This window comes from Talpa europaea (assembly GCF_964194135.1).
Source record: "Talpa europaea genome assembly, chromosome: 9".
NCBI classification, from domain to species: domain Eukaryota; kingdom Metazoa; phylum Chordata; class Mammalia; order Eulipotyphla; family Talpidae; genus Talpa; species Talpa europaea.
In genome coordinates this window covers 112,072,694-112,144,782 of record NC_140076.1, presented here as the reverse complement: position 1 = coordinate 112,144,782, position 72,089 = coordinate 112,072,694, and the positions used below count along the sequence as shown (strand labels likewise).

Here is a 72,089-nt window from a genome sequence, read left to right as displayed (position 1 = left end):
TCTATTTGGACTGACCCGCAGAACCGTACATGACACAGTATTAGAAGATGGTTCTATTTTTTTAATTTAAATAGGACAACTGCTATTTATGTATATATTTTCATATGCTTAAAAGAAATGGACTGGCAGAATGTACATGAAATAATTATAATGGTTACCTCAGCGGAGCAGAATTGGGAGCGATGGGATAGATTTTATATTTTACTCTATTATTTGAATGTTTTTCTAAAAATAAGAAGAATTTGCTGTGAGGTAGACCTGATCCTTATCTTACACTTTGCTCTTTCATAGAATAGAGGATTCATCAACAAGTAGTTATAACAGTAATAATTCTTTAGCACCTTCCATGTGCTAGGAACTGCCCTTTGGGTGTTTTACATATGGTAGCCTATCTAATTTTCATCAGCCGCCTCTGAGGTAAGTTCTGCTATCATCCCCATTTTACATGAAGGACACAGAAGCAGAGGGAATAAGCAAGCTACAAGGTAACCAAGTGATGGAGCTTGATACTGAATCCAGGCAACCCCACTCAGAGGCTGCTCTTAACCACGACACTATGTTATGTTGATTAATTGATGGAATGAGTGAATGAATGAATGCTAAAATTAAAAGAGAGTTTTCTAGCTAAGCCTCTGATAAGTAGAAGAATCAATGAACCAGGAAAGCTCATTCCCAGGGCATTCTGCTTAATCAAGGTTCTACAATTTATCTTTCACTGCAAGGTAATAGGCTGTTTATACTCAGAGCCTTCCAAATGCTGAAAAGACACTGATGTTAACAGTTGTTGATGAGTGACTGGGAAAGGCTGAACATTTTAATTTAAAGTAAGTGAAAGAATTAATTGCCAGCAAATTAAAAGGCTTCAGCTGCCATTTCTCTGCTCCCTGGTCTTCTGCCTTCCACCCAGAACAATAACAAGTGCCTTGTGAGCAGAAGCATGACTGGACAATTTTGCAGCTTCTGCTTACATCTGGGGACCTGGAAATGTAGGGAAGTAGCCTGTACTGCAGAAGTATCTCTATTCCTTAAGGGATGACAGGACTCTGTGCTCAAGGAAAGGGCTGAAGCATGGACAGTGAGTCCTGGAGCAATTACATATCATTGATATCCTCAGCCTCTGGCAGTGCCTTGCACATAGTAGGAGCTTTCCATAGGACCTGCTATTGGCACCATCGGTTCAGAAGAAATCTTGATGGTATCGGGGAAGTTCTAAGAAAAACAATAAATGATCCTTGGTTGAAACAGAGTTTTCTATATAAAAAAAAAAAATTCATTCAGCATATAAATACTAATCACGTGCTATGTGCAAAGCACTGTGGGAGATACAGGTGAATATAAAACAGCCCCACTCTTTAAGAAGCTAATAGTGGCATCCTGGAGATACACACACTGTGCTGCCTTCATGACTTTAGCATAGGCAGAACAATTTTATAAAGCTGAAGTCAAGAAAAAGTAGCACTTATTTTTAATTTTAAAGATGACTCAGGAATTTTTTTAAAAATGACTCAGTAATTTTGTGGGCATATCACATCTGCGTACCTGACTACCCTGAATTTTTGCAGTATATGGGGAACAAATAGAACCACTTCCCTAGGGCCATTGAATGTGATTCTTGCAGAGTGGGTGGGAGGGTGCTTTGTGCACAGCTGAGTTGAGGGGAAGTTAGCAGATGAGCATTTTTCCATGGAAGTAAGGAAAACAATCTCACAGAAAGATGTGTCCACATGTTTGATGAGGGGGGAAAGGAGAGAAGAACTGAAATCAACAGCTGTGATGGAGACTTGATCCTGAATGGTCTTAAAGGGCAGAGAGGAGGGGCCTCCCTGGTGGCGCAGGGGTTAAGTCTCAGCCCTATCAAGCTATTGTCAGCCACTGCTGCCTGAGTTTAATCCCCAGCCAGAGAGCTGACCCACATGGTGCAGCAGACCTCTCCTGTTTCCCCGCTGCTCCCCTCAGCAGTGTATTTCACTAGATCCACCTGTTCTGCTCCCCACTCTGTCTCTGGTGAAGCCTCTCACCCCACATCTCTGGCCAACCCCCCCAGTTCTTGTATGCATAAATAAACAAAAATAAATAAAAAAAAAAAGGGCAGAGAGGACTAAGTCACTGAGACACAAAACTGGCAGAGTTAGAAAGAGCAAAACTTAAACCACTCACACTTTTATCTTTTGCAAGGTGGATTAGCACCAGCAGTGAAGTTCTGAGCTGCCACATACCAGGAATATCACAATTCTTAGGTTGTCTCTAATCAGAAATGTTAACATCTCTTTGACTATTTGGCCTAAGTCTTTGGGAAGACCATGTCGTGTTGCAGGGGTCTTGGTGTTAGACAGCTAGTGCTCAAAACTCATCAGCCTCGTGACCCTACACAAGAAAAACTTATGTGAACAGTAAAATATTCATAGGGTATTACTGAGATGAAATGAAGCAACATGTAAAATACATGGCACATCCTGGTACTCACAGCTGCTAGCTGTTATATTAGCTAGCAAACTAGTATAACTAGTTTGTATAACTGCTAGCTGTTATACTAGCTTCCCCCCTAAACAAGAAGTAAGTTGTGGAGAACCTTACATACATATTCTGGGGTGAAGCACTTTCTCTAAGAGTCAATCTGTTAGCAGGCAGACTAAGGGGCACTCTGAGACCCCCAATCTTGCACATTCTAAATGAATTCTGGCATCCACCACATAAATACAAAGCATATTCTGTGTGTAAGACTTCAATAGAAAAGAACTTTAATAGAATTAGTGAGGATGGAGAGAATGGATATAGTTAGTTTCCCAATGAAATATCCAAAGTTACGCATCCCCTTGGGGTAAATACCCAGCCAAGTAGGACTGGCCCAAAAAAGGGCCACTGAGGCCCAAAAGCTTGCCACAAGTCTAAGTCAATTTCTGGCAGAAACTCCTAGGAGAGGGGCCAGAAGGGGACAGGGAAGTCTGGAAGGAAAGATGCAAAATCATAGTACAAGTCAAGATAAAGGCTGCCATTGTCAGCCTCCCCACGGATCTCACACCATGTCTCCTCCAAGTGTGTCCTTCCATGGCCCCAAGGCCATGGTGCAAGTTCAAGGCCAACAAGCAAGTGTGGCTTCTTCACGTGTCTCTGCTCCACATACCTCCTGCAAGTCTCGTCTAAGTCTTCTCTCCCCAGTTCCCCTTAGCTTCTTCTCTCTGCTCAGCTCTACCCTTCATTGGGTGGCCAGGGGACAGGGACCCTCCCCTTATAGACGGCACTGTTCCAAAACCTCTGGGCTCACACAGGTCTGAGTCTAAACACTGGTTCCCTTTTCACTAACTTTGCAAACATTGGTAAGTTGATTAACCTCTAAGCTTCAATTACTTTATCTGTAAACCGTGGTGGTGATGGCACACGGGTGTATACAGTACTTGTGAAGATTAAACACTGTATGTAAGCTGTTGGAACATACTAAGTGCTCAAGAGGGTTAGCAAGTATTTATCATCCTAGTTCTCCATTGAACAGCTCTGTTCAAAAGGACCAGCGACTCACATCCAGCTCTGTGTGTTGGGGTTTTTCCTGCTAGTTGGAAGCATTCCAGAGCCAGGCTGAGATCAAACTCAGTGCAAACAGATCTCCTGGCTGAGAACATTTTCCAGCGGTGATGTGATGTGATGTCAGGGAGGTGTTTCAGAAAATGAGTTGGAGGCTTCAATGGAGACACACCCTATACCTGAGCCAGGAACAAGGATTCTAACCCCAGAGGCTTTCAAGTCAGCTGGGAGGGCTGGACAAAGGGTCCATTTGAAGCTGGCACAGTAAGACCAGGATCCTGTCAGCTCCCTAATGGGGGTGAAGGTGGGGATCTCTTTGCTTATCAAGAATAAAGGCTGGGGCGGTCACAATACATTCTGGAGGTACCCAGGGGCCCTTGGTTGCCCTCAGAAATCTTTAGGGTGTGCCTTCAATTAAGTACAAAAAGAGAACTCATAGGGATGGGGCCATCTGGAGCCCCTTGGATCAGCCCCTGAGATGCTGCAGGATGACAGACTGGGCTTTGAGATCTGCTGAGCCAGAGACAGTGTCTCCTTGCAGCCACCAGCAAGTGCATTCAGACATGTGAAGGGATTGAGTCTCTTTTGGCTGATACCCTCCTCCATTCCCCACCCCCCTTATTCTTTTTCCTCCTCCAAATTGTACTTCCTTAGACCACACCTTCTTCTATAGAGATGCTCACTTACTGCACTTTATTCTCGAGTTTTGTGTGCCTAGCCCTCTGCACTTGGCGAGTGTTTGCACGTGTCTGTGGAGTGTTGATCCCAGGGCATGTGTGAATATGTGTGTTGATGTGACCCATACCTGTAGCCACGAGGGACTTAAAATCTTAAAGCCAAAACCAAAGGAAATTTGCTCATTTGCCAAAGCAAAGTCTGAAAGTGATGCTTTCCTTGCACCAAAGCTTAGAAGAAAATATCTTGCTTCAATTTAAGATGTGAGGTAGAAATTGTAATAAGTCAGTCAATCTTTTAAGAAGGCACTACATCTATGTGATTCAAAATTAAATACACACACACACACACACACACACACACATATGACTTTTTCCCACCCTAACCTCTTGAGTGTTCCCTTCACCTTCCCTAACTGGTAACCAAGTTAATAGTTCCTGTGGCTTCTTCCAGAGACTCCCTGTGGATTCTTCCAGAGACTCTAAATGAGTGATAGGTGTTAAAAAAGAAAATCCACAAATTTACTTTACAAAACTCTCATGAGTCAGGCAGCATCCCATCTAGATACTGCAAGGGGTTACACAAAATGGAGGGGGACCAGAGAGACAGAGGATGGGACAAGATTATTAGCAACTCCAGATTGATTGGTTTGGAATTATACTTTGGGGAGTAGTTGAAACTGCAACTATTAAGTCAGGGTGAAGGCCAACACGAAGAACTCCTTCTTGGGCCTGTTTTTTAACCCAGAGCATCCATTTCCCCATGTCTATTTAGTAACCCCAAACCCAAGGAAATCTGCATCCCAGTTTTGTACAAACACAAGGACATGACAAAAGCAAACAGAACAAAATCTTGTGTGACAGACCCTCAGGTTACAAGACCCCTGTAATTTGGACCTTGTTTGTTTCCTTGTCCTTGTTTGTTATTTATGGAGTTAGCCTGGTCCTTGTTTGTTTATTGAATTAACCTGGTAAAACCCCGGCCAGCCAATATCCTGCTTCCCTAATGCCCTGCCCTGGTGATCAGCCCCATAAAACCAGGACCCCTCCCTGGTCTCGACTCTAGGGGCTAGGTCACAGCAATCAGCGCCCCTCTCCTGTGGTGTGATCCACAATAGTTGCTGCTCCTGGCTTGAAACCAGTTGTGGCTCTTTCAAAATTTGTGTAGAATTGAGGAAGCCAGACAAGGACTGTTCGGGATTGGTGACAAATAGGTTTCCCAAGTCTCTGTAAGTGTATCCACCTCCTAATCCTTAAGAATATTGCAGAATCTGCTGAAAAAGCTGCCCAACAAAATCCTTAGACTCTGGTCAAACTTGTTAGAAACCCTGATTGCCATTTAGCTAAGCAAGGAAGTGTCTGTGATATGTTACACCATATGCTGTACCTGGATGAACACTTATGGAAGAGAGGAAACTCAGTTACATAAGATCACAGCTTTTGAAGCCAAATGGTTTCAAAGGACACTCCTTTAGAGGGGTCTTCTGTGGCCTGGGCCCTTGGGACCCTGGCTCTGAAGCAAATTCCAAGCATTGGGAGTCATCCTGGTTTTAATCTCAACAGTCCCCTTGACACACTGGATTCTCTCATGTTTGCAGTCCCCAACCACCAAGCAGATCTCCTGTTCCTAAAACAATAACATCTATCTGCAGTGAAGGTCTCTATGCCCTTTTAGCTGGTCACTCCCTGCGCTTTCCAGCCCCAGTGCCTTCTTCTCTGGAGCATCCCCAGCAGCACATGGCCCTGGCAGGCACTCTCTACCCCTCCCAGGTACATCCACCCTTGAGTGCTCCCGTCCCATTGTCCACCTGACATACTTGTAACATATGTAAAGTCCATCTCAAATACTACCGTTCATAGCTTTATTTGGCTCTCAGGCTGAATTTATTGCTCCTTCATCTGTGTTCCTATCGCTCTCACCACCTCAGCTGTGGGGATTGATGAGTCTTTCTTTCCCACAAAATGATAAATTTCTGAAGGACAGGAAGTTTGTCTTATTCATCTTTGTAAATCCAGAAACCAGCACAATTCACAAAACGTAGCAGGTACTTAATTAATGACTCTTAATTGATTTAAATTGAGGGGACTGAAATAGATCAATGGCTTTCCAGTCATTTTTGAACACACTTTAACGCATTCTTTCTTTAAAACAAAATGTTACAAGGAATCTCAATAGATAGTTTAAAGATAGAACTGATGTGGCTGAAGAGTAAATTAATGAGTTTGATCCAGAGGCTATTTTATCATACTCGTTTTCCATCGTTTGCTTTCCTCTGCATCCATGTATAAGAGAATTGCTACCTCCATCTATTTCCTCATCTCCACCATCTGTTGAAGACTCCACTCACCGCTCTAGCTAAAAATAAAAAGTTCAGCGGGTCCTTGAAAAATTTTGTTTTGGTAAATGTTCTTTCATTATAACATTAGTGAGAAAAAAAATCTCAGGTGACATTGAACAAAATAAAGTAAAAGATTCAGACATTAAATTTCCTGCAAATAAAATCTCTGGCACAAAAAAAAAAATTCCTTGGGCAAAGTCAAAAGACAAAATGTTATTTGAGGACCTGCCTTTTTTAAGTTCCCTTTAGCTAAAAGTCACAGATTTCAAGAACCTATCAATGATTTTAAGTAAGGACTGATTGTATTCATACCCCTACTCTATCCCAAGAGTCCCCAAAGACAAGTCCTCTGTATTACCATGTGTCCCTACTCATAGCTTTCCTGTGTCGTCAGAAATTTCCGGTCTTGAGAGCCTAGGGGAGTGCGGAAGAGGTTTTTGGAGAAAAAAAGGCCTCTAGCTATTGGCTCAGGTTACCAATTTACAGATATTTAAATGAAAGAATGAGTGTATCTCCATAATACCAAGGACTCTGGGAGTTAAACCATTCATGTTGGGTAATTCTATTCATTCTTCCTGCTTACAGAATTGCAATTTAAATTTCGAGTCTGTAGTCTATTATTTACAGAATTTCCCTTTATAGAATTGATTCTGATATTGTTTTCTATCTTGTGTTATCCAAAGACTCACTGTGTATTAATTTTCCCTGCAGTTTTATAAACAAAGCTGGTTCAATATAGAACACAAGAGGATATACTTGGAACCCATAGGAAGCATTCAGAATATTTGAGCTGTGTAGAATTTATGATAAAGATAAAACTGAAGCAATTTCACTGTGTTTGTAGGCAAAATGAGAGCGTTGGACTAGATGATCTCTAAGGGCTTCTCCAACCTTTTGAGTTTATGGTTTCTGGACAGATGAGAAAAACAGCATAGGTTTTAGATGAATTGTGTGAGAAATAAATTGTTCTTTGCAGAAATGAATAGAATAGAATAACAATAAATCTCAGAATATTTAAAAAATTATCTTCTATGTCTCATTATCTATACAGTTGCTTTTTTGTCTGCTATTTTTCCTACTTTCTTAGAAATGTCACTTGCTATGGAGTTTCAAGTATGAGTCAGCAAGTGGAATGTGTACTTGTGATATACTGCATACCCCAATGGACAAAGTCCCAGGACCTACAGCCATTTCGCAAGGTCAATAGGTCTAAGTGAGGGAAGGAGAGGACATTTTCCAACTGTGAAAAATGCACAAAAAGAGGGTGTTTCAAAAGTTGGTTCACTGGTGGGAATTCAAAATGCATTTTCTCAAACCATTCAGGTGATGTGGTTAGTTATTAGGCTAGAACCCACAAGCCACTTAACCCAAAATGGAACATGACGGTCATTAAAAACTTTATTTTTAGGGCCTCCCCTGGTGGCACAGCGGTTGAGCACTGGGCTGCGAAGCTGCCCGCAGCCTCTGCAGCGCCAATTCGATCCCCGGCTGCTGGCGAGGGTCCCACATAGCATGACAGACCTCTCCTGCTGGGCCCGCTGCTCCCCTCAGCAGTGTATTTCGTCACTCTGCCTGTTCTGTTCCCGGCTCTGGCTCTGGTGAATTCTATCACCCTCCCGCACTTCTGACTGTACCCAGTGCTTGTGCGCTTCTGACTGTACCCAGTGCTTGTATAAATAAATAAATAAATCTTAAAAAAAAAAAAAAACAACTTTATTTTTATATCATTAGCCTCATTTATAGCATTATTTTCTTAGGAAAAAAAAATTCATCCCTTGTTCCTAGCTGTGATGCCATGGACATAGCTCCCTCAGCGAAGAAGTAAAGGCAGATCTGCAGTGGTGGGGGTGCTTGTGGAATGTGACCCCAGCCACCTACACCTGCCTAAACTTGTTCTACTGGAGAACAAGGACAGGTTACCTTGAAAGGTAGAGTTCTGAAAGTTAAGTCTCCTCACTCTTATGTTTAAATTATTCTATAAATCAAATACAACAAATTGCTTGTCTTTGCATTAATTTAGATTCCTGTTTTGTGACTATGATAAAGGACTCAAGGGTTTTTTTCTCTTTGTTATAATTAGTAAATGGTTTTATGTTCTGTGATTATGATAAATTTGTTTTTGAAATTCATTACAATCTCTAAATTGATCATTATCACAAATGGGTTCCAATACTTGACTGTCAGTGGTTTTCTTTTAGCAGAAATAAATGACTGAAAAAATTTTAATTAATATCTTGTGGGTTTCCTTTTTAACTACTGAAAGAGAAAAAAATAAACAGAATGATAAAGTGTACTTTGACCCAAATATGAGCTCAATCATTCATTCAACAAACATTTATCAAGTCCCAACTATTGGGCTAAGTCTGCTGGCATATTCAAAGATGAATAAATCACATTACCTGCACTCATGGAATTTATGAATTACAGGAAATAAAATACATAAATAACTCTATGAAGGGTAAAATGAATAAATACCACAAGAGAGGACAGATTTTTGGGCAACCAAGGAGGGGGAGAGGATGTTCAGAAAAGATAGGAAAAGCTTCCTGGAGAAATTGATGCATAAACTTGGTCCTTATTGGAGAAGCAGCATCTAAATGTCCTGGGAAAGGACCTTAGTGGGGAGAGAATGGAAAAGCATTGATGATTTCAGAAAGTGGTAGTGACATGGGTTAGCCGAAAGGAATAGAAAGCACATGGATACTAACTCAATGGCTGTGGTGATTCAAATTAATTTGAGATGCTTGAACCATAGGAGTCGGTGTGAATGGGGCACGGATTCAAGAGATGCCAAGGAAGCAATACCAACAAGACTTGAGGATCTTTCCGAAATAATGAGAGGAAGCAGATTTGAAAATCAGTAAAGGTAATAATTGAGTTTATAGAATAAAGGCTCTCAAACTTCACCAGCCCAAGTAGTCCCTGGGGAGCTTATTTAAATGAAGGTTTCCGGCTTCACACTGTGCAAATGAAAATTCAATAGGATTTAGGGTTGGACCGAAGAGTCTGTATTTTTAAGCAGTATCCTAGATGGTTTGAATGCAGTGGTGCTCTGATCTCACTTGGAGAAACACCACATGGAAACAGATTAACAAAGTCCGCAGGAAGGACAGAGGTGGCTGGCGATGGCTTCTTGGAGAACAAGCAAGAGGATCTGCTCACTGAAGCTCCTACCCTATGCATGTTGCTTCTCCATCTCGTCAAAGCCTATGCCTTCTTGGAGCTTATATTCCAGTGTGAAAAAATATACACAGTAACTGATAATATGGTTTTAAACAGCTCCATGGAAACATTAAAGCAGAATCAGAGTTTGAGAAGAATGAGGGGTATAGAGGAGTGTAGGGAAGTTGGGTGGGGGGCTTGGGGGAAGAACTTTTAGTTTGAATCATAAGGAAACCCTCTCAAAAAATGCCATTTCAGGGGCCTCCCTGGTGGCACAGCTGGTTGAGGACAGAGCTGTGAAGCTGTCTGCAGCCTCTGCAGCGCGGTTAGATTCCCCACCAGTCAGGGAGAGTCCCATATGGCACGGCTGACCTCTCCTGCCACGCCTACTTCTCCCCTCAGCAGTGTATTTCAGTCTGTCTGCCTGTTCTGTTCCCCGCTCTGTCACTGGTGAATCCTCTTACCCTCCTGCACCTCTGGCCTGAACCCCAGCTATTGTACAAATTTAAAAAAATGCCATTTCAGTGGAAGTATGAGAAGGAGAGTTGGTCATAAGAAGATTTGAGGACACACAGACTCCTGGGGCTTCTCTCTGCTTCTAGTCCACCGGGTGAGTGACTCATCTCATGAAGAAAACTGACTTCTGGGTAGAAGTTAGGCTGACACTCCAGTGGTTGCAGGCTGCTAACTTGGCTTCCCAAAAGGCAACTGCCCCTCTACTATCCTCAGCCAAACAGGCAGCACCTTCCAGGAATAACACTGATAGCTGGGTGGTCAGAGCTGACATATGTGGGGTTGCATGTGAATAACTTGGCAGTCTCACAAAGGGCCAGCCCCTCCCCTCTCTGGGCGTGGCAGGCTTCTGGAAGGGCAGCTTCACTATCACCGCACAATCTGCAGTTCCTCAGGTGCCTGCCTGCATCTCAGGCCCACAGCCCCTGTATAATGTGCTTGGGCTTGAGACTCAGAGGAAAGGCACTGCCAGTTAAACCTGCTGAGATCAGGTTGCAAACAAAGGGTCACATTCAGTTTGAGGCTTTTGAGAAAGCACCACCAGTGGAGTCTGCCTTGGGTTGCCCTGAGCAGTGATTACAGATCCAACCTATGGCTCAAGTAGCTGCAGCACTGATGGAGGCTTATGTCTCTGGAAATCTGCTGTAGCAACCTCCATGCTCCAACCCTACATCTTCAGCCCTCCCCATGTAGACTGGATTCTTGGACTACCTACCACCCCAGGTTGACTCTTGAGTTCTAGTCATCCTGATTGGTGATAAGGCTTCAAACAATCTAACAATAGAAAGCCTGGCACCCAAGACCAACAACTTGGGCCAATACTCTGGGCCTTACAATTCTAATTCAAGATCATCACAGCAGGATTAAGAAGTCCATATAAACATTCACGGACCATCTTATAGAATGAGGAGGTTAAGTAATTCACTCCAAATTGATGGATCAAGACAAAATCCTGTAGAAAATTCCACAGAAAATCCCTAATACAACAGAATTAACTATAAAGACTTCAGAATAATAGTATTAATGATGCTTACTGAAATTAGGAGAACAATGGTCAAACAAAATGAGAAATAAAACAAGGATAAACTATGAACATCTCCAAACAAGAAAATCACAGTAATAAAGATTGAAATTTAAAAAACTGAAAAAAAGTTGAGCTTATCAGTAGACTCAAGCAGGTTAAGGATCCAAGTAGTGAAATATATACTAAGGTAGTGAAAAGCATTTGACAATACCGAAAGGAAGAAAACAGAATTCTTTTAAATGAACCATAAGTAAATCTGTTACGCACCAAAGAAGTATCAAAATATGTGGAAATAAATATTAACAAATCTAAAAACAGTCGTTGACAGCCACACAATCATAGTGGGGTATTCTTGAGAAGAACGTTGGGTCACAAAACTGTTGTCAATAAATTCATGAAGATTGAAATCACATCAAACATCTGTTAATTAAACTCTCTCAGCAAATCTGCTGGGAAAATGACTGTTCTGGTACAGGGGAAAAAAACTTTTAACTGGGAACTTTTCATTGGGGGAACCAAAAACTTTAGACATTATGAAGTGGTAATTGCTGTTTTTAACCATAATTGCTGGGGCCACACTGGCCCCCTGAGGCTGCTGTTATATTTATTTAGGCACACATGTATGTATTATGTGTGGGAAAAGGAGGCTGTATTTTGGATGCTGCAACTTCTTGAAAGTAAACTACATGCATAAAATCTACCCACCAGCTTAATGGCTTCAACCCATGTAGGAGAAACTTCTCAGAATTTCATCTTCCAACAAGCCTGAATTGCTGGGCTTCTCCAACTGCTATGTTGACATCAGAAAATGCAGCATTTTACAAGCTATAGATCTGCCTAGAGAGCCTAGAATTTTTGGCAATCTTGCAAATCACAAGGGTTTTAATTAAATTGCTTTCAAAGTAGCTTTACTTAATGGGTCATAGGACAAAATATAGAATTAACACAAAGAATTTCCTAATGGAGTGAGAACAAATGGGAGGTGGCTTCTGGAGAGTTTCCTGTAATTGGAACCACCAATCAGCAGTGTGGCACGGAGGGCTCCCTGATGGAATGCTTTTTGCCTCTGAGTCAGCAGACACTATTAAATGCTGAAAAAGAGTTGACTTTCCAAGTGCAAAAGTGCTGAGGGGAGACAGAAGTATTAGGCAAGGCTTCTCTTTGCTAGGAGTCTGTAATCTAGCCGGGAGGTAAGAAATTGGTACATAAAAGGTCATCACCAATGTAGGTAACTTGTAAGAGCCAAAGAAGTAATACAAACAATTGGAAGTATTAGGTGGGGCCAGGGTGGGAGCTGTGGAAGTGGGAAATTTGCTGCTGGAGAAGTCCATGACGTGTGGGTAAGGACTCTTGAATAAGTTAATCTAAATGGAGCAGGATATTCAGAGATGGGGATGTGGCAAGGAAGTGTTATAGGGCAACCGCGATATAAAATGGATTGCCTCACTGTGGGTCCTCACCGCGCGCTTAAAAGGGACTTATTAATACTCCACTACAGGCACACACAAAAGGTTAATAAAAGGTTTATTTACAAGGGAAAAGGAAATAAGGAAAATGTACAACTCAGGGAGAAAATAGGGAAATAAAGTCTTTAATGCGTCCTACCCGATCCGACGACCTGGAAACCCAAAGGCACTCTCAGAGCTGGCCGGACTCTGTGAACTGGCGGGGAGCCAAAATGGGGAACCCCTCCAAAGCCCACGTGTCTGCCTTTATACCAACCTGGCTGCTGAACCCCACCCTCAGGTCCCAGCCACCTTCCCTTGGGTGGTGATGGGATTTGGAGTTCCCAGTGTCTTTGGCTTTGGCCTGGGGTGGGGGTGGAGTCCACAAAGCCTGTATGGAATCAGCTTTAGGACATCCTGTTCCCTCAACAGAAGCACAGCATGGGTAAATTGGGAATCAGATAGAAAAGACTACTGCAAATAAAAACAAGTTGAAACTTCCTCCTGTAGGACTTGAGAAGCTGTTTGGGCTTCTGAGCAGGAGAGTGACATATTGACAGTTATATTTATGGAAAAGTCATCCAGTGAGATTTTACAGATTGGCTTCAAGGGAGAAAATAATGAAAAAGAAAGAGACTAGTGAAATAGTCAAACCAAAACTGAGAGCTTGATCTGGAGCAGGGGTTATGGGGAGACAAAGAAGGCAGGAGTAGGAGGTGGAGTCACAGATAAAGTTTTAGGTTGAACTTTAAAGAGGACTGGTTTTTATGTTTGACTTACCTATTTCTAATTTGTATTTTCCAAACACTGCTCTGTTAAAAATCAGGACCTCCTAGTCGCTGAAGGGAATCAGAAGAAGCCACCCCAAAATATCCCACATTGACATAAAGGTTATTTTGAGTTGAAGGCATTAAGAAATATTAGACACAGAGGAATTCTCTTACTGCCTAAAATTCTCTTACTGCCTAAAAGCAGGACATCAATTTCTCTTTGTATAAATAAGATAAATTTCTATTTGTAAAGGTAACTCCCTTTCCAGCACCAGAACGAGAACACTTTTGATCGCTGAAGATGACTGTTACTCTAGAGATAGCACTGAGTGGAGAATGCATAACAAGCCCCACTGAGTAACCCATAACCCACGCACTTCCTAGTCACCTCCCCACATCTTCCTGCCCCTAATGGAGGTTTCTATGAACGTCTAAAGCCCAAATGGGGGTTTCTATGAACTTCTAAAAAGTGCTTTCAAGATAAACCTTTCTCCTGTTCATCTGTCTTTTGTCCATTTGATTCAGATTCCAGGTACTCCGCCTAAGAGGGTAGGGGAAAAGCTCTTCACCCTCTCCACTGACCATTCAACAATTCCCTCAAGCATCCAGCAATCCTCAATCACGTGACCATTTCCATTTCTAATATTGATCCCAAATCTCAAATGGCAATCTGAATTTCTCTAGTACATTCAATGAAGTGTAGCTCCACATCCGTGGAGATCTCTGTTCTGTTCACTGCTCTATTGCAAAAAGCCTCAAATAGGGCCTCCCGGTGGCGCAGCGGTTGAGCGCTGGGTTGCGAAGCTGCCAGCAGCCTCTACAGCGCCGGTTCGATCCCCGGCTGCTCCCCGGCCACCAGAGGAGGGTCCCGCAGGAGGGTCCCGCATGGCGCTCAGACCTCCCCTGCCGCCTGCTGCTCCCCTCAGCAGTGTACTTTGGTCCTTCTGCCTGCTCTGCTCCCCGCTCTGGCTCTGGTGAATTCTCTCACCCTCCCGCGCTTCTGACTGTGCCCAGTGCTTGTATAAATAAATAAAAATAAATCTTTGGGCCTCCCCAGTGGCGCAGCGGTTGAGCGCTGGGTTGCGAAGCTCCCACAGCCTCTGCAGAGCCGGTTCGATCCCCGGCTGCTCCCCGGCCACCGGAGGAGGGTCCCACATGGCGCGCAGACCTCTCCTGCCGCCCGCTGCTCCCCTCAGCAGTGTACTTCGGTCCTTCTGCCTGCTCTGCTCCCCGCTCTGGCTCTGGTGAATTCTCTCACCCTCCCGCGCTTCTGACTGTACCCAGTGCATGTATAAACAAAAACAAACAAATATAATAAATAAATAAATAAAAACATGCCTCTATAAAAAAAAAAATAAAAAAATAAATCTTTAAAAAAAAAAAAAAGCCTCAAATAACACCTGGTCCATAGTGTGGGCGCTAAATGTTACAGACGAGTTTCTTACTTTGTTCTCTTTCTTCAGATCTTAGACTCCTGCATACAATTCACACTCGGTTCTTATGTCACTGAGAAAAAACAACTAATCTGAGGAGAATATCCACGTATGTCCACAACAAAGTCAACATTCCTCCCACCGCCCCCTTGCAACCTTACCCATATTTGTTCCTTCTCTCTTACCACAAAGGGCAACTTGTCCCAGTCCCTATTTAAGGCTGAGTGCCCCAATTGTGACATCGCACCCCCTCTGCCTACTCAAGACTTCTCCAGCAATTAATTCTTCTCTCTCTTGCATCATCAGATTTTCCTCTCAGATGGGTCATCAGATGACCCCTCTCCCTGCCTCCCTCCCTCCCTCCCCTGCTGTTTGTCTCAGCTCTGTGGTCAGTTTGCAAGTTTTGTCTTTTTCCTGACCTTTTGTTCAGTTTCCGTATATTCCAGAAAGTGGAAAATGTCAGGCTGAGCTGTTGATGAGCTGAAGTTGGGACATCTCAGTTGGATAATCACCACTGGCATACAGATCAGTTTAGGGGAGTGCCCCAAGGCAGAAAAGCAAAATGGCCATTTGACCTGTGCTTGGTTCTGGCAACCATGGAACTGGCAAACAGTTCTCCTGGCGGCCCAGATCACGTGCCGAAGGACTCGACTACACTTTTCCCAGTGTGTCATTTATACCTGACGGTTAGTAGGTGCTCGATAAACATTCACTGAAGAATAAATATCTCCCATCTTACATTGTCCCTCCAACTATTATTCCACCCCCCTGCAAAACCCACAAGAACATTGTTTATTTACTTCTTGTTTTCACTGCCTGTCCGCTCAGTCTCTTATCCCCCCCCCCATTTATTTATTTATTTTCTTATATCTTTGTTCATTTTTGGATAATATTTGATGTCTCCCCTCAGGTGTGATCCCTGCAGTTCTCCCACTACCACAGCCCCCGTGACATCGCCACAGTCCCTGTGCTCTCCCCTCCCCAGTGATGACCCCTCTCCCTGCCTCTCTCCCTCCCTCCCCTGCTGTTTGTCCCAGCTCTATGGTCAGTTTGCAAGTTTTGTCTTTTTCCTGACCTTTTGTTCAGTTTCCGTATATTCCAGAAAGTGGAAAATGTCAGGCTGAGCTGTTGATGAGCTGAAGTTGGGACATCGCCTGTAGACTGAAAGCTTCAGGGAACAACTGATAAGCACCCTCAAGGCCACACGCACCCTGATTCACACATTTCCTGTTGACTGTACCCCTTGCTTTGGTCAATAAATACCTAGTTGCTCGGGGCTCCGACTCTGGAGAGAGAGCTGCTCTGGGCCTGCTCCTGTAAAGCCCACCAGTGTAAACAACGCATGTCCCCCCACCTCTCTGGGGGCTCCCTGGTTCCCTAATGAAATTCTGCCATAACAGTGCAACTATCCAATATTTTTCTTTTTCCCTTCTGACTTATTTTACTTTTTTTAATTTGTTTTTTAATTAATTTGTTAGGAGGTCACACTGCATTATGACATTCTATGCGCTGCTGTGTGCATTATCATCAGCATAAACATTTGTCCTCACACCCAGCTCAACAACCCAAGTCCAGTCCTACCCCCTTCACCCACCCCTTCCCCAATGCGCCCACCCTCCTCCTCCCTTCTGCTAACTAACTCTTATGCTCTTTTTTTAAAGGATAATTGGGCTTTATTTATTTATTTATTTTTGTAGAGGCATGTTTTATTTATTTGTTTGTTTGTTTGTTTTTAGTTTATACAAGCACTGGGTACAGTCAGAAGCGCAGGGGTGGTGAGAGAATTCACCGGAGCGAGAGCGGGGAGCAGAGCAGGCAGAAGGACCGAAGTACACTGCTGAGGGGAGCAGCGGGCGGCAGGGGAGGTCTGCTCTCCATGTGAGACCCTCCTCCGGTGGCCAGGGAGCAGCCGGGGATCGAACCGGTGCCGCAGAGGCCGCAGGCAGCTTCACAACTCAGCGCTCAACTGCTGCACCACCGGGGAGGCCCTCTTATGCTCTTTTGATCTCTCAATTGCACTTTCCTCTCTGCCATCCAATTGCAACGCTGACGTCATCAGTGACCTCCATTTTTCAAAATCCAAATCTTAGATCTCATCTTATTTTGACATTTCAAGCAATCATTGGCCCAGAAAAATCATCATTCTTCCCTTTTCCTCGCTGGTCTTCCTAGTCACACTTGCTGGTTCCTACATGGCTCTCCAGCTTCTTAATAGCTGAATGTTCTAGTTCCTGCCTTCAACCATCTCTTTTCCATACCCTCACTCTCAGACTTCACACTTAGCTCCGTGAGATGACTCAAATTTATGTCTAGGCCCTGAATTCAAGACTCACGTATCCAGCATCTCCTCTCAAATTATGACCCAATATCTCCTTTGCTACCTTAAAATTTCAGGTGACTAGAAATGAATTAACCACTTTTTGGTTGATGACACATTCACTTTTGGTCAATGTTTGCCCTTCTTTTTAAAATATTATTTACTGGGCCTCCCTGGTGGTGCAAGGGGTTAAGACACAACCTATGAAGCTGTCCGCAGCCACTGCAGCATGAGTTCGATCCCCAGCCAGGGAGGTGACCCACATGGTGCAGCAGACCGCTCCTGACTCACCCGCTGCTCCCCTCAGCTGTGTGTTTCAGTCGATCTACCTGTTCTGTTCCCCACTCTGTCTCTGGTGAATCTTCTCACCCTTCCCACACCTCTGGCCTGTACCCAGTTCTTCTATGCATAAATAAATCTTTAAAAAAAAATAAAATATTATGTACTTATTGTTCAAATAATGTGATGTTACCTTTGAACCTACCACCCGATAAAGAAAATAGAATACTGGCAGTAATGTCGGGTGCATTCTTATGATCTTCCTCCACCCCATCTCCAGGTAACAGCAGTTTATCATCATACAGGTGACACCCTCTTACCGTCTCCATTAACGTCAATGTCTTACCCACCACCAGTATCTCCTGGACTGTCACAATAGTCTTCAAACTGGTTTCCTTTTTCTATTTTTGCGCCTCCCACCTCCTGCCTGCTTATTCTTTTCACTGCACCCAGGATAATTCTTTAAGGTCAGCTCATATAAATTCTCTATTCATAACTTCCCATCTGATGCAGGATGAAATCCAAAATCCTTACAATGGATTGCAAGGCTTACTGTGACCTGCCTTTCTGTGTCCTCATCTGCTGCCATACGCCTCACTGTTCCTTCAGCCAAAAGTCTTTGAAGTTGCTATTCCAATTGCTTAGAATACTCTTTCCCAAAATATCTCCATGTCAATCTCCCTTAGTTCATTCAGGTCAAAACTTAGAGCTTCCCTAGGCAGAGGGCACGGCCTAGAGGAAGGGCTCTCCTTCACTGAGCAGTTGGAGAGCAGCAGCTGGACAGCAGCGAGCTTACTGCCAGGAACACCAGGTGCTGGGAAATAATTCCTTTACTTCTGAAGGGAGGACTGGGCAGCATATGACACGCACACAGCAGCCCGTGATAAGGAAGGTGAACAAGTAAACTGATTGTGACGCAATCACAGGGCGGATGGGAGTCGGGTCTTGTCATGTGAAAGAGGGAAGAAAGGACCAGGTCAGGGAGTCCTCGTGTGCAATCGCCCCCACTGCCTGCTGTGGGCAGGGCTCTGCGCAGCTGTCCTGGGTGTGGCCCTTTCCAGACTATGCGACCCCTGGCCAGGAGACAGAGAATGAAACAGTCACAAGCATCTGCGGTCCCAAGGGATGTGGTATCACAGGCTCATGTGGGGAGAACAGAGGGGTGCCTCTTCAAGCTGGTGGGGGGGGGACTGAGGAAGGCAACATCGTGGAGGCTTTCGGAGCTTTAAAAGAAGGGTAAGGTTTTGCTGGACAAAGCAGGAAAGACTAGAGGTCAAGGGATCAGGTGAAGGTAGTAGGTCAAGGGTCAGGTGTAGGTAGTACACCTGAGGTACACCTGAGTACACCCGAGATATAGAAACGGAGCCCTGGATCCAACACCCCAATCTCCTCTCATGCTTAAAGTCTGGAGTCCTGGTTACCCATGAATCCCTCAAAGGCCACACAATATGTTCATTCCAGTTACATCCTGAAAGAGGAAAGTGCTACCTCTCTGCCCACCAATTCCATCAGCTTCAGAGGGGTCACTTGCGGGAGTTCTTTTTTTTTTAAAGATTTATTTATTTATACCAGCACTGGGCACAGTCAGAAGCGTGGGAGGGTGAGAGAATTCACCAGAGCCAGAGTGGGGAGCAGAGCAGGCAGACTGACAAAGTACACTGCTGAGGGGAACAGCAGGCACGGCAGGAGAGGTCTGCAAGCTATGTGGGACCCTCGCCAGCAGCCGGGGATCGAACCGGCGCTGCAGAGGCTACGGGCAGCTTCGCAAACCAGTGCTCAACCGCTGCGCCACCGGGGAGGCCCACTTGTGGGAGTTCTATGTGACTTGTTCTATTTTAAAAACTGTAATGAGCCAGTAAATCCAATCACCCAAATTATAAAACTGCCGCTGGAATTAGGAGATAGATAGAGTGTGTTGTACATGGAGGACACCACACCTTCTGGAGCAGCATCAATAGGGCCGGCTGCTTTTAAAGTTGCAGACGAGAATCATGGATGAAACTCCACAGTAAATGTGCAGCCCTGTGCCCCTAACTGACCTCCCAAATCTTTGGCCAGAGCTCCTTACATGACAGCTGGTTCCCTGCTTCTTTAATTAATAGCAGCAGGAGCCACTGGCCAACCCAGTTGCTGTGTCAAGTGGCAGCTGTCGCCTAATTCCTACTACTGCAGAGAGGAACAACAGCAGTTGAGTCGGCCTGGAGTCTATTTTCCTGCTGCTCATGAATGGTAAGCTGAGAACTAAACCGTGGGCCTTATTGTTGGGGTTACAGAATGATTCACAGGCCCTGGCAGAGGTTGTTAGCCTTGGCTCTGCTAGAAAAAGGAAACACGTCGAAGGTTGTGATTTCAGAGTGACAAATAGTCACTTGAAACCATGGTTTCAGCTTGAGATTCCAACTTGGCTTTTTGTTTTCCTGCCAGTTAACCAATTTTGTTTGCCTGCCCTAATCAACCTGGCGAGAAACTTCCCGAATGCTTCTGAAATTGTTTTCCCCCCTCCTCCTTGCTCTATAGATGAATCCAGTAGATCTCTTTGTTCAATGCCAACCTCAGACTTTAGCTTAGGATGTGGGGGACATCTGATGACCAGAACAGAGACCCAGATGAGGATTGGCTGCCCACAGCAGTCACCACACCATGTGGCCTCCTGGAGTCAGACACTTGATGGGAAATGACTCAGAAATTAGGCCTGAAAGACATAACAAGCCCATATGGAAAATCATACAAAGTCGGATCTCAGGTTTCAAGAAACATAGAAGCAGGTGGAGGAAATAAGAGAACGAAACCCCAAAACTCTAACAATAAATGTTTATTGTTTATGCCAAATGCAATAGCATTTAGCTGTGGAGAGGGGCTTAGTTTTTCTCAATAGGGGGCCACTTGACCACAAATCCCTGGGTGTGGGCGGTGGGACTCTTTTATTCATAATTATGGGAATTCAACTGGTTCCTGCCTGACCTACAGGCTGTAGCAGAGACCTAGGCTTATGAACACTCCGTTGATATCTTTGCCTATATCAGCGTCTACCATAATGCTCTGTCTCAAGATGAAAGTTTGGTTGGATGGAACTTTACAGCATGACATTCAGTTTGAGAGAGTTTTGCAAACCACTAGGGAAGCAACATCCACTACAACTTGCCAGTCTTGCACAGAAGAGAGACCACAGCCAAGTCCCCAGCCTCCAACAGCCTCCTCTCAGAGGGAGCACATGTCCCTGCACTCACATTTCATTGACTCAAGTGAGTCACACACCAACCCTGTGTCATCAGCAGAAGGGAGTATAATCACTACTCGAGGAGGACAATATTTGGGAACAACATTTCACCATTCTCTGGGTTAATGCACCGATTTGGTAAAGGATACACATGGAGACTGAGGCAGGTGGGGACCCCTCACCCCAGCAAGGTCAGAAGCATCATCACCAGCCTGTGGCCATATGTGTTAGAGCCTGACAGCCCCACACCCAACCTTTTTCCCTTAGCCCGTGTATCCTGCTTGGAGTAGCAGGCACGTGTACTGTCCGGAGCAGGAGGGAGAAGCAACAATGAGCCTCATCTAGGAAAGTTTGAACTGTGTCTCCCCAATAAGATATACTGGAGTCCTAACACCCCCCCCCCAATATCTTAGAATGTTACTTTATTTGGAGAAAGGGTCTTTAAAGACATAATCAAACTAAAATGCAGTCATTTAGGTGGGTCCTAATCCAACATGACTTGTCCTTACAGAAAGGAGAAATTTGGACACAGATATAATGCAGAGGGAAGATAATAAGTTAGAGAGAAAAGATCTCCCAGCCAAGGAGGAAGTAAGGGAGCAGATCCCTCAGAGCTCTCAAGAGGAACCAGCCCCAGGACACCTTGATTTGCGGCTTGGTAATGGCAATTGTCTGCTATTTACACCTCCCAATTTGTAGTGCTTTGTTATGGAAACCCCAGTAAATGAATACAGGGAACATACCATTTCTTGGTAGAGACTACTGGATGCTATTTTGAAAGGGTTTCTGGAGTCACACCAGACTAGCAGCAAAGTGACCCGAGATTACCTGGCAATGTCTTCCATGAATATGGGGAGGGGAACAGTATTGAACTTGAAGTCAGCTAATCAGGAAATGCACCCAGGCTCCAGCACCTCCTGACTTGGTGATGACAGCAGGAGTCAAACAAACTTTTGACCTGGTGAGCTGATGGGCAGAGTTGCCAGGACCCCATTCCCGGGGGCTTGGCCAAGCATGAGGGCGGGGAATGGCAGACTACCATGGAATCTGCCTGGGTTTGGTCCCCAGCCTGATTGGTGAAGCAATCAGTCCTGCCCTCATAGAAGAGCACTAGCAAAAGTCAGTCAGTCTCAAACAAAATGATGGCTCCCTAATATTTTACAAGATATCAGCTTCCTTTTCAATAGCCTTTTTGCTGTTTGCTATATTAAGATGATATGGTCTACTCTTTCCAGCTACAGAGCATTATGAGATTCCTTTGCTGCTATCAGAACCTCTTAAGATTCAAAAGCCTTGCTAACCACAAAGTGTTTCTCAGAGCAAGTCTTAGATTATACCAGTGTATAAGAGAAAGCCTGAAATATTGATCGAAAAATCCAGAAGTGTGGGTGTAATAGTTGCTTTTGGCAGGCAAAGATCCCATTTATTTTTCCTTCCTGAGGCAGATTCAACAATAACATTTTGATGTCGGACTCTGTGGGTGTGTGTGATGTCTTAGCATGCTGGGGGCTCCATGCAGCACCATTCTAATCTGGAAGCTAGCTGACACTTTTGCTATCCATATTAGGTTGGACTCTTAGGAGACCATGAAGTGACTTCAGAGGCCAGAGAGAAACATGGAACACAATAATATGAAAAGATAATGAATCTATTGCTTTGTAAGAAACTACCCCCAAAGTAGTGGCATCAAACCATAACCATGTTATTTGCCCATGATTATGTGAGTCAGTAATTTGGGCTGGGCTCAGCAGGGTGATTCTTCTGTTCATGGGGTGGTGGGGCGGGGGGGGGGGGGGGCGGAATTTCTGTTGCTGCAGGCAGTTGGCAGGGTTGCCTGGAGACTGGTTGATGTGGGGGATCTCATGTGGGATGGCTCATCTGTTTCACAAGGTGGTTTTGTTCTCAAGGTGGTGGCAGAGTCCTCAGCAGCCACAGAGGCAAGCTTAAAAGGTAAGTGCTTTTCAGGCCTGCTTGCACCACATTTTCTAATGTCCCAGTGGCCAAAGCCAGGGTCAGTGTGTGGCATGTCCTGGGACTCTCAAAGGTAAAATTTGCTGACGGCTGGTAGAAGTTAAGTTCCAGAGTCAGTGAGATCTTTGCTATTTTCATTATCCTCTCATTTATACCTATAGGCAAGGAGGCCTGGGGAAACTCACATTATTGACCTTAAACAAATCCCTTAATCCCTGAGACTCCGTTTCCCATTTGGAAAACTCACCCCAGTAGGGTTATAGCAAAGATCACATGAGTCCATAGCCTTTTGCCTGCACATAAGTGGGCGCCCTTCTATCCACCAGGACAAGATGTGAGGAGAACTTTAAACTGGTAACTGGGCTGCTAAAGAATTTTTTCAAATTCATGAGACCTTTCGGATCCAGATGCATCCAGTTAGTTTCTGTCTCTGTCTCTATCTCTCTCCCCAAGATTGACAGGGATCAAACAGATTTTGTACTTGTTTCCCACGTCTACTTTATCTGTTGTCTTAATCTATCTCAAAGGCAACTTGTTCTTTCCTGCTGCTAAAGGGTCAATCTAGCCCACAAGACATCTCCTCCATAAAGTGTTTGATGGATCATTCCCAAGTTGATCGCTGCTCATCCATCCATCAACTATTCCCCAGTCCTTTTTATGTGTCTGGCATGGCATAGGACCTGGCGACACCAAGATGAATGAAGCTACATAGTTTTTTATCTTCTAGGAGCTCACAGATGAATGAACAGGAAGACGCCCTTGCATTGTGTGCTGAGATAGAAAAATGTGCATTCAGTCAACAAACATGTAATGGTTCCTTCACTTTCTGTTATTTTATGTGTCTTCTGCTGGTGTGAAATACAAAAATGAATAAGATGCCTTTTCTATTTTTAATAGGTGTCCAGTGAGGGCATCAGACAAGTCAACAGTCACAACTGAGGATCACTGTAGTGGGCTTGAGCTCACATGATGCCAGGGCATGCACCTGCCAGCCTGCAGCATCTGGGGAAATTTCCCGTGGAATTCATAGCAATGAAGGAAAATATAGGAGATGGATTACAGGCAGAGAGAGTAACGTGGACACAGGCAAAGTGGCTTGGGGGAGCATGGCACCTTGGAGCAGTAGCTCAGCTTGTCCAGTCCACAGAGAGAGGCGTGTGCATGGGGCTGGGAACAAAATCTGGAGAGGAAGGCAGCGGCCAGAGCACAGGGTGGGGGCACTGTTCATGTGTTTAGCAGGGAAGAGGTCTGATCAGATGTGCCTCTTAGAAAAATCACTCCAGCCTGAGTGGGTAGATTGGCACATACAAGGGACAGACGGTGTGTGTGCCACGGGAGGGCCACGGCAGAGAGATGGGAGATTGACTAATAATTCATTTCAAACAGGAAGTGTTTGAACAGGGATTCAGTGAAGTGGGGTTGAATTAAGTGAGTCTATTGGGGATAGAGAGAAGGGAGAACATTGGGGAGCTACAAAGGAGTGGCAGGGAATGAACTGTGTCGTTCCATAAAAAATATTCACTTCTTGAAGTCTTAGTCCCAGTACCACAGAATAAGGCCATATTTAGAAAGAGTGGCTTTAAAGATATGAGTTAAAGATCATTAGGGTCATTAGATCCTGAAGCTAACAGGTCATCCTAATCCAGTATGATTGTGTCTTTAGGAGAAATGGCGATCTGGACACAGAGAGGCAGAGGGAAGACCACGTGGGGACCAGGGAGATGACAGCCAGGGACAAGCCAAGGAGAGATGCTCAGAAGAAACCAGCCCTGTCGGACCCCTCATCTTAACTTCCAGACTCTAGAATGATGAGGAAATACATTTCTGTTGTTGAAGCCGCTCAGTCAGGCTATTTGGTGAGGACAACTTGAAGCAGCTAATAAAAAGACAAGGCATCGGGAGGGGGCAGGAGTGTGGAGTGAAAGGAGCAGAGAGCACAGAGGGTTGCAGCCTTGGCTCCTGCAGCCTCTCCCAGGAGGCTGCCCTTGCTCACTGGCCCCCACTGGGGGTGCCTGCATGGGTTGTCCCGGTGTTTCCTGCAGGGCCCTCCTGAGCTGTGGCGATGGCTGTGACACAAGGAGGGAAACTCTGCTCTGGGGGGTGGTGGTGTGGAACGGCAGCTCTGAGGAGTGTGAGATGGGTCGTGCAGCCCCCCTCACGCTCTCCCTGAAATGAAACTGCAGGAGATAGGCGCACAGCTGCAAGGTCTCAGGGGCCCAAGTGAGTGCCCTCTTGAGTGCACACTCAGCGCCTCTGTCACCTCAGCTGTGGCCTCTCTGAGGCCCCTCGGCGTGAATCTCCGTCAGGAGAGACCCCTCCGGTGGTGACCAGGGCTCAGCGTGAGCACCAGCTGCCCAGAGGTGGGGGCTCAGCACCCGGACCCCAGGCCTCCCTGGTCAGCCCTGCCCTGTGAGCTGTTGCAGTCCTCTCTCCTGTGGAGATTACATCTCCCTCCCTGGCCCTCCCTTCCATGGGGGAAACTGCGTGCCGTGTGGAGCAGCAAGCCCAGGTCCAGGCTTCAGAAAGGCGCTGGCTGCTGGGAGCAGGCACCTCTGCACGCCTGCAGGGCGTCTGCAGGGAGCACGTTTCCTCATTCCTGAGCAGCCGCACACACAGTCTGCAGGCAGCACTCCCGCGGCCCCGGCTATTTAAGGCTGGTGCACGGAGCCGGCTGGGAGTCACAGCACCCGGAGCGCAGGTCCACGCACCCAGCACCCTGCACCGCAGAAGGGACCCTCCACTCGCCATGGCTTCCCTGGGACAGATCATCTTCTGGAGGTAGTGCATTCCTCTCTATCCTCACAGGCCATGGGACAGCATGGGGCTTCAGTGGGTGCTGAGGACTGTGGGGCAGCCCAGTAGGTCCCCACCTGCTCTGACCTGGCACTGGGTTGTCTGGAGCCAGGCCAGACAAAGGCCTAGCTGGATTTGACTTAACACCACAGCCCGGGCCCTATGGACGCCTGTTCAGGAGCAGGTTGTTTTCTGGTTGGTGGTCTGCCCTGGAGGCTTGGCACCTGCCTGGGCAGCTCTGGACCCAGGAGTGTGTGTACTAGGGAGAGGTTCTCCCCATGGAAGCTCCATGACACAGGAGCAGGATGGCCTGGGGCTGCTTGGAGGGACAGAAGGGAGCCAGTGGCACAGATCCCGCCCGGGAGGAAGGGACAGGCCTGGCCGCGCCCTTGGTAGTGCTCAGTGGTCCACTCCACCCTCCATCCACCCTTCAACTGGAGGATGGGAGCCCTGGCTTTTCTGGGGACTCCTTGGAGAGGAGACCCCCTCCCCCCCCTCCAAGGCTGCTGCTGAGTAAACAGACCTTGGCTGAAGGCTAGAGCCGGCCCCACCCTGGGAGCTGCAATGGGGGTGGGGAAAGACACAGAACCCCAGGCGAAGGGGCGCGTGGACAGCATAGAAGCTGACGTGCAGATGGCTGGGGAGCCGCGAGGGTGGGTGCTCGGAAAGGAGGAGCAGGAGGTCTTGGGGAGAGGCTACCTCCAGAGATGAACAGAGAAGGCCCCAGCCCTGCCCTTGCGGCTCTCATTTACCCACTTCTGCTGGGCTCTTTCCCGCTCGAACATCACTTACCTTTCTAGAATCAAAGAGGCAGAAAGTGAAAGAAGGGTTTGCCTGAGAGTCGGTGATTCAACATGGACACGCTTCATGTGGGTGCTTTGGGATGTGTGGGTTGGTCTGGGGCTGTGTGAAGGACTGACCCTTCCGGGCCGGCTGTCCTTCTCAGCGAAGGAAGAGGAATGGAAACCTCAAAGTGATGGTGTAAAGAGGATGTTGTGTCCCAAGGCAGCCTAGAAAATCCTTGTCTGAAATCACCAGTCCTGCAGCAGGGTGGGCGGGGCTCTGTGTGATGGGCAGGAGCTGCTGGGCAGCACCCCAGCAAGGAGACTCTACTCCCCTGGGAAGCAGAGTGGCGGAGCCTTCTGTTTGGACTTCTTTGGCCCTGTCCCCATGTCCCAAGAAGCACCTATATCAGAGGAACTGGCGTTTTTCCAGCACCTTCTATCCTCATGCCCTAGGCTAGGTGTCTTACAGTAGCCTGCTGTGATCCTCACCATCTCCTGTGAGGGTTCATTATCATCTCTGGGAAGTTAAGTCATGTGTTCCAGGACACACAGCCTTTAAGAAACAGAGCAGCATTTAAACCTGCTCACCCTGGCGCTGAAATCCCAAGCTCTTTCTCCTGTGCCTTCCCAGCTCCTCCGCCCCCCACTTCTCATGCCTCCTTCCATAGGTTGAAACCCTCCTCCTGCAACAAGTGACTCTGTTGTTGCAAGGACTGCAGTGTGGGCTTTCTAATAATACATCACAACCAGCCTGACTGGTTTTGCAGGAGGATTAGCAGGAGGTGGGTGTTCAAAATGCGGATCCCCCACCCTTTAGAGACCCACTAGAATTCACAGAAGCTCCTCCTGCTGGCCCAGCAGATCTCTAGCTGTTCATGCTTTGCAGTGACAAAGGTAGTGAGGAGCTACAAACTTGACCTCTGCACACATCTTTGTGCAAAGAGGCCACCAAAAGGAGGGTCAGTGTGTACACCTGGGAGAGCCTTTCTGGGGAGGCACCCGGAGCCTGTGTCTACTCTTGGCCCTAACCCATCCCTCCTCTTTGCCATAATTACCCTAATTCACAACAATACCTTTCCTGAGGTGATTCTACTTTGGTGATGGGGGAGGAGCTCAACCTCTGCTAACCCAGCAGGTTATTCTCTTAAATAATGACCAGAGAACTTATTGCCATCAAACCTCACACTCAAATGCATGCATCTCAGGGGTGGAATTCTGGTGTGCGGTTTCTACATGCCTGGCTTCCTAGGCAGACTTAGTGTGTGCTCAGAACTCCCTTACCTCTTCCCATCAGCCTGTGTCCTTGGTCCTTGGCTGCAACTTTCACCCATAGAACATTCATTAAGGATCTGCTAGGAAGCCAAGGATGGAAGAATCAGGATGCCTGATCTGAAGGGTTATGTTCTGGACACAGTGTTCACTGAGCACCTACTCCGTGCTGGGTACAGTATGAGGCCCTGGGGCAAAGGCGGCTAAGAACCGACTAACAGCCCAATTATATGCTGACAGAGGAGAAAAATTCCCCCAAGGATAATTTTAATGCACCATTCATAAGTCCCGAGATAATAAGGACAGAAGCAACAGGAGCACTTTCCTAACTTGAGGCTTTAGGGAGGGTTTCCTTAGTCAGGCGGTGGACGAGCTGTCCAGAAGGGTAAGTTAGCATGATCCAGGTGAAAGAGGGTGGGAACAGACACTCCAGGCAGAAAGAATGGAATGACATGGCATAGAATAGAACAGAGTAGAAACGTTGGAACAGAACAGAAAGGAATAGAAGCTGTGAGCTCTCAAGGGGGGCTGGGAAGTTCCAGGCTGTGCACCAGCAGAGCATGGAGGGTGAGGCAGGAGAGCTGAGATGAGGCTGGAGAGGCTGAGCCAGTTCGTACTGGGCCTGTGTACAAGACTCAGAGCTGGGAGTTTGTGGTCGGGGATGAGGAACCATGGAAGGCTCTCAGCAGAGGTGTCTTGGTGTGGGTCGCTCCAGAAGCAGTGAGGAGGACAGATTTGAGGAGCGTGAGCGTGGAGGCCAGGAGAAGGGTAGGGGAACCGCTGTTGTCAGACGTGTAAGGAATGATAAGGACCTGGAGTAGAAATGATAACAGGGATCCAGAGGTGGAAATCCATCTAAGAAACATGGGTGATATTTACTAAATGAATGAAGGGACAGGCAGATGCAAAGGAATAGGAGCAGATGAGGTTACGGGAAGAGTCTGGAATGAGTTGGGGAAGAGGAAAGAGGACAGTTTCTTTTGGCACATATTGAGGTTCAGGTTTCCCTGGATCTCCAGGTGGCCATGCTCAGCGGGCAACAGCAGACCGGAGAGGCTGAGACATCAGTCTGAGAATCAAAACTAGCGGGCAGGGAATGGTCACCTGGGGTGTCTTCGCACAAGAGCTCAGAGAGAGAGGAGCAAGAGGCCAGGGAGGAGAAGCTGAAGGAACCAGCATTTACGGGACAGCAGAGAGAGATGAATCAAAGAGCTGGGGTACGTGGTGGGAGAGGGCAGCACCGGGCAGAGCTCAGGAGGAGGAGTCTCAGGGACACGTAAGCGGGATCCATGGAACATGCAGAGTGGACAGGGGCCGTCCAGGCTGTCCAGGCCTGGTGCTGACAGGGAGGTCCAGACAAGAATACAGCCTACTCAGCATTTAAGCAGAGCCTTGTGGTTTTGCTCAGAAAGTGGGGAGGACTGGCTCCCCAAGCAGTCCCTGCACCCCAATGAAGTCAAGAAGGGGGCAACATCTCTAAGTCTAGGCTGAAGAAGGGCTGAGGGGTGCCCTGAGCATGCCATGAGCGAGAACATCAAATAGCTTGACATGTGGTAGCTCTCCTTCCACAGAGCAGAGCCGCGAGCTGCACAGAAGGCCCAGGTGGCATGGATTTCGAATGAGTATCCTGCCTTTTCCCTCCCCCCGGTTTCTTTATCCCATTCTGTCTTCCATCTGAAGCGAGCTCTTTGGAGCATTTAAGATTGGGGAAGCCACCAACAACTGTAAGATTGATGAGGTCATGTAGAGGAAGGAAGCTACCAGGTGGAGAAGGAGCAGAAATCTTCTTACCAGGGCAAAGTGGATGAACCAGAGAACTAGAAGCCAGCACATCTGAGGCCACAGGACTCTTGGCCCAGGCCCAAGCGCAGGAATCTTGGTTTCCCACTGCACCTGAGTTTTGAAGCTGGAGCCTGACTCAGACATACCAGACCTCCATGGCCAGACAAAACAGCAGTTGACACAATGCAAGTTTTCCTGGTGAGAAAATCTTAATGCCAAAGGCCTGGCCTGGGAAGATCACAGTGCAGGCCATGTTGACACTTAAACCCCAATGGGATATGAAAAGATGAGGCTATAAAAATCTGAGGCTCCAGGACTTCAGAGCCCATCCCCATGAACAGGAGGGGGAGCAGGAAAGTGAGGTTACAGAGGAGAGGCTTGTGTTCCTCTCCCCAGCAGGGCTGGGTTATCTTCTGCGCAGAGGTGCAAATTCTCTCTCCACCATTGACCATCCTCTGCAAGCCTCAGAGTCCCTTTCCACAGAATGGGCTGATAGTAGACCTTAACTCCCAGGGCTGTGTGGATGGCAACGTCAGCTACTGCCACAGCTGTTCCTTTCATTTCCCTCTACAATGCCAGAAGCCTGGCTGAGCCCATGAGAATTTGTTAACCTCCACCTGACGACCCACAGGTTCTCCTGTCCCAGAAACAGAAGTTCCAGTGAGGGTATACTTGAAGTGCAACTGGGGCCTCAAACAGTTAACTCTAACAACTCTGGAAAATATTCACCGAGTTTTGAATAGATCATTTGATCATTATTTGAAACAAAAAATCAAGTCCACCCTACCTTTTGTTGTCATGAGTCTGAGACACAACCCTAACATTTAGATGAAATGTCTGACCCTCCAGTGTCAAACATTAAGGTGAGTGAGGCAAGTTTGGGGGGCCTTTCTGTGTACAAGCTCACAGTCTAGAGCTTTCTAATGAGGGGCTGCTGACATGGGGAGCCACAGCCTTCAGAGGGCAAGAGGCATATGGGCCATAACCCAGCAAGGGTGTGGGCTATTGGCTAAGCTGCCCCATGCTGCTCACAATATCCAGGTCACAGACGCAAATATCAAGGCAGGAGGACATGGTCAGTGTCTCCCAGCGATGGCAGGAACCAACGAGTTCTTACTTAGACTTTGTTAGCAAATTATCTCTCATCAACTCTGCTTCATCTCCTCCCACTCATAGCAGCTGGATGAGAATCCAACTCATGACCAGCAAAACTCACCGCATTGGGGGCCAGTGATGGCCAGGGCAGAAGAGTTTCTAGCCAGCAAGGAGGGAGCTCTCCCCAGGACAGGCTGGCCAGTGGACCAGCAGCTTCTCACCAGTGTTGGCTCAGCCACTCTACATCAGCAGAAACTAGAGAGGATGACTCCCTTGCGGAGCTTGAAAGGACGCTCTAAAGTCAGCCCACTCCCTCATGTTATCACAGGGTAATAAAAATAAATAGATTTGCATACAGATCATCTAGTGAAAAAAATGGGTAGAACAGGGCTCTTACAATGAACTATATTGCCCGGTGACCCTCGCTTAAAATCAGTGCTGGACCCCAACAGACCAGGCTTTGCCCAAGTATCAAGGATCCCTAAATCGGAGAGACCAAAGCTTCATCCATATTTACCTTTGACATATGAAGGGAAGATATGGACTCTAGAGCTGGTCTGCTTTTTGGCAGGGAGATCTCAAGTAAGCCACTTAATGCCGCTGAGTCTTCAATTCCTTCTCCTCATGCTGGGGGGTTAGAAACAGGACCGACCGCAGAAGGTTGTGGTGAAGCTGCGTTGACAGACATAGAGACCATCGTGCTGCGCCTGGCATGGGGTCAGCCTGCTGTGTGTTAGCCCGTTGTTTTTACAAAATAACATAGTGACTTGGAGGGAGAGGGAGGACGGTAAGACCAATCAGGCTTAAGAAAACTCTGCCCACATTCTTTGGGGCTTTCAGGGGACTCATGCTAGTCCCAGTGGTGCGAGATTCAGGAAAATCCTTGGCTCCCTGACCAGCAGCAGCAGCACCTGGGCCTGTTAGAAAGGCAAATTCTGGGGCCACCAGAGGGTTGAGCGCAGCGCTGTGAAGCTGTCCGCTGCCTCTGCAGTGCTGGTTCGATTCCCGGCCGGCCAGGGAGATACCCACATGGCACAGCAGACCTCCCTTGTCTTGCCCGCTGCTCCCCTCAGCAGTGCGTTTCATCAGTCTGCCTGTTCTGTTCCCCACTCTGTCTCTGGTGAATCCACTCGCCCTCCCACGCCTCTGGCCTACTCCCAAGCTATTGTATAAATAAAAAATAAATCTTAAAAAAAAAAAAAAGTCAAATTCTCAGACCTACTGAATACAGACGGGCTGAACACGGCAGTGTTTAAGCAAGACCTCCAGGTGATTCAGATGTTGCCGAGTTCTAGAAGCATTGCCCAGTAAACCCTTATTTAGTACTGTCCGCAGATTCTTAGAAACTGTGACTTTAAGCGAAGTGAATGTCTAGCAAACCAGGTCCTCAAATAACCCTGTTTCAGCTGATGGTGGCTGGGATTTGGTCTCATTAACGTCCCAACGAAATAACTGAGACGAGGCTGCCCGAGGACCCGCCCTCGGAGCTTGGGGAAGCACAAGGATTTAATCTAGAGAGAGAGAAATTTCATCTCCGGTCATTTCTCATTTCTCATTCCACATCAAACGTTGACAGAGAGACAGACGGGCTTTGATGAAAACAAAGGGAAAAACGTGAAGTGTCTGCAGGTAGGAGACCCAGGATCTATTTCTCTTTCTATTCACTTTCCACAGCCCCCAGCCATGGGCCTGACACTTCAGATACGCGGTGTCATCACCTCATGACACCTTGCAGCGTCTTTGGTCACAGGGGAAGGCGCAGATAGTTTGTACTTTCTTATTCTGCAGATTTAGAATCAAACATCCCATAGACTAAAAGCCATAAACGAAGTGAGAAAACCACCGTGGCAGGCATGTGTGCTGGCTTCTCTCTTGCAGCTGCTCCTCTTGGTTCTTCATTGTGAACCTTCCCTGGCCTTGGACCAACTCCAGAGTCCATATTTTCCCTTCATATGTCAATGGTAAATATGGATAAAGCTTTGGCCTATCCGATTTAGGGATCCTTGATATTTGGGTAAAGCCTGGTCTTCCCTTTTTCTTGCACTAATGCCCCCGCCCCAGCTTCCCACTCCGCGCTCAAAAGATGAACTTACTTTATCCTTGACTGAGAAAACAGGATCCCGCGGACAGGGACGCCTTCATCTTTCCACTGCCACAGCTACCCGCTGTGCTCCTCTGTGCCCTCTTGCTCTGCCTCCCCTTCTGGAACAACCCCCTGCGCCCTGGATCCGACCCACCGCGCCTGCTCCGGGACCACCTCCAGCAGCATCTGTCCCTTGCTGTCCCTTTACTGGTCCTTCCCAGCTTGCAAATCCCCCCCACCCCCCACCCCCAACCCTGTCAGAGGCTCCTCTCAGGCTGGAGACCTCCCCAGCCCCCACCCCACCTTCCTTTCCCCTCTCAGCATCTGCAGGTGCTGGTTGGCCAGGGGTGCAGGGGGAGAGCCCGAGGGGGCTCCCAGCACAGACTGGAGCCAGGAAACGCTTACAAGAGAATCACTTTAATATGCAAGGAGGATTCTGTGAAGGTCCCAGTTTTCCACCCTGAAGGCAAATACAACTGCAAAGAGGTGACTTGCATGATGGTAGCTTGCATTAGCATTTCCAGGTGGTGTCAGATTACCTGAAATTCCTGGGGGCTTCCGGGAGCTGCTCACCTGGGGTCTCCAAAAGTGCAGCAGGTCTTTCTCATTGTCTGGGATAACTTGTGAACAGCCTGTTGAGTTATAGAAAACATGTTTGCTCATTGTTAAATAAACAAAACCCACATTATGTACAGTTTCTGGCACACACTCATTGTGCCCTGAGACTCACTGTGACCGCTCTACTGTAAGAGCAAGCCACTGACCCAGGACACTGATGGAGTGAACAGCTTCCTGGGAACATGGGATTGAAAGGTGCCTCTTAGCCATCCATCTAACAGAAAGGGATCCTCCTGCATAAAAGGTGGGTGACTGTAGAACTTGCATTATCAGATTGTCAGAATTACATAGGTTAATACATAAAGTTGCTGGGCATTTATGGCAAGCCTCCTTTCTAGTATTCTTCTCTCTTCTACCTAATTCGTTGGGTGTGTCCCTACTATACCAAGATAGTGACCTCCATGCAGCCAAATGCAGTGTTGTCACCTCTGGTCTCTCTGACATGACTTCACAGCAGCATTCAGCACGGATGGCACCCTGCCACCTTCCTGCCACCTTCCTGACACTGGGCTCTCCTGACCCCCCTGGGGAGCTGGAGCTGGCTCTGCACCTGGCCCTGTGGTAGCCACCTGTCTCCTCTGCCCCCCTCAAGGGAACCCCCAGGTTCCATGCTCCAGGGAACCCAGCGTGCTAGGAGGACACTTGCTTTCATTCACTTTCTGTTTTAATGATTGGCTCTATCCTTGCAGTAAAGTGTCAGGATCCAGGAACAGAGTGTATAGGGACAAGTGTCATTTAAAGTGTTTGTCATAAAGTTTGGAGTCGGGACAAAGTCCTGCAGCGCATGAAAGCATAAATCATGTCCTGGCAAGGGCCAGCTGGGGAGGGGCTTCTTCCAGACCCCAAAAGAGCCCTGAATGTAGGTCTTCAAGCCTCGTATAAAGTTCCCAGACATCCCGGTGGGAGCCATGTAGGGTTGAGCAAGGAATTACTCCCGTCCCAAAGACAATGGTCTTTGGTTCCAGCTTCTGCCTGTCTAGGGAAACTGCTTCCATTCTCTTCCTTCTGTCTTCTATTTTTTTAAGAGAAGCCAAGTTTAGTGATTACCTCCCTAGGCAGTTAAGAGAGAAGAAGCCAGGTCGATGGGAAAATCATAGCATCATTCTAGTGCCCCGAAGTCAGAGGGTCTTTGTCCAAAGGTCTTAGTGTTGGGCAGTGGCACTTTAGCCCCAGCAGTCAACTTTTCAAGGCCCTGCTGTGGCCACTGGACCCCACTCTCTCACTGTTTTCCTTCAGAGGGTCCTCTGCCTCCTGGGAACTCACCCATATGAGCCACTTAGGACAGCGGGCAAGGGAAGTTGGGGACAGGCTCGCAGGTTGCTGCTGACCCAGCACCCAGTAACATGGCTAATTTGGGAGCAATCAGAGGGAGAGGAAGTAGGACTCCAGAATGTTCCTCACACAGAGGGATGCCCTGTCCCACCCTGGGGACAAGTGTGCTTGTCAGTTACCCCCCATGAAGCTGCTGCTATGGCATCATTCCTGCAGGCCAGGCTCTGCCTAAAAGCCCTGGCAGAAGAATTCCTCGCAGTGCCAACCTCACCCTCAACCAACAGCTAAAACTGCATGGACACAGCTTTGTAAGTGAGAGCTAGATTCCCAAGTTAGCCCACAAGTCTCTGCTCCATGCTGTAGCTGTAACTGGAGTCACAGGGATGTTTTGTGCTACTTTACCTTCCATGTAAGTGCACAGCCTTTCTGAGCCATTGGGACTCAACAAGTTCTAAAGACCTTGCTGAGAAAGCTAACCATCATTTATTGATAGTGTTGCTGTAGGCCCTGTCCAAAGCTTCAAATAACCACCTTCAATGGAGGCTTTGGAAAGTAGCCATGGGTGCTGGGAAGACTGGTAGATTTGGGGACCTCTATGGGTGGGCTAGCCCTTTATCTGGATGGGGAAGCAGAAGAGCCTTTCAAGGTCATTGGGGTAGCCAAGACATAATGTACCATGCTCCTGGCTAGAAGGTCATCTTCTCTTTGATACTACAGTCCCCTCTCACATTCTGCTTCTTCTCCTGCAGTTTTATGTATTAAAACTAGGTGTTTTAAATCAATTTTTATAGCTAAAAAAGTTTCTTACACCTTCATACCACAATGGTTGGAACTGTGTATAGTAATGTGCATTTCTGAAATTTCACTAGCAGGGAAATGCCTTAATAGGCACCCCCCCTTCCTAGAAACTCAGTCCCAAGGCATGGAGGGAGTCCTCTCTTGGCCTGCCTCCATTTTGCTGGCCCCATCATCCTGTTACCTTGTGTAACAGGGTGGTCCCCAGGAAAGGGGGAGGTTCCCTGCCCCACCCAAGGGAGGGTGGAGCTGAGCAGGAAGAGGAGAAGCTGCAGAAGAGACTGAGGAAGGAAGCAGGATGGAGCCAGGAGACCTGGAGGAGGCGCATGGAGCCTAGAGACACGTGAAGAAACTGCGCTTGTCTTTTGGTCGTGGACGGGGTGACACAGATGTGGGTGAGACCCGTGGGGAGGTGACAATGGCAGCTTTTATCTGGATGTTGATTTTGCTCTTTTCCTTCTGGGCTTGTCTGTTTTTTTCTGGCCCTTTTTTGTGGGTCCCCACTGGAAGATGCTTTAGACTTGTGGCAGGCTTTGGGGCCTTGCTCTGGGCCAATCCCATTTGGATGGACTTTTACCCACGAGGGGACGGGTCACTTTGGGTGCTTCTTTTAGAAACTAGACTCTTTGCCTTACCTGTATTGTTTCCTAGTTTTATTAAAGTTCCTTCCCATTAAAGTCTCCTATGTTTTGTGTTGATGCGGCGGATGGCAGAACCCATTTACAATAGGCAGGTTTGCGGGGTTTGGGCTGCCCCTCTTCCTCCCTGTCCTATAACACTTGGAGCACCTTATTTTCAAATAAGCAAGGAAGACAATGAGGGCAGGAAGCCAGTGGATATTGGCAGAACTCTGCTACCCCATGGTGCCCTTACTCACACATCCATTTCCATGATTTTCTAATCAGATCCATGATTACAGCTGTTTACTATAATATATGCACAGGAATCTAAAATAGTCTAGATCGCTCTGGCTTCAATACCTAGACCCTTTTCTAATTTAGAAGAAGTGTTATTTTATTTTCAATACAAGACGAAGTATTTGGGGTAGCTGGGAAAGTCGGGGTGTCTGGGCTAGTGGGAAGATGGTCTCATGAGGCAAATCACCTTGGGCCCAAGGGCTTGGTAGCTGCACGTTGCCAAGAGCCAGGGAGCCAGGCTGCCCAGGAATCTCAGTGCCAAGACCCAGATGCCAAGTCCCACTGCCTTTCTTTATAAGCCAGTAGAATTAAGAGTTCAGGGAGAGGAGCACAGGGATGAGGAAGAGGTGCTTGGATAAAACAAAGCTGTCAAGATCATGGCTAAGTGAGGGTACCAGGCCTTTTTTCTTTAAAGAGACTTGCCAAAACCTCTGTGCTAAGTCATAGAAGACCAAATCTCACAAAACTTTGGAACAAAACCCAAACTTCAAGAACAGCTAAATCTGGCTATTTTCTCATATTCCCAAGTTGACATTTTCCCACAGACAAATTGTTATAGAGCAACCCCGATATTTAACAGGTTCCTGGCTGTGGGTCCTCACCCGCGCGCTTTAAAGGGACTTATGAATACTCTACTACAGACACACACAAAAGGTTCATAAAAGGTTTATTCACAAGGGAAAAGGAAATAAGGAAAATGGACAACTCAGGGAGAAAATAGGGAAATAAAGTCTTTAATGCGTCCTACCCGATCCGACGACCTGGAAACCCAAAGTCACTCTCAGAGCTGACCGGACGCTGCGAGCTGGCTGAGAGCCCAAAAATGGAGAGCCCCCCAAAGCCCACGTGTCTGCCTTTTGTATCCACCTGGCTGCTTAACCCCACCCTCAGGTCCCAGCCACCTTCCCTTGGGTGGTGATGGGATTTGGAGTTCCCAGTGTCTTTGGTTTTGACCTGGGGTGGGGGTGGAGTCCACAAAGCCTATATGGAATTTGCTTTGGGACATCCTTTTCCCCCTAACAATTTGACAGATTAGCAAATAACTATAGTTTCACAGCAACTGACCCCACATGTTCTGTTCATTCTAATAAATACGTATCTGAATGTAAAGGCTAATTTTTCCAGCAGAAAACATGGGGCTTGCGGGAGAATCTCTTTAATACTTGTGGAGGATTCTGTGAAGTTCCCAGTTTTCCACCCTAAAGGCAAATACAATTGCAAAGAGGTGACTTGCAAGATGGTAGCTTGCATTAGCATTTCTGGGTGGTGTCAGACTGTGGTGTCAAATTACCTGAAATTCCTGGGGGCTTCTGGTGCTGCTCACTTGGGGTCTCCAAAAGTGCAGCAGGTCTCTCATCATTGTCTGGGGTAACTTGTGAACAGCCTGTTGAGTTACAGAAAACATGTTTGCTCACTTAAATGAACAAAACCCACGTCCATCTATCAGAAAGTTAGGTCAAACCTAAAGAAAACAAAGCAATGTTTTCTTTTTAAAATCTATTTCCCTTGTTTTGTGGGATTAATGCAGAAAATCACAGAAGAAAAAAATATATATCGGAATCTAAATCATCCCTAATTCAGAGATAACCACCACTCATTCATTTATCCTATTGCTTTCCTTCTGTGTAGATATTCAATAATGGTATCATACTGTACACACCATTCTAGTAATAATTTCCATTGGTTTAGTGAATATTCCTCACATAATTATCCTTCTCTGATGGATTTTCTACAATGCTCTAGTATTGTCTCTAGTAATAAACCCTAATTCGCTCACTCAGCTCCCTGCTGGGGGGCATGTAGGTGCTTGCATTTATTTGCTCGCAATTATGATGTTGATTTTAATCAACACGATAGTTAACATCCTTGGGAAGGCGTGCTGCTTTAGAATGAGTTCCTAGATGAAGAATTACTGGATCAAACCTTGCTGTGTACATCATAAACCTGATGTCTGTGGTCAAACTGTCCCCTCTGCTCACCCTAAACTTTGCACCAACCCACACTCTTTGGCACCATCTAGGCTCCACGAAGTAATCATTGCTGCTTACCCAGCAGGAACCCCTACCAATATTTTGAAAAAGAAAAGAGCAAATTTTGTACCTAACATTCTCGTTTTTCCCATTTGTGACATTCTCAAGTCCTAGCCTCCTCCTTAATTTACCATGCAACCCTACTGTCAGTAAAGTGACTGAAACACTTGTTTCTACCCAGGTGTCAATTACTAATGAGAGAAAATATGACACTACATATTTTAATCAGGAACAAAGCCAAAGGAACAGATTTCTTATTTATAGCTAAAGATGAGAGTGACTGTGGGGTGAGGAAAATGCCAGAAATGGTAAAATACAGGCCAGTTGTTCCTAAAGCCATCCTTGACCAGGTCTCCCTTGATGACATAACAGAGAAAACCAGTTAAATGTCCACACTTTCTTCTTCCTCTCTCCACCTCTATCAAGGAAAACCTCAGTGTTTTCTGCCAGGTCTTCCCTGCTCCAACTCACAATTACAAGTTCTATGGAGGAGACCCTCAGAGGAGACGAGAAGGTATAAGAGAAAGGAGAGAGGAAAGGACATTTGCAGATGAGAGAGAAGAACGCAGATTTGAAAATATGAGAGAAAAGAGACTAGAGGGTGGATTTCAGAGTTTGGAACGGGGGCGGGGCGCAAATATGAAGGATAGAAATTGAAAATGAAGAATTATTTTTTTTTTTTTTAAGAGAGGTTTTTCTGTGCCTTATCCATGCAGTGCCTTTGGGTATTTTCCTAGATATCCACTGGACTCAGTTAAACTCTTCTATTAGATTTCCATTTCTTTGACTATGACATGATCAAAAATTGGACTACAGGACATTTGGGCTTTCTATAGGTTACAACAAGGTCATGTCTTTGGAGCCAGACACTACTTCCATGCAATAGTTAAGAACTAATTTCTAAATATTTATTCATATTTAGTGGGTAATTGTATATGTTCACACAAAATCTGCCCCAAAGTGTAAATTAAGGAGACATAACCCTGAAATAAAAATATGAGCTGCCATTCAGCCGGGCTGTCTCTGGAGGCATTTCAGTTCAGCGGAAGAAGCATAAGTTCCAAAATCACATCAGCTCACTACAGCATTTATCAAATCCCTCAGATGAGTCAGGCACTATGTCTGACACTTAGGGGGATAAATATGACAGATATATTGATCCAACAGGACCAGTAGATTATAACCAAAGCCAAATTTTATTTCTATCTCCCTCTGACCTTTTAAAGTGAATTCTGTAGAAAATGATAAGATGAAGCCTGTGATGAAAACGTGGTCTCCCCTTTAGCTGGGTGATGTCCCCCCCGTCCCTGGCTGCCCCTGGATGCTCAGGCCCCTCTTCCAGGCATCCCAATTGGTGAGACTCAGGGAGGCCCCAGGATACACAGAACAAGCTCCCTTGTACCTGGATCCCCTGACTCATAGAAAAGTGGTGACCTCCAAATAAAACTCTGCTCTCTTTCCTCTTCTCATCCCTCTCCCTCCTGTACTAGACCACACTACCCAAGTACAATAAGTCCAGGGTATGCCTGCCACACTCCAACTTCCTGCTTTGTATTTGTGCATTGGGGAGGAGGGCGAAGCATGGCTCCAAAGCACAGAAAAACATTTTTTCCAAAGACATACCTTCACAGATCTCTCCTCACCCTGAGTCCTGTTTGTTATCCTTCATCTGATGGAAATGGACAAGATTTATGGGGCTGGCTGTCAAAGACCTTGCTGAACTCTGCAGGGGGTGCAGTATCTCACTTTGGTATGGTGGAACTGGCTGAAACTTTCCATGTAACACCTTATTACCCAAAAAAGAAAAATTAGGGTCCCTGTACTTGGAAAATGTAGAGGAGACTTAAGAAGGTGCAACTGTGCAAACAGATCATTTCAATACAGTGTGACCCCACGGTGAGAGCAAAATGGACAGGGTCCAATGAGGACACGGGGATAGCTGCTGTACACACTTGTCCTCAAATTATCTAGAGGGAGGCCATGTCTGAGAGAATGCAGAGTCTTGTTTCTCCGGAACTTCGGAACTTCGCACCACAGAATAAATGCTATTGATGTGTCCCCACTCGAGTGCCTGGAGGAATGACTAAATTATAGGCTCTTAGTAATAGTGTATAATTAGTTAAAGTGGATAGGAAAAGGATCCTTTTTTTAAGGGTTTGAAAGGAGGCCCAGAAATCTTAGCAGCCAACTGTAAAAATAGTAATCCTCTCCACTCTGCATGGAGGTATTGCAGACAGGGCCGGTTCTGGGGGTTGGACCCCCACACGTATCTCACCGCGCTCCATGAGCAAATGTGTAGAGCCCAGCGGGACAAGCACAAGCCCAGACAGCAGAAGTGAGAGGGAAAACATGGGGCCAGCCCGCCACACCTGCCTTCCCGCCCTCTGTGTTCTCTCTGCTACCCAGTGCTCTCTTTTCCTTTACAATAGTTTATTTCACTGTTCCAGCCCCCACTTCCAGCGTGAAGCTCGGCATTACCAAAGGGACAGAAAAATACTGCAAGAGTCTGAGCTTCTGCTCGCTCCACTAATGCTGCCAAGGCAGGAGGAGGGGAGATATGACCATTTAGGGCTTTGGCTGAAGTTGCTGCTGCTGAGCCCCAGATGTCCAGGCAGAATCACCCGCGCCACCCCATGGGTCAGCCCCTGAGGATGTTGTAAATTAGTTGTTTCACCTATTGTCCCCCCAAGCCATTGAAATACCCCCAAATTCTAATTGTTATGAATCCAGACTCCCCCACTGGGACCTGGCACACCTGGAAGTAGCAAAGACCATTGTCAAGCCACATTTCCCAAGTTGGAAAATGTGGATTCTGTGGTCACAGGCAATTTCAGAGAAAGAAACAGTGTTTTACACCGGAAATGCCATAGGCACTGCCCCGGTTCTGCCCAGCCCAATCAGACTCTGACCCGCTTGGCTGAAGCCCCAACCTCCTCCCCCGGGAGAATGTGATTGCCTGCTTCTGGGTAGGAGAATTCCCAGGATGCAAAAGAACCAGCATTCTGGTTTTCCTGCCTCTTTTCCTGCCCCATCTGTGTGGCCAAGTCCCATGGTTCCCCCTGGGCTCCGAGGTGGCCACCAGAACTGATGTGTTTAACAGAAATACCAAAAAGAGTAAGTCCTTGCTTGAGTGAGATACACCTAGAAAGAGAGAATAAATACTGTCAATATAAAACTAAGATACCTAGTTTTTTATCCAAACTTTTGTTTCTAAGATTTATTTATTTATGCACACAGAGCTGGGGTACAGGCCAGAGATGCGGGGGAGTGAAAGGATTCACCAGAGACAGAGCGGGGAGCAGAACAGGCAGACTGACTGAAATACACTGCTGAGGGGAGCAGCGGGGAGTCAGGAGAGGTCTGCTGTGTCATGTGGGTAGCTCCCTGGCAGGCTGGGGATTGAACTTATGCTGCAGAGGCTACAGATTGCTTCTTAGTGCAGTGCTTAACCCCTTGCGCCACCAGGGAGGCCCTTTATCCAAACATTTAAAATCTAAGGCAAGCTCTGAGTTGGCTGGAGTGGCTTCCAGTGTGCCCACCCAGCTCCCTTCCTCCTGGGCATCTGAGTTCATGAGAGGCAAAGCTAGTCAGTTTCTAGACTAGGGGAAACTGAGGCAACATTGCTCTAAGGACGAGTGATTCTCAGTCCCTAACAGAACCTCCCTCTAAGTGTCTCTGGAGGGGAACTTCCTCGCCCAATTCTACTACCCTCCACCACTTTGGCTTTGAAATACAACAGATTTGTATTCACCATCGCCCCGGTTCTTGACCCAGACCTTAGCCCCCATTTTGGTAGCAGGAAGGGGAACTAACGTTCTCAGTGCATTTGCCATATGCCAGGCACCATCCCACAGACAGGTGTACATCATGAGAAGGGAGACCCCTCTCTGCCCTCAAATACTCTTCCCTTAAGCTCAGAGATAATGCCCTAAGCATTCAAAAGATGGTAGTGGTGCCACCCATGTCCCCAGCAACTAGTAGGTGCTCCAATGTATAAAAATTGCTAAACCATACAACAATAAAAATATACAGAAGCTAAAATTTAAAAAAAAAAAATCTTCCTTCCAGTTTCCCTGGTTGTAAAGATCTAAATAAGCTCATTGAATCTTAACTTTGAAACTTTGGGTCAGGGTGGGAGGGACGGGCTGCCATCCCTGCTTTGCCAGGGCCATCTAGGAGCTTAGTCAGCTTAGCCCTTTGCCGCCTACACTTGGGGTTACCCTCTGCCAGCCTGATGAAGCTTTCTTTGGCCATCTCTTAAAATTCCTGGAAGCTTGGACCCTGGATGACAAAATCTCGTCTGTAACTTGTTTTTCCAACTTGTTCAATATGCCTGAAGCATAGTCTCTGTATGTCATTAAAGCTGATTCTCCCCTACAGTGAAGTAGAAAACTTACTTTTAAATTTTTATAGTGCCGTCTGGTAGATTCCGCTAAGAAAATGAAATTTGAACAGTGGGTATCATTTTCTCTCCGTATCTCATCGGTGTCTACAAGACCTGCTGGGTTTTATACATAGACTCCATATTTCCTTTTCTCTCCATCATTTTTCTGGCTTCCCTTCCTTCTTTGGACAGTCAGCTATTAATTATGCCTTTCTGGGTAAAGTCTTTTCTCTCTCCCTACTCTCATATCTTTCTTTTTCAGTTTCACTATGAAGGATCTTGCAGTTTTCAGTTACCATCCTAAAGATTCATTGAGGTTCCGGAAGGTTGGGATTTCTCATAAATACTGAAAAATAGTTTGTTGTTTTCCCCTTAAATATTGCCTCTCTCATTTTCTGCTCTCTCTTTGTGGACCTCTGCTTCGATATACATTAAAATGTCTCATATTTGGTCTTTGTATGTCTCATCTTCTCGAAAAACTTTTGTCTCTTTCTTCATCATGTATAATTCTTTAACTTACTTCTGCATAATTATTGCTTAATGAATAACGTCTTACTTCTGCTTAATTATCTTTCAGTTGCATCCAACCTGCTAGTTAACTGTGCAATGAGTTATAAATTTCAATTCTTTTTCATTTCTAAATATTCTATCTGGTCCTTTTTCAATTATTTGGGATGCTTTCTGAATCTCTTGCCCCTATTCTAGCTTTGTATTCTCTCATTCACTTACTTTCACATATTTAAAAGACTCGTTTTTTTATACTCTATATCCAATGATTTCAATATCTGGAGTCTGTATTTCCACATCTACTTCCTGTTTGTAGCAACTGCTCTTCATGGCACCGTCTAGTGTGTGCTTTGAAATTTTTATTATTATGAACTTATATTTTGGGGAATTTTATCTGCTGAAAATTTTTTTAAAGATTTATTTATTTATTTATACAAGAACTGGGGTTCTGGCCAGATGTGCGGGAGGATAAGAGGATTCACCAGAGACAGAGCGGGGAACAGAACAGGCAGACTGATGAAATACACTGCTGAGGGGAGCAGCGGGCATGGCAGGAGAGGTCTGCACGCCATGTGGGACCCTCGCCTGCTAGCCGGGATAAAGCCGGTGCTGCAGAGGCTGCGGACAGCTTCACAGCGCAGCACTCAACTGCCTGCGCCACCAGTGGAGGCCCTGCTGAAATTTTTTGAGACCTGGGTTGAGAGTACATTTCTTTAAAGAACATTTGCTCTTGCTTCCTCTAAGCATTGAAACTTTACCAACTAGAAACCCTTTAAGTTTAATCCCTGGGGGTGTCTGGGATAGCTGCTGTGTGACTTCAGGACTCAGACCAGTAGATGAAAGGTAGAGACACAAATTTTTCTCATCACCCGGAACCAAGACCAAATGAGGTGGGTCCTACCTACTGGGCTCTTACATTAGGGTCTGAGCTGATGTGAATCTCAGGTTAGAGTCCTTAGCTTGTGTGATTCCTTTTGTCCCAGGAATTCTGCATAATTCTTAAGACAGGTGCTTGCGTCCAGTATTCTCTTACCTCACGGAATTCATGTTTCCTTCATTTCCAGCCCCTGCAATCTCTTACTTTCTGGTCAGCAAAACCAAGGGTTCAAAAAGGTCCCTGTGTGTTTGGGGGTGTGGTGGTGGGGGAGCTGGATTGGTTTACTGAGCATTTTAAGCATTTTTTAAGTCAGGTCATTTTTAAGGACATTTCGTATGCACTATTGCTGGAAATTTAATTTTTCACTCCCTACAAAGTTCCGTTTTCTTTTAGGAAGGTGCCTTGATCTTGTAAGCCATTTATGGAGAGAAATAACTGAAAGGGCCCAGGCTTGACTAGTAATCAAGCACAGCTATGATGTTCATTTATTTTCTAGTTTCCCTTCTTAACCCCAGCCAACCAGGTCTTCTTCTATTTCTTACCCTCCAAGGTTATAGTTCATAGCACCAGCAAGATTTCACACAGTACAGTTTTAAAAAATAGTATTTTTCTTTAAAAAAAGGGGAAGTAGAGGCCTCTCTGGTGGCACAGCAGGTTGAGCACAGAGATGTGAAGCTGTCCACAGCCTCTGCAGCGCCAGTTCGATTCCTGGCTGGCCAGGGAGAAGCCCACATGGCAAGGCAGACCTCTCCTGTCTCTCCCGCTGCTCCCCTCAGCAGTGCTTTCAGTCTGTCTGCCTATTCTGTTCCCCACTCTGTCTCTGGTGAATCCTCTCACTCTCCTGCACATCTGGCCTGTACCCCAGCTCTTGTATAAATAAAATAAATCTTTAAAAATATATAATAAAATAAAGAAAGGAAAGTAGGAGAGGAAAATTTTTTATAAGTCAAGAGTGTGTTCATTTCCCTTCATTACATACTATGAATATTTAACTTATTCATTAATTCAACAAGTTTTAAATAGTATGTGCTACACACTCTGTGGGGTGCATCCTCTAAGGTGGGAATTTGTTCAACAAACATTTATTAAGTCCCTTCCGATAACCGGAAAAACAGCAGGAACAAAGCATAGAAGGAAGAAACAGCCTGTAGATGAAAGGTAGAGACACCTGGTAGACTTAGGTGCCCAAAGTAGCTCAGGATAGATGGAGCCTGGAGGTAGGGGGCCAGAAATAGTGGGGTGAGGTGAGGAAGAGGGGTGAGCAGGAGGGTAAGAAGGAAAGTGAGGAGAGCAAAGGGCTGTGGGACAAGGTGGGGCAGAGGCTGTAACTCTGAAAAGGAAGCGCTCCTTGGCAGCCGAGCTTCAGCCCGGGTGCCATATGGCCCCTGGAAACTTCTCCTAAACTCCAGTTGGGAAGATGCACAATTAGGCTGTTTCATTGCCGACCACACACACTGCCCTGGGGAATACCAGCTTTTCCAACAGTGGAGACACTTCATGGGAGGTTCACCCAAGGCTCGAAGTGTGTTTGTCATTTAACACAATGGGATCAGTTATGGTGCTGAAGGGATCTCCTGGAAATGTTTGCTCCATGGTGAGACTAAGGAGCAACAGGAAATACAGGTATTGTATGGGAAAAGGATTAGTAATCAACTCTGTACTGACTTTTGTCTCATTCTCCTTGGGCCACAGGAAAACGGTGTGCACAGGCTGTGATGTCCTAATGTGTGCTCCCTGGCAATCAGGGGACAGTAATAAATAGAGTAGCTTAAGGGAAGATAGAATGGCTTTGCTGCAGGCTCAAAATTGTTTAGGGGAAGGTACCTATTTAGTAATAACTTATAGTTTTCTACCTGCTAGTCCCCTTTCCTTCCTGAAGCAAAGTCTTCATACAATCCAGTATCATCACTAAGGCCACAGGTGATGAAGTCTTAGACCTGTGTCTCATCATGCTCGGATTTCCCAAGGGTGAACACTTGGATGAGTTACTCAGCACTGGACTGGTTTCCCCAACCAAACAGAGGTACTAGGTTTACAGCTCCATCTCCATAAAGTGGGAATAGGCACCAATTTTCCTACCCCCACTTACATGCAGCCACCTTGGATTACAAGTCCCAGTATGCCATGAACCACATTTCTGCATGGGGGCAGCTGGGAAGGAGCGAGTGGATACATAAAAGGAAGTGGATTAAAGAAGGGTAATAGGGGGAGGGCCTCCCTGGTGGCACAAGGGGTTAAGCACCCCACTATGAAGCAATCCGCAGCCTCTGCAGCATAAGTTCGATCCCCAGCCAGCCAGGGAGAAACCCACATGGTGCGGCAGACCTCTCCTGTCTCACCTGCTGTTCCCCTCAGCAGTGTGTTTCAGTCAGTCTGCCTGTTCTGCTCCCCACTCAGCCTCTGGTGAATCCTCTCACCCCCCACATCTCTGGCCTGTACCCCAGTTCTTGTATGCATATTTTTTTTAAAAAAGAAGGGTAATAGGGAGAGACACAAAGAGGAGAGATGTCTTCCAAGAGACACTTGGATGAGATACGTGGGCGAGAGCTATCTGCGAGGCTAATCCTGGTTCTTGCCAGAGACAATGGCAGCTGTTATCTTGACTTCATGTTGGAGTATGTGGCACAGTTTGAATTTTGAGTCTCTTTTTATGTCTCAGTTCTCTGGGACTTGCCTAAACCGTTTTGTGTGGTTCTCCACTCAAAGGTGTCTCAGACTTGTGCCAAGTTTTTAGGCCTCAGCTGTTCCACTTTGGGCTGTTTAGCTGGGAATCTGCCCACAGGGGTGGGTAATTTTGGGGAGTTTTGGGGAAACTATTACTTGAAATTCTTTTCTCTCTCTCCACTAATTTTTTTTTATTTATTTATGCATACAAGAACTAGGGTGCAGGCCAGAGGTGTGGGGGTGAGAGTATACATCAGAGTGGGGAGCAGAACAGGCAGATCCACTGAAATACACTGCTGAGGGGAGCAGAGAGGAGACAGGAGTGGTCTGCTGCGACATGTGCATCACCTCCTTGGCCGGGGATCAAACTCCCGTGCTGCAGTGGCTGGAGATAGCTTGATAGCTTGATAGTGCTGACTCTTTAACCCCTGCACCACCAGCATCCTGTGCCACCTCCACTAATTCTATTAAAAATAATTCACACTGGGCCTCCTGGTGGCCTAGGGCTTAAGTCTCAGTGCTATCACAGCTAGAGCCTGAGTTCCATCTCTGACGAGGGAGCTGACCCACAGGGCAGAGCAGACCTCTCCTGTCAGGCCTGCTGCTCCCCTCAGCAGTGGATTTCACTAGATCTGCCTGTTCTGCTCCCCACTCTGTCTCTGGTGAATCCTCTCACACTCCCACATCTCTGGCCTACACCCCAGTTCTTCTACTAAATGAATATTTAAAAAAAAAAATCCCAAACAGGAAGCCTTGCCATTCACTGTTATTAAAGCTGTTAGGGCAGAGTGGGTTTGAGGGCAGGGCTGAGTTGTGGGCAGAGCAGGATTATGGGCAGGGCCGAGTTGTGCGGGCTGGAGTCTCTCCCCCTCTTCCTTGCACACACTCCTCAGTCTCCATAGACACCTCCTCCTATTTGCCAAATTCTTCCTGACACTCCCTTCACCACCCCTCACTCTCATGCTCTGGGTCCCTGGTTCAGAGCTGACCTTGACTTTACCAGCAAAGGAAACAAGAGAGAGGCGAGGACAGGCTGAGAAATGTACTCTACAGCCTGGACACTTCAGGGAATGGGAGCAAAACTTGAGTAGACAACAATCTAAGCTTCTCAGAAACTTAAATCCTGTCCCAATCAATATCTAGAAAAGGGTTATGTAACTTTACCTTGAAGCCCGATGATCTGTTCCGCACAGTGTTTAAAAATAATTCCTTTTCTCCTTTTATGGGGAGAAAATGAGAGAAACTTTTTGGATAGGCTGAAATAAATGTGTTCAATTTCAGCATTCTTTATAAACCCAGTCACTTTATTAGTTTATGAACAAAGTAATATGCTTGATTTATCCATTTTTACTTGATTTACTAAAATAATCAGCTTGGGATATTTAATTTAAAAGTCTAGAATTTATTCAAATGGGCACCCATTTTTCTGTTTACGTTAGCTTTTGAGGTTTTCATCATTTATCAGTTGTGCAAGTGGAGGTAAGCTGATGTTGGAGAGCAATGAGGACTGAGCTCTGTCAGTATGGAGAAGGAGGCAGATACTAGAGAACACAGAAACCATTAATGTTTGAGTCAAACAAAGAGCACTTTGTGTCTTCCAGAACCAGGGCTCACCATACCAGGGAGCAGATCCAGAAAAGCCTGGTTTCAGAAATGAAGCAGGGAGGACAGGCAGGGTGGAGGGAGCCTCTCGGAGAGTGGCCTCCTGGCTTCCTGGGCTTTTTCTAGAAGTTTGACTTGAAAGAGTACAGGCTTGTCAGTTGGATTTCTGGGTTTGAGACGTGGCTCTCCTACTTCCTAGCTGCGAGGGCTCGGTCAGTGACTCCCGTTGAGCCTTAGTTCCCCTCCTGGAAGACCATGGGGAGATTAGTGCTTATCACCTTCCTGTCCTGTAAGGGATGAAGGAGACACTAGGTGTGGCCCGGTGGACCTCTGACACCATGAAAATTTGTCCTAAATAGATAGGTGTCTCTAATTTCTTTCTTGGTCATTCAGGGATAAGGTCTGTCTGATGCATTATGTTTCCACAGCACCAGTCAGCCTGTGTGTGGTTGGAAAATAGGGCAACGGTGGGGCTATAACATGGAAGCCGGGTCTATTGACAAGCAAGGTCCCCAAGGCACGGGGAATGGAAATAGCAGAGGAAATGAAAAATCAGTGGCAAGGGCTCCATGTGCTTTCATTTTTTTTCATTTAATTTTCTTTTATTTTTAAAGATTTATTTATTTATGCATACAAGAGCTGGGGTGTAGGCCAGAGATGTGGGGGGTGAGAGGATTCACCAGAGGCAGAGTGGGGAACAGAACAGGCAGACTGACCGAAATACACTGCTGAGGGGAGCAGCGGGGAGACAGGAGAGGTCTGCTGTGCCATGTGGGTTGCTCCCTGACTGGGCAGGGATGGAACTCATGCTGCAGAGGATGCCGATTGCTTCATGGTGCGGTGCTCAACCCCTTGCGCCACCAGGGAGGTCCTTCTTTTCATTTTATTTTATTTATTTTTTTTTTAAATATTTTTATTTATTTTTTTATTTTTTTTTATAGAGGCATGTTTATTTATTTATTTATTTGTTTGTTTTGTTTATACATGCACTGGGTACAGTCAGAAGCACGGGAGGGTGAGAGAATTCACCAGAGCCAGAGCGGAGAACAGAGCAGGCAGAAGGACCGAAGTACACTGCTGAGGGGAGCAGCGGGCGGCAGGAGAGGTCTGCGCACCATGTGGGACCCTCCTCCGGTGGCCGGGGAGCAGCCGGGGATCGAACCGGTGCCGCTGAGGCTGCGGGCAGCTTCGCAACCCAGCGCTCAACCGCTGCGCCACCAGGGAGGCCCCCTTCTTTTCATTTTAAGTGAACACTTGCATGCGGGGGCTTTCTCCCCAGAGAAGCACGTGCCGAGCTGTCAGCTCCAGTGTGCAGCTCCCGCTCCAGCGTCCCTCACCTGAGCCAGAGCTGTCAGTCCATTGTTGGTGCATTTCTATCACCCCGGAGTGACTTCGGTCCTCCTGAGCTGTCCGCTTTAGCTGTCTCTGTTCTCTCTCAAGGTACCAATTATTGCTTCTTCTAGGGGCCTATTGCAAAGTCACACAGGTTCTGAGTGGTCTGCGTGTCACCCCACTTTTCTCCATAAGCCCCATCACCTTCATTGGACAGTTTTGTAGAATGTGAGGTTTTTTCCCAGGGCAACCTATCATGTCCTCAGAAATATCCAATTTCTTTCAAGTGCTGCAAAAGGCAGCAGCAGCCGAAGCAAAGACAAGCGCAGGGACAGGACAAGCCTGCCCCGGGTGGGTGCACATGTCTGGGGACCCCAAGCTGCGAGGTCGGGCCTCCGGGGAGGCCGTGCATCCTGCACCCTCCAGAAGTGCCTCCTCCAGCCCTCGGTACCCGAGAGGGATGCGTGGTCCCACCTGCCCAGGCAGCAGAAATAGCATCTTTCTTTATGTTCCACCTCACAGAGAGATTATATGGCAGCATGAGCTGGCGAAATCTATTTCTGAATAAAGCCCTTCTCTTCACTTTCTTTGAAATTTATGCATGGAATGCACTTTGATGCTCCTTATTTCTCTCAGATTTGAACACTTGCTACCCCCCGAAATTCCTGTGAGAATTTGCTCCTCTCTTTATTGAAGCCCTGACTTCATTTCTGTCTTGTGTTATTACTGTGGGGGGGGGGTGTGCTCGTGTGCACGTGAATATTGTATGCTTGTGTGTGTACATTTGTGTGTCATGTGTGTGCATGTGTGTGCAAGTGTATGTGTGTGTGTGTTACCTCACCGGCTCATCAAATCCATGCACCCCAGCACAATGTCACTCCTGTAGCAAGTACTTAATAAATGTTTACTAAATGAACAATCCTCCCAAAACACCGATTTCATCATGTCTGACAAACGTGCCCTGTGAATCCCAATGCCGTGGTTAGAGGACATAGCTTTGCATTAAAATTTTCCTGTAGCATAGTTACTGGAAATTATTCTGGGGAAGTAATAACCAAAAAGCAATGTAAGAACACCTCATGTGAAATATTTTATTCATCTTTTTAAAAAATTAATAAGCAGCAGACTGGAATTATTTAATTTGGCTGTTCCTTTAGCTCCTGCGTCTCTTCCCAAGGCTCTGGAGGTTGTTATTTTCCAAGGAAACACCAGCTCAGAGAAATCCTCAAGGCGACTCCTGCTTAGAGATGGGCTTATTGACAGCTGGCAGGGTCCTGCTTCCACAGCCGGGGGGATGTGTGGGTCTGGGGCAGTGGAGGTGGGCTCAGTAGCATTGCAGGAACGCATAGGGTCCCCTGGGCCTTTCCTGTAGGTGAGAGTCAGGTGTTTGCTCAGGGTCTTGCTGTGCAGGCCCTCCTCAGAGAGGGTGGGGGTGGCGTGTGTCCAGGCTTGTAGAAGGTGTCCAAGATGGCAGGGGAGGTGTGCAGAGGCAGGCTGGAGAGAGGGCACACCCCACCCCATTGAAAGACCAGGTGGCACGTTGCAGAGAGGACTTTATCATGAGGGAAATGCGAAGTCATCAAAGTTTTAAACGGAGGACTACTGTCATCAATTTGTAATCATTCTCACCAATAGTTCCGCACCTGCCCTAAGGGGCTGTGCCCACAACAGCTTCCATCAGCACCACCCAGGACACCTCTATTCTGAGTTGGAAACATGTGTTTGTTATGTAACCACCACAGAAAAACAGGAGTGCGAACAGCTAATGCTTCTTGAAGCTTCCTAGGTGTCAGACACTGTCCTAAGTGATTTTTTTAAAAATGTGTTAACTCATCTTCACAAGAAGGAAACTGGCCACGCAGCTATTAAGTGCTGGGGTTGGGGCTTGAACCTGTCCACCTGGGTCCAGAAATCATGCTTAGATTCACAGACTTATTCTGCCTCCCAGGTCACCCCCAGGCCCATTTCCAAATAAGCTGTCTCTCCTTAGTCACCTCCCATCAAAATTCTGCAGTCATCACAGACACTGACAGAGTAAGGAACAGGTAGGAGAGGCCCAGACCCAGCTGGGGAAAAAACACAACAGCTCTGGTGAGGCATGGAGTGACCCGGACAGCAGTGCTGGAAACAGAGAGCTGGGAGGGAAACAGGTTAATCCACAGGATTCGGCAACTCAAAAAATGGGGGGGAAGCCACAGTGAGCGCCAGCACCAAGCCTGGGATGTGTTATTTTTTACGGATCAAAAAAATACTATGATGTCTTCATTATTATCAGTGGGATTATTTTCCAGGTTTATAAGTTACAGCTTTTAATTATGAACTTAGAGCAAACAGCTGCAAGTAAGAGTAAAAGGTAGTACTTGGGACATCAACTGCCTGATTGGGTCACTTCTGTGTGGAATGCAGGGAAACAAAACAAAGCCTCAGATGGAGTGAAGCCCGTAACAAACCCTAGAAATCTGACTAGAATTGAGGCTACCAGAGGGGTAGGGGTGAGGGGCGAGGAGAGTGAGGAGGGAGCGCTACTGGGCTCTGGTGGAGTGACTTGGGTGACTTTGGGTGACTTGGGCATGATCCTATACCTCAAAATCATACACGTGTTGTAAACCAATGTGACCTTCATTTTTAAAAAATGTAATACATGAGTAACCCTGTGGATTATGCCACATTCACTGTCTAGTTTGATGTTAATGGCCCTTTGGTAAAAGTTTGCTAGAGGGTCTCCCTGGTGGCGCAAGGGGTTAAGCACAGCACTGTGAAGCTATCTGCAGCCTCTGCTGCATGAGGCCGAGTTTGATCTCCGGCCAGGGAGCTACCCACATGGCGCAGCAGACCTCTCCTGATGAAGGAGCTTATTCAAGATGGCCTTCTAGGGAGCCAGCGGGACAGGCACCCCAAACAAGCAGCTCCCTGGGTGGCAGGAGTGCTGGGGTGTGGGGAGGGGTGTGAGGGAGGAGGATGGGGTCCCACCTCCGGGAGGTGCGGCTGGCTGCGGCAGGCCAGGTGAGCAGTCAAGGGTTTGGATTTCCCAGCAGGGTGTTTTCTCTGCAATCAGCAGACATTTGTTTCCTTTGACACTGTCACTGCGGAGAGACTGGGAGAAATTTATCAGGGATGCAACGCGATCACTTTGCCAGGATCCCGGGAATGTTAATGGCTAGTCGTGAGGAGGGAATAAGGGAATAAGGGGACACAATTCAGCGTGTTAACAGTTAATCCAGAGGCCGGAATGCCACTCAGTGGTTAGAGTTTAATTCCACTTGTTCCTAATTTTTAGTCTAGGGGTGTCTTCTGTCACAAAATGGAGAGGATCTGGCTACCGGTCACAAACAAGGTGACTTAAACAATAAAAATTTATTCCCTGGCAGCTTTGCAGGCCAGAAGTCTAAGATCGAGGTGTCGGCGGGTTAGGTGCGTCATAGCCGAGCACCGTTCAAGTCCCCTCTCCTCGCTTCAGGTGACCGTGACACGACGGGAGGAAATTTTGGCCGATACCCTGCTCTCACCTTCGCCAGGCACTCTCCCTGCCTGTAAGAGGAGGCTGTGTCCTGACCGCCCTCTCCTCACACGGACACCTGCCCAATGCAGTAGGGCCCGGCCTGCTCCCTGTGACCCTGCACCAGCCGATGCCCACATGAAGGCGCATTCTGGGGGACGGGGCTAAACGTCAACCTATGAATTTTGGAGGGATACACTTCACCCCATCCCACCCTTTTAGCAGCCAAAGCAGGGATTACTCCTATTCCCATTTTAAAGATGAAAAACTGAGTCTCAGAGAGATAAGTTACAAGGGGGAGTGAAAACCTGGGTCACAAAGGCGAGTCTGCTCCTGGCCTAGGAGTCAGGGCCTCTCCCCGCGAGTTTGCTTAGCTGTTCTCACACATGTGGAGCAGTAAGAACTGGGGTTTCACGCAGAGAGAGGGACCTGTCAGATGGGGCCTTCTCTTGAAGTCTGGCAGGTGCTCTACCATTAAAAGCATCATTTTGCTTATTCAGTCGTGGCCCCTGGGGCCACACCTCGGGGAACCTTACCACCCAGGGGAACTGTTTGCTTAAATTGTTTCTTGAAAGTCTGTTGTTTCTCTCCAGTGGATTCCCTGAACCAAGGGGAACTGGGTACAATAAGCCTATTCAGGCAGAAAGTAAGATGCCCATCCTTCCTTCTCTCTCTATGGCATCGTCCTCTGCCTCCCGTGCCTTTCTTTTGTCCTGCCTCTCATAACACCAGTGTGGGTGTGAGGACCGCGTGAGTGGCCAGTGATGCGGAGTGTGGCCCAGATCACCTGGGGACTCATGCATGGGGCAGGTGGTGATGGGCGAGCTTCCAGACCCGCTTTGCCAACGAACGAGCTGGCTCTGCCCCCGCCTCTGTTCCAGTCGAGTCGCTCTCACCGGCTAAGGCTGATGTCCCCACTCAGAGCAGGGTCTCCTGGACAGAACAGGGGGGCTTGCTCCGTGGGTGAGCCCCCACCCTTGAGAGGCAGTGGAGTGTAGACACAGGAGGCAGATTCTAATCCCAGTTCTGCCACTGACCAATTGTGTGAATTTAGGGGAGAAGCTTCATTTTCCTGTGTCATTTCCTGTAAAATGGAGATGAATTTGTTTACCTCTAAGTTGACCGACTGGATAAAAGCCATGACCTGTAAATGGTGCCTAGAACAGTCTGCCACACAGTTCTGGTGTTCAGCGAATAGAATATACTTCCTTGTTTGCTTATTCCCAAATGCTATTTATTAATCTTTTCATTGAGAAGCTGCAAGATGCAGGTCAAGAAGCTGACAGTGGTAATGTCTGGGGGATGGAATTGTACCAATGCTTGATTTTATTATCCTATTTTGGTTCACTTGCATTTTCTGAACTTTCTATAATAAGCAGAAAGTTCACTTTTTTGATTTACTTTTTTGATAAGAGAAAACAAATTCCTTTGGGGCCCCCAGGGTCAGTGGAGGCCGTATCAGTGGCACGAAGTGCAGCCAGGACTGTTGCCGGCCGTGGTGTTTCAAGTCCATGGAAGGAGACAGGGAGATTAAGACTAGGAGGAACAGTCAGTGATACCAGGTGCTGAGTGTGGAGCCAGTTTCGTGCACGTGGCACCTGGCATCACAGAGATGGCATCCATTGTCTCCAACATTCTGGGGAGTCTTCCCTAATCCGGAAGGAGGAAGGTCAATGAGCCACCGTCAGATAAACATCACCTTCGTCACCTGCACCTGCCTGAGTGCCCCAAGGGGACGGGGAAGGAATTGCTGGGGTTCCTTTCTAAAATGCCCTTCTCTAGGAGGGAGCTTATCTTGGAGAAAAAGCTGAGGTGGTTTCTGCCGCACCTCTCACAAATGCCAGGTGAGCACCCTGCTGGCGAGCCGCGTGTCAAACGGAATGGAGAAGTAACTTCCTCTCTCTCTCTTCTTCTCTCTCCCCCTAGCGTTATTAGCATCATCTTTATTCTGGCTGGAGCAATTGCCCTCATCATCGGGTTTGGTATTTCAGGTATGTGGGTTCTTGCTTTACCGTGATCCATTCAGCCCTCACCAATAAGCGCCCCATTATCACTCACTGTGGCAGCAAGAAAGAGCCCAGGGGGCTTAGACCCAGAAAATCTCAGAGCAGGGTGCTGAGTTCTCTGAGTTGACTGTGCTCGTGCCACATGAGCCATTGAACTCCCAGCCCCCTTGTTTATAGAACAGAGACTCACATCCCCATCACCACGAGGTTGAGAGGTTGAGTCACATGTGAGTGTTTGTCTGTGCTGGAATGTTCCTGGGGTGGCGAGTGAGGCTGCAGCTCTCTTGGGTTTGTCTTGGGTTGGTCGGGGCCTTGGGTAAGGAGACCACAGCTGCTCCATGTCGGAAACAGATGCCATCGAGGCGCAGATGGTGAGTGTCCAAGCGCAGCTCCGGTGTCAGCTGCAGGAGAAGCTTCTCTTCCCCCTTCGGTGTAGACATGTCTCCAAAGCGTCTCTCCTGGAGGTCACTTTATTATTGCTTTTTAATAGTATGACCCCATTTATTCATAATTGTATGCATATCCATACAAACACAAGCAGATGTTTTACCCTATTAGCATTGAGATGTTAATAATCATCTCTGGATAGTGGAAATTTGGATATTCCAAATATTCATTTCTTCCTGTAGTTTTATTATTTTTAAACACAATCACATTATCCTTTTAAACAGAAAGTAACAATAAATCCTCTTCATTTTTTTAATGTATATATATTTTACATCATTGTTCATTTTTAAGATCAGAGGGAGGAAGGAGCATAGGGGAATGAGGTGATGGCGCACGGGTGCCTTGGGGAAGGAAACTCTATGGGGACTTCACCTGGCGGGGGGAGGAAACCTGGATGTCACTTTAATTAAGACACTGAGTGATGCCAGCAGCTGTGTGTGCTCCGAGGCAAGTTGTTTGCTGTTTCCCTTCAACCTCCTGATTGAAGTCAACTCATTTATTTTAACTAGGTCTGCGGCCAAAGCTGTCACTTTATAGCTGCAGTTTTTATAGTTCCAGCTGCCTTTCTCTGTCACTCTCCCCCAGGGTGGGTAGCTGCCACTCCACAGTGGTCCCAAGGCCTAAACCAAGAAAATTCATTGTAGATGTGTTTGCCTAGGAAAGACATCAATCAGCATTCTGTCCCTCTTCTTTGCTGTCAAAAATATGTGTGTTTTTGTCTTGCATTTTTTTTAAATTCCCTGTCATTTTCTTTTTGATTTGTAAGAATTCTTTATTCTGGATATAATTTGGTTACATGTATTGCTAAATTTCTTCGATTCTATGTCTTGCTTCCTTACTCCTTTGATGTCTTTCCATGAGCAGATGTTTTTTTTTTTTTCTTTTATTTTATTTTATTTTTTATTTATTTTTTAAATAATAAATTTTATTTTTATATTCCCCCATACAACTGCACATGCCCCATTCTGACCCCAATCCCTCCCCTCCTGGCCCCCACCCCCCAAAAAGTGTCTCTGGTTCATAGTTTTTTGTTGATTTTGATTTTCACTTTCTTATAGTTATTCATTTTCCTGATCCCTTATTTAAGTTTTCTAGATTCCTGCTATGAGTGAGACCATCCGGTATTTTTCTTTTTCTTTTTGGCTTATTTCGCTGAGCATGATCCCTTCCAGCGCCATCCATGTTGCTGCAAATTGCATGTGTTTATCTTTTTTGAATGCTGAGTAATATTCCATGGTATATATGTACCACATCTTCTTGATCCAGTCATCTATTTTTGGGCATTTGGGTTGTTTCCAAAGCTTAGCTATTGTAAACAGTGCTGCTATAAACATAGGGGTGCAGGTGTTCTTTGGAATTGATGTTTCTGTGTCCTTTGGGTAAATACCTAGGAGTGGAATTGCTGGATCATATGGAAGCCATGAGCAGATGTTTTTAATTTTATAAACCTTTTTCTTTATACCTGGAGTTTTTGGAGTCTCTTTAAGAAATTGTTCCCTATTCCAAGGTCATGAATATTTTCTTCTAGGTTATCTTGTAGGAGCTTTATTGGTTCGCCTTTCATATTTCCATCTCTAAAGCATCTAGAATCAATTCTGTGCCTGCTGCGAGATCACTGGTGACATTAACATTTTCTGTGTTCCCTGTGATTTTCCAGTTGACCCAGAAACATTTATTGAAAACACTGTCCTTATCAGCACTTCTCGTCAGTGTCACTTTTATCATAAAATCAAGTATCCAATTGTATATGGAATCTGTTTCTGAACTCACTAGTTCAGAATCTTTTATAATCTTTCATAACTTGTTTTCTTCTTACATTATTTTTTCTATTTCCTTTCTTAATCATGGACATTTTATGGGTCATCCAGGCTCCCTCTTACTCTTGTTCTTTCTCATCATAAAACAAGTTTATAAGGTGCTATTCTTATTATAATTGCTTTGAATGGATCAGGTTTATATTTATACTTTCTCTGATTTGTTTCCTACTTAATTGTGCCTTTCATCTTCATGAATGTCTCTCCTCCTGCTTTACTTTGCTGTCATTTAATTACTCCTCTAGTATCTTCAAATAAGCACTTCACCAAAGGGTGTGTTCAGAAAGCCACTAAGTAGTTTTTAGTAGACACTACCATTGGCTTTTCCAAAGTGACTCAGCAATTTGCTTTTCACCAGCAGTGTTGGGGAGATCCAGTGCTCGGTGCCTCACCAACACTGATATTGTAGAATCCTGTTGTGAATTTTATTTTTGTTTCCTGGTGACTGTAAAGACTGAGCACATTTTCATATGAGAAATATCGCACAACAGAGCCAGATGCAAAATGGCATATGCTGGATAATTCCATGTATATAAAGCCCCAAAACAGACAAATGAATCTGATGTTTGAAGGCAAAAAAAAAAAAAAATAAAAATAAAAAGGTTATTACCTTGGAAAGAGTGAAAGGTTAGCCAGGAGGAGGGTGCATGAAGGTATAGCTCGGACTATAAAATCCTGGGTTTATGTGTGAGTGATGGTTCAGTGAGATGAAGCTGTGCTGATTTCACAAGCTTCAGTCATGGTGTGTACATTTTTATGTATGTATGCTCTATGTACACTAAAATATTCATTATGCATCGAAGCATAACACACATAAAGTGTATGCATTATAACTGCAGTTATACATTTAAATATGTATTTGTGGAAATAAAATATTGGCAAAGCAAATATTTGGGACCCACATTTAAAAATATTAATATATACATTTTGGTGCCTTCTTCACTAATGCTCTCCCATAGTGATTTTCCTTATTCTTGATCTTATATACCACCTTGAGTTAAAATCCTCATGTTTGTCCTTCATTCTAAGTCTTGGTGACTAACCCTTTTGGGGCCGAGGGCTAACTTGTGTGGTATCAGAGTCCGTGTGGAGTTCTTCTGGTAGGCAGTGATGCTGCCCAGCCCAGCAGGAACACTCACGTTGTCACAGCTTCCCGGTGACAGTCAACACTTACTATTAATACCCCTCCCTGTTGCAAAGCTATGGAAATCTCAAGCACTTAGCTGAGTACCTTGAAGCAGAGGGTTCTCCTTAAGTGCTTTTTAAATGGACAAAGAGGTGGATGCATGGAGAGCTAAATAACTAGATACAAATTAGTCCACAATATCTAGGAATGTACCACTAATCATATTAAAACCATGCCATCAAAAAAGAGGGTGTTTTTTCATTTTGTTTTGCCTTCTTTCCTTTACACGGGATAAATGCTGGTTATTTTTGGATAAAATGGGTTATTCATTAGTTTAAAACTAGTTAGATTTTTCTCAATTACATCTATAAAAAGGCCGTAACCCTTTTTATAGAAGAGCATCATATTATCACATGTTAAATCCATTCAATGCAATGTCAGATAGCCTAATACATAAGACAATGACATTAAGGCAACAATATCAAGTAGGTAATGGTAGTGATGGTGGTGATAACAGTGATGAGATGGAGTCTTTTCTATATTCCCCTCGCAGTGCTAAATAACTTTGCATGCATCATTTGATTTACCACTCACAACAAATAGGAGGCAGATATACTTCTGTGTCCTAATGAGAAAGTGTCACATGTGTGTGTGTGCCAAAGGGCCACACAGCTAGCAGGTGGGCATTGTGGTGTTTCAGACCCTGATAACTTGCTTCTAGACCCCACTTTGCTCCCTCCCACCCTGTCCTGATAACATTCAGGCAGACTGTGCCAGCCAGACAAGTGTTTTCTGCTTCGCTCTGCAGGTATTATTCCTGAGATACAGCTTTTAAAGACTTAAAGATATTTCTAAATACGGGGGGGAGGGGGGGAATGTTCTATTTCTGTATAACTTTCCTGAGGCCTATATATCACCTCCTGAGAGCCAGCCAATTCCTGACAAGTTCTAAGTGTGGATTCTATAAAGCGTATAATGCAATTGAGATGGATGGTTTTGAAGAGGTCACGGGTTGTCCACAAATCCCTGGCAGGACAGTCTCCATGGATGACCCATGGAGAGGGCAGGAGAGGCTGTGGAAGGCCCCTGGGCCAACACTCCCACACCGGGGGCCGTCTAGCAGCTCTGTGTAAAAGAGGAGCTTAGGAATCTGACAGACAGGGCCTCACCTCAGGTGTGACACTAACTGTATATCCTTTGGGATTTAACTTCACTTTCCAGAATCAGTTTCCTCACTGGCAAAATAATCGGGATTATTGTGGATTTTACATGAAGCACCTGACACGTGTGTAATAAATGGTTGCTGCTGCTATTTATATTGATAATTATATTGATCTTACGTATGGTGTCAGTGCCATTAATAACTTTCTGTTATGAATACAGTCAGAGAACTCCTAAAATGTGCACCCCATCCTGGCCACATGGGGGCAGGCCTTCTCTGAGGCTGGGGAGCCCGGCAGGAAGACAACACCCTGCCTTCTTTATTTTTTCCTATTGCATTTATTTATTTATGTATATATTTCCTTCTTGAATGCTCCATCGCCAGACACTGGATAAACCCATCAGGCATGTGCTTATGGCACTAAGAGGTGCATTGAGCAAATTTTGTGGAAAGAATTTATAGTTTTTTGAAGTGAAGTCATCTGAGGAAATAAACAGCAGTGAGCTTTTTCTTCCACTTATTTTATGCTTTCTCGTTATGTTTATTCTGTCGTGAGGAGCGTGTGTGGTTTTGTTGGGCAGGCGCTCCGCCACCTGACCCCACCTGACCCCAGCACGTGGTAGCTACGTAGGAAGGGCTCAGCGCCAGGTAGGCCCATTCTGACTCTGGCTCTTACCTGCTGGACCAGGACTTCAGGCCTTTCATCTCATGTCCTGCTTTGCCCTGATTCTTAAAGTGGACACAGCAGCCATTCCTCCCTCTCTTGGTTATCAGGCTTAACATGAATCACTACAAGCAAACCCCCTAGAGACGTGTTTGTCCCCCTGGGCTCTGACCCCTTAAATCAGAGATTTAAGGTTTATTTTAACAAGTCAGTTTCTACATTAGGCACATCACCTGCCTGGCATCGTTGAGTGCCCTTCAGAGAGCCTCTGAAGGAGCCATAGTAGTAGCCACATCCCCATTTTTGAGATGAAAAGACTTATGGAATAAAGAAGTCAGGAAAGTCGCCCGGGTCACATATCCAGCAAGGGCAGAGCTAGGACATGAGTCATGGGGGCCTCTGCTATGTGCTCCAACACCGGGGTCGGCTTGTTGCTTCCTGCGTGGCTCCTGCATCCCCATCTAGCCTCACCCAGTGGCTCCTCGAACTTCACAGGAGCAGCTGCTACCCCAGGCTCTGCTCTCTTCTCTGCAAGCCTTGTGCAGGGGCACCTCCCATGTTTAAGCTGCAGTGTCCTCTGGAGAGCTGGAGTCCAGTAGATGCTGGGTGACCATGGCTGCGGCCTCCCGGTATGCTCTCTGTGCTAGAATCTACAGGAAATGTGTTTTCCAGGTTTTACTGAGTGGCGGTGCATCAATTCTGTCAAGAATCCCTGTCTTGTGTCACGGCAGCTCACCTCCCAAGACATGCCAGCTCACAGGGAGCAGGCAGTGGGAAACGCTCTCCCTGTGAGAAAACAATGGCTGGGGGCTGGCTTGCTCCCCTTGTTATAGGACAGGGAGAGGGGCAGCCCAAACCCCGCAAACCTGCCTATTGTAAATGGGTTCTGCCATCTGCCGCATCAACACAAAACATAGGAGACTTTAATGGGAAGGAACTTTAATAAAACTAGGAAACAATACAGGTAAGGCAAAGAGTCTAGTTTCTAAATCAAGCACCCAAAGTTACCCATCCCCTCGTGGGTAAAAGTCCATCCATATGGGATCGGCCCAGAGCAAAGCCCCAAAGCCTGCCACAAGTCTAAAGCATCTTCCAGTGGGGATCCACAGCAAAGGGTCACAAACAACTGGACAAGCCCAGAAGGAAAAGAGCAAAATCAACATCAAGATAAAAGCTGCCATGGTCACCTCTCCATGGGTCTTACCCACATCTGTGTCACCCAGTCCACGACCAAAAGACAAGCGCAGCTTCTTCACGTGTCTCTAGGCTCCATGCGCCTCCTCCAGGTCTCCTGGCTCCATCCTGCTTCCTTCCTCAGTCTCTTCTTCAGCTTCTCCTCTTCCTGCTCAGCTCCACCCTTCCTTGGGTGGGGCAGGGAACCTCCCCCTTTCCTGGGGACCACCCTGTTACACCCTCGCTAACTCCTCTTTCCCCAGTCAGACCAGCATGGTGAAGGTAATGAGCCCTAAGGAGCTGGAGAAGTGGTCTTAGAAGTGGTCCGGGTTTCCAACTTATTTTTTTTTAAAGATTCATTATTTATGCATATAAGAACTGGGGTACAGGCCAGAGGTGTGGGGGGTGAGAGTCTATTTACCAGAGACAGAGTGGGGAACAGAACAGGCAGACAGACTGAGATACACTGCTGAGGGGAGCAGCAGGCAAGACAGGCGAGTCTGCTGCACCATGTGGGCAGCTCCCTGGCCGGCCAGGAGTCAAACTCATGCTGCAGAGGCTGCCGGATAGTGTCATAGTGTGGTGCTTTTAACCCCTTGTGCCACCAGGGAGGCTCCGGGTTTCCAACTTTAAAGAGGTTTGATGGAGGTCAATGAAGTCCTTCAAAATCTGTGCCTGTTCAGGTTGTCAGGATTCCATAGCAAGAGAGAGCTGCCCCTGACCCATCTCCTCAAGTCCTCTTGTCCTCCACTCGCCAACTCACACAAGAGCCCCTGGTGGCTAACAGACCTGGAGAGACATCAGGACAGACCTTTTCCTACAACTGAGCTCCATGGCCAATATCTGTTTGCAAGTTTGAATGCACATTTTTTTTTTTGTGAGGAGCAATATTTATGTGCTGCTGCTTGCAAATTAAATGTCATGTTGTCACTTTTAACCATCACTTAGTTACCTAACAAATAAATATTTGTTGTCTTCTGGGTGCAAAGCAATAGCTAGGTTCATGGTTTACACTCTCGCTGACTTTTATTTCTCCTTTTAATTGATGTGGAGGAGAGGGGGCTTAATTGACATTACACTCACTCCATCTGCCACTTCTTTAACACAGTCTTAAATGGGCGAAAGCCTGCAGAGGGCCCCCAGGGCACTCCACAGCTGCCTACTTTAAATCATCAGGTTCTCGAAGAGATATTTCAACAAATTCCCTACCTGTGGGCTCGAGGCCAACGCATTAAAATTAATTTAGTAGCACAATTACTGAACTAAGATATGTCATTACCATTTCATTCTCTCCATAAACTGTGTTAATCATGTACTTTTTTTCAGAAAAGTAATTTTTCAATTCAACTTTAATGGCACTTTATAAACTACAATCCAATTTACCCTTGCTTTAACACAGTTACATTTTCTGCATGATTTTATTGAGAATTTCTCTGTATTTTCACTGCTTTCCTTTTCCAGGATTCACATTTCCACAGAATTGAGAGGTGGTGCTCCTGCCAAACACTACTTAGTCCCACAATCATTTGTCTAAAACCATCATCTCAAACAGTGCCTTGTTTTCTACTGATTTCCATTCATTCATTTATTCATTCACTGTAGTAACATACTAATAGGCACTTCTCTTAGTTTTCTTAGGCTACTATAACAACCCAGATGCTTACATAACAGAAATTAATTTTCTCACAGTTCTGGAGGCTAGAAAGTCCCCCCCCCCTCAGTTTCAGGTGGCCCCCAGTCTAAAGCTTCCATCAGAGATCCTCTGGCTACTTAAAACAGAGGTGATGACTTGCCCTCCCCCATCTCGCTCTGAAACCCAGGAGACAGCCCTGGTGGTCTCTGAATCATCTCCAGGATCATTTTCTACCCTTTTCTGAATTCACAACTGAGTAACTCTATGGTCCAGTCCTAGAAGCTCTAAGAAGTCTGACAACCTTCCTCTCTTCACTGTTTACTTTTCACTTTTCTGTCCCCAGCTGGCAGTGTTTCTGCTGATCTGGCCCATCTATCCTGGCCTCTCCTGAGGATGCTGATTAAGTCCATAGCTTGCACCTACAATCTCCTTATTAAGTGGCTGTTCAAACATATCCTTCATGTTCTCTTCAGAACTTTTTCATTTGTTTGCAATATGGATAGGTGCGGTTTTCCAAACCCTTAAGTCATGATTCCCTTTTGCTTAACAATCCCTCCTTCAATGCATCTCTTACCTTCCCCACATTTTACTATAAAGCATTCAAGAATAACCAAATCACTCCTTCAACAACACCCTGCTCTTAGAAATCTCAATTAAATATCCATTTACAAGCTAAACATTCCACAAAACACTAGTTCAACCGTATTCTTCACTACTTTATAACAACAGTTGCCTTTCCCATTACATAGTCTTCATTTCTGCCTGACATTCCACCAGAATCACCCTTAACATCCATGTTTCTAATGTGCATCTCGAAAGTCTTCACCCTTGTAAGGGCAGGACTGGGCACAGTGCAGGTTTTCTGATCCCATGCAGACCGGGTAAAGGAGGAGTCAGAGTCCTCAGTAGTTCTGCAGGTTTTTTATTTGGGGTTCACCAGGCATATGGCAGGCAGGGGTGCTGGCTGGGGGGCTGGGAGGTTGGCAGGCCTCCCAGCCCCCAGCAAGTCTTCACTCTATCTGGACTCTCTGGCGTTCGTTCTGCTGCTTCTCGGCTTCTCTTTCGGCTTCGGCTTCTGCTTCTACTGCTGCTACTGGTGCTGGTGCTGCTGCTGCTGCTGGCTGGGGCTGCTGGCATCCCCGCCCTTAAAAGCACAGTCTTAACTCAGCTGAATCCCATCTACCTATGCCCACACCCTATTCCAGGTGCCCGCCATCAGGCATGCATTCAGGACAAGGATCCATCATCTATCCTGATGGCAGAAGGGCAGAAAAGCCTGATATTTTCTTTACCCTACAACCCTGTTCCAAAGTCTCCCACCTGCACAGGTATTTATTGCAGCAGCACCCCACTCCAAGTTGCAAAACTGTATTAATCAGCGTTCTCCAGAGAAACAAAGGAACTGACTCACATGTATCTGGAGGTTGAAAAGTCCCAACGGGACTACATCAAATTAAAGAGCTTCTGCACAGCAAAAGAGACAATAACAAAAACAAAGAGAAACCCCACCAACTGGGAGAACATTTTTGCACCCAACACTAATGATAAAGGACTGATCACAAAAATCTGCAAAGAGCTGATGAGACTCAGCAACAACAAAGAAAATAATCCAGTCAAAAAATGGGCAGAAGAGCTAAAAAGAAACTTCTCTGAAGAGGAAATGCAAATGGCCAACAGACATATGAAAAAATGTTCAACATCACTTGTCATCAGGGAAATGCAAATCAAAACTACCATGAGATACCATCTCACACCAGTGAGAATGGCACATATTAAAAAAACTAGCAACAACAAATGTTGGCGAGGGTGTGGAGAAAAAGGAACTCTTCTGCACTGTTGGTGGGAGTGCAAACTGGTCCAACCACTATGGAGAGCTGTGTGGAGATTTCTGGACCTACTAAACATAGAGCTTCCATAGGATCCAGCAATTCCACTCCTAGGTATTTACCCAAAGGACACAGAAACATCCATTCCAAAGAGCACCTGCACCCCTATGTTTATAGCAGCACTGTTTACAATAGCTAAGCTTTGGAAACAACCCAAATGCCCAAAAATAGATGACTGGGTCAAGAAGATGTGGTACATATATACCATGGAATATTACTCAGCATTCAAAAAAGATAAACACATGCCATTTGCAGCAACATGGATGGCGCTGGAAGGGATCATGCTCAGCGAAATAAGCCAAAAAGAAAAAGAAAATTACCGGATGGTCTCACTCATAGCAGGAATCTAGAAAACTTAAATAAGGGACCAGGAAAATGAATATAAGAAAGTGAAAATCAAAATCAACAGAAAACTATGAACCAGAGACACTTTTTGGGGGGTGGGGGGCGGGAGGGGAGGGATTGGGGTCAGAATGGGGCGTTTGCAATTGTATGGGGGAATATAAAAATAAAATTTATTATTAAAAAAAAAGAAAAAGAAAATTCCCAACGTCTGCAGTCAGCAAGCTAAAGACCCACCCGCGAGGGTCAATGGCTTAGTTCCAGTCTGAGTCCAAAGATCTGAGAACCAGGAGAGCCCCAGAGCCAGCAGGCCCAACACCTAAGAAGAAGCAATGCTGCCATTTGAATCTGAAGGCAGGAAAAGACTGATGTCCCAGCTCAAAGCCATCAGGGAGCAGTGGAGCAGGGCTAACCGGGGGCAGCCGAGTTGACCCAGTTGGCGGGTCCTCACCTGTACACTTACATCTACAGGTTACCACTCAAAACCAGACCCCCGGGGAGAAACAACAATGATAGGATTCATTTACACAGGGAGTGAGAAAATGGAGAGCTAGCGGGGAAAGAAAGAGAGAAATTGCTGGCGTGCTCATGGCCAGAAGCCTTCTGTCCTACCCCAGATAGTGTCCACTGAGCAGAAACGGTGTCCAAGCCAAAGCCACATGTGGCAAGCTGGCAGCTTCTCCACAGCACCACAACTCCACAGCCAATTAACTCACAAAGCCCAAGCCTGGTCCCTATTCTCCATCACTCTGGCAGACTATTAGGGGGTGGAGTCTGGAAAGCTCCACCCTCCACCATGGAGTTGGTCTTGAGCGCCACCTTCCTCTTATGCAGGGGTCCCTCTTACTCAGCTTCTTTGTTCTATGGAGGGCTCCCACTGATTGGATGATGCCACACACCTGAGGGAGTGCAATCTGCTTTGCGTGGTCTGCTGATTGAAATGTTCATCTCACCCAGAAACATCCTCACTGCAATACCGGAACAGCGATTGGTCAAATGTCCGGGCACCCTGGGCCCAGTCAAGCTGACATCTAAAATTAGCCATCACAGCTTTATAGGACTTACAAATATGTTTAAGACAGTTTCTGCCCTTGAAAAGCTTACAAATTAGTGTCTGAGATTGACTAGAGACAAGGAAGAGGAAGACAGCCGCTGTAATGAAAGTGAAGGACTGTGTTAAGGGGGAGTAAAGAAAGCATCTATTAATTTTGCCTTGGCAGATCAAAAAAGGTTTCATGCAAGGACTGCCATCTGAACAGCCTTGAGTGGAAGTGGGATTTGGATAACTGGTGATAAAGGAGAGGAGGGAACTATAAATTGTAGGTGCAAGATGAACAAGGAGTTGAAGATGCATAGTATAATTGTATAATCTCCATGACCTGGGATGTCTTAGATATCAGCCTGTCAAGTAAAAATCATTAAAAGGCAAATCAAATATTTAAAACAGTGTTCAAGAAAATGCCAAGGCAGAGGACAGGCTATGTTGCATTTATATTCAGCAGCAACACTTCATATTAATCTTTCATCATTTCCCTACCAAATCTCCTGCATCAATGGCCATGTGTGGCAGCGACTCCAAACTTTGTCTTCTTCCTCATGATGAAGTCTCCAAAATGTCCTCCCAGCCCAACATGTTTTTTTTTTAATTTTCGCTGTCTCTATTTGCCCTAGAATTTTTTCTCTCTCTAATATAAATCCACCTAGCTCTGTCTCTCATCCATTATCATCATCTGCTTTATGAAGGCCTAGGACCCACTAGCCAGCTCCATCCTTGAAGGCCAGATGCCAGGACTCTCTAAAGATAAGGATTACCCTTTGCCTTCATAATGCTTATCTCTCATATTTGAAAAATAGCAAGTATGTTTTGCTTACATCTTTTCCCATGAAAGCAGAAAATCAGTAAATCGCTGTGAAAGGATGCTGTAAATGAGGCTGCAGAGGTTGCAATGAGAGCTATTATCTATGGGACATTTACTATGTGCCGGGCAGTGTTTAGCTTTGAAGGCCACGTTGGTTAATCGAACATTACTCCCCAGCCCTTGGGAGACCTAGAAGGTTGCCAATTAGAAAAAGAACATGTTCAGATGGACTTTAAGACCAACCTGAAAGCTGAATGCATGGGAAATGGGTTGGATGGAGGCAAATTTGAGAAGCAGGAACACTTCAAGATAGAAGGCCAACTTTCATCTTAGAAGGAAGCTGAGACTCATCATACTGGGCTTTGGGGCTGCAAGGAGTGGTTTGTGCAGACTGTTTAATGGGAGGTGTTTGTTGAAAACACACTCAGAGATTGGAAGAGGAATCCTCTTTCTCAAGGTCTGTCCCTCACACTTCTTCGTGTCTATCCACTCTCCTCTTGAGCTCTAAGACCTGTCCTCTCCTTAGCTTCACATCCAAACCAGAGAAGGAGCCACTGACGAAGATTCAGCTAATGTCATCGCCCCTTTGGGCATCCCCACTCTGCAGCCTCCAGTGCAGAAGGAATAGCTGGTCAGTCCTTCACAGACTGAAGGGGCTACTGGCTGAGTAAGTGGGGAGAGGCCGTGGCCCTGCTGGCACCATAAGTAATATTTCCACAGGAGGGATGTTTGGAGAAGGGGGGCTGACTTCTATCTGAGGGAGAAATCAACTCAGTTTAATTAAGTACGATTCTTCATTATGCCATTGTTAGCACTGTCACTTTCACCAAATCACTTATCTGCTCTCTAAGCCTTGGTTTCCTCATCATTCAAGTGGAGATAAAAGTAGCAGCACTTTAGAGTTTAGCATTCTTCAGAATTACCAGCAACAGTTAGTTAACATTAGGTTTCTCTTCTGCGCCACCTCTGGTTAACCAAGAATAATACCTTAAATGATTATAATAATAATAATAATAATAATACCTTAAATAATACCTTGTGATTACAGTTTACAAATAAAGCTCACAGCCATCTGATCATGTCCTCACAAGAATCTTTCAAGGTAAGACTCATTTTTCTGAGTCCAGAGAGGTTACATGACTTTCCAAGTTCACACAGCTATCAAGTGACACGGCTAGGACTTAAATGCTCCCCTTCAAACTCCAGGTCCAGTATGTCCTCTTCTTGAGGTCTCTCAAGATTTAGGGAACTGGGGCCTCCCCGGTGGCGCAGCAGTTGAGTGCTGGGTTGCGAAGCTGCCTGCGGCCTCTGCGGCGCCGGTTCGATCCCCGGCTGCTCCCCGGCCACCGGAGGAGGGTCCCGCATGGCGTGCAGACCTCTCCTGCCGCCCGCTGCTCCCCTCGGCAGTGTACTTCGGTCCTTCTGCCTGCTCTGCTCCCGGCTCTGGCTCTGGTGAATTCTCTCACCCTCCCGCGCTTCTGACTGTACCCAGTGCATGTATAAACCAAACAAACAAACAAACCAGCAAACAAATAAATAAAGCATGCCTCTATTAAAAAAAAAAAAAGATTTAGGGAACTGGTCTTGAAAAATGAATATGTTTGACAAATCTGTTGTGTCTTCTTGCTCTTTCTTTCCTTCTTATATAAGTTATCTTCTTTTTATGCATCCCCTATTCTCCTTTATTTCCAATTTACCACAGAAGTCTCTGGCTTTTAGTAACCAAGGGGTTGACGGCAGAAGTTCTGAGGCTCCCCTTGGCATTGACCCTTGCTCCCTGAATTGCAGGAAGACACTCCATCACAGTCACTACTCTCACCTCAGCTGGGAACATCGGGGAGGATGGAATCCTGAGCTGCACTTTTGAACCTGACATCAAACTTTCTGATATAGCGATACAGTGGCTGAAGGAAGGTGTTCTGGGCCTGGTCCATGAGTTCAAAGAAGGCAAAGATGACCTGTCAGACCAGGATGAAATGTTCCGGGGCCGGACAGCAGTGTTTGCTGACCAGGTGGTAGTTGGCAATGCCTCTCTGAGGCTGAAAAACGTGCAACTCACAGATGCTGGCACCTATAAATGTCACATCATCACCTCTAAAGGCAAGGGGAATGCCAACCTTGAGTATAAAACTGGAGGTGAGTTACATTTGGAAAGCGGGAAAGAAAGTGTCACAAGGTACTTGAGACGAAAGGGAGGGCATGGACCACTGCTGACACACGCTACCTGCTCATGTATGCATGACCAATGTCAGAAAAAGGCCCCCAAATTCTGCTAGCAGCCACCTTTGTGATCTAGAACCCACACCAACACCAAAGTAGCCCAGTATAATAGCAGGTCTTAAAACCTTTCTTTCTGGATTCTAACTTCTTCTAAATTTTCAACTGTATTCCCTGAACTGTTTTGTCAAAATAAATGTAATCTTTTCTCTGGTAGCAGTTAAGAGAACCAAGTCATCCATCAGGGAGTTTTCTATGCTAAGTCAATCTAACCCAACTCTGACATAAACCCCTCCAGGGACTCATGACAGTAGAACTTATTTTAGGAGAAATTCAAAGGGAACGAACCGAAACAACTCGTCCTGTACCCTCACTAATCCTCACCTAGTGAAACCCACACGTCCTTACTGATTCAATTTAACACATTTTTTCTGAATGTACGTACAAGGACTGAGATTGATACTGGGAAGAGTAAAAATATGATTGAGAAGACAAAGATGATTGTCCTTGTTCTTGTAGAACTCATGGTCTAGAGCTTATAGAGTTGAGGTTAGGACAGGGAAAAGAAAAATATATAAATATCTATAAATAACTGGTAAAGTACATCAAAGGCTTAGACAGATCTAAGTACAGTGACCTGGGGATTCAGAGGAAGCAAGAGATCACAGCCAAATGCATGGGTGAGCCCCCATGGAGAATTTGGCATTTGAGAGGAGCAGACAACCCACTGGGGAAATACTGGGTCGCTGCAAAGGCTCAATTTGTAAGAAATAACATCTGCCCTTCATGACTTCAACCCCATAGCCTTCAGCATCCCAGAGGTGAACGTGGACTACAATGCCAGCTCTGAGAGCTTGCGCTGTGAGGCTCCCCGCTGGTTCCCCCAGCCTACAGTGGTCTGGGCATCTCAGGTGGACCAGGGAGCCAACTTCTCAGAAGTCTCCAACACCAGCTTTGAACTGAACTCTGAGAACGTGACCATGAAGGTGGTGTCAGTACTCTACAATGTCACCATCAACAACACATACTCCTGCATGATCGAGAACGACATTGCCAAAGCCACCGGAGATATCAAAGTGACAGGTGGGTTCCTCCCCACCCTGTGAGGGCTTCCTGGGGTGAGAAGAAAATATGAGTTAAGATCTGATTTCTTTAGCAGATATATTATGTACTGGGGGCAGCGAGATCTAGAGCCTCCCTGAAGCCTTGATCATAGCAGCAGTTGGAATTAACATTATTTCTCCCTTTACAGAGTCTGAGATTAAAAGGCGCGGTCACCTCCAGCTGCTGAACTCCAAGGCTCCCCAGAGTGGCCCTTCTTTCTTCGCCATCATCTGGGTGATCCTGCCTTTCTGTCCTTACCTGATGCTAAAATAATGCTCCATGGCCACACAGAAACATGCTAAGTCATTGATGTGACAGGTGAGATGGATCCAGCGTGGGGTGGGGGTCCTCTCTGTGTGCCTGTATTCTGTTGGTACGGGACTCTTGGGTCCTTTGAGAAATAGGGATGATGGAGATGCTAATCCTGCAAGTGCCAGACAAGAATTTATTAAAATTTATGCAATTCAGCATAAGACAGTGCGCTTCAGGGACAGGGGCTGCATGCACATCCCGAGAATCAGGTGGAAGCTCTGTTAAGCAGATCTAATGCAGCATAATTAAAAGGGTCTTTAATTAAAAGGGCTCTTGCTTTGCTCTTCTTTCCATGAGATCATTCCGTCTCTCACAGTCATAAGCTCTCATGCCTGTGACCTCTTCATGATGGATTACACATTCTTAGCCTGGAGGGTTGTTTGCCTAAAGGGTTTGTTAATGGTAGAAACTTTATTTCATCTGAAGTACGTACCGGGGAGGGTTTCTTCTTAGAGACAGGGACAGTCACCATCTGAGCGTGGGCAGGTGACCTCGCCTCGAATCTCCAGTAGAGAAAATGCTACTTCCTACTTTATAATGATGTGGTGGCCTCACTCTGAGTTGATGTCCAGTGTCATGGGGTTTTCTGAGACTCGTAGACCCCGCCTCCTGCCTGGCACTCGATCCTAACAAAAGCCAAACAGCCTCTGGCATGAACCTCAGAAAAAGTTAATAATTCAGGGGCTGCTGGCACCATCTCCACTGGTGGTGTGAGAGCCGCAAGCTTTGTTATTTGAGTATAGACACCATCGACAGACTTACAGGAAAACGACTCTATATAGTTCAAATATCTGTGTAAATTCTAACACATTTTCATTTACTGAATCATTCATGAAGGCAAAAATATCCTACTGACGAGAAAGAGATGCTTAGCCCTGACAAGTTACTGTGGATTTCTCTGTCACTCATGAAGCACCGTGACAGGCTCATAACCACTCACTTAAGTGACCTCCTGCTTGTCCCCTCCAAAGCCCATGTCCAGGCCTTGACGGGTGACTCAGCCGCCTGTCCTCCTGCAGAGACCTGGACTCTCTCGTCAGGACGCCGGCTCCGATTTCTGAATATTCTGCATGTGTAATTTGTATACAACGGAGCTCATCAAGTTCCAGTCAATATCACCACGTCACTCAGCTATTTTTGTTCCCCCCGTCCTTCCTGTCATTTGTCACTGAACTCTGTAGTCTATTCCCATGTTGTCACTGAGACTGTCCCTAATCCATCTCATCTCACACTCAGGTGGGCTCTTGAACCTTTTGAACTTGCTCCTTCCTCTCCCTGTTTCAGGTGATAGAAAGCAAAATGCCAGAAAATTATTCCAGAGCAACTTATGGCAGCATTTACTTTGCTCCAGGATCTAACGTGACTCTGGGCCCTAGTATCGCA

The 72,089-nt window shown here is 46.3% G+C and overlaps 1 protein-coding gene across 2 annotated transcripts; it reads left to right on the top strand.

The window, feature by feature from the left end:
- Nucleotides 1–25,406: 25,406 nt before the first annotated feature.
- Nucleotides 25,407–70,667, top strand: VTCN1 (V-set domain containing T cell activation inhibitor 1; the record flags this gene model as incomplete). 2 transcript variants are annotated; one of them, XM_084241820.1, is made up of 5 exons in its annotated part: nucleotides 25,407–25,438; nucleotides 54,888–54,952; nucleotides 68,862–69,209; nucleotides 70,095–70,373; nucleotides 70,543–70,667. In XM_084241820.1, the coding sequence occupies 5 exons, from the start codon at nucleotides 25,407–25,409 to the stop codon at nucleotides 70,665–70,667; spliced, it is 849 nt and encodes a 282-aa protein (XP_084097946.1). The 2 variants fall into 2 exon arrangements, with proteins under 2 accessions (XP_084097946.1, XP_084097947.1); XM_084241821.1 differs by lacking the exon at nucleotides 68,862–69,209.
- Nucleotides 70,668–72,089: the final 1,422 nt, after the last annotated feature.